A 55385-nucleotide genomic window follows, 5' to 3' on the forward strand; every position below is an offset into this window, starting at 1 on the left:
GTAGGTGGCACAGTTGCAGTGGTAGTGTAGAGGTTTGGACTTTTCTTAACAGGGTTTCTTGCTTTAGTAAAATTATATTCACCCTCCATATGTAAACGTCTCTAGGTTACGTATGTAACCCTAGTTCCCTGACGGAACGAGACGCTGCGCCACAAGACTTTGGGAACACCACCGCATTGCTCACACTCTGAATCACATGTGAAATCCAGCCAATGGCAAGTCATGACGTCACCGGCGGGGCAACGTCGCGAACCAGGAAGCTACTAAATGCGTGAGGAATGGAGTGACACTAGCTTCTGAAAAAATAGAGAAGGTAAGCACCGCAGGGATGCAGGGAGTATGGCATGTTGACGCAGCATCTTGTTCCCTCAGGGAACTAGGGTTACATATGTAACCAAGAGACTTTTCCCTTAGGGAACTCAAGCTGAGTCACAACGCTATGGGAACGAGTGTCCAATCACGCCATACTGACCAGTCCTTGCCTAGTGTGTCTGTGCACAACCAGAACACAGGACAGAGGAGCCCGGAGTGGTTTTGATGTCCAGGTCAGAGAACCTGACAATAGTCAGTGGGGTGGACCAGCCTGCAGCGTTGCAGGTGTCCTGGAGAGAAACAGCGGACCAGGCCGTAGAGGGCGCCACACCCCGGGTAGAATGAGCCTTGACTCCGAAAGGAGTGGGAAGACCAGAGGATCTTGTGGACAGAGGGTCCATAAGATGAGGAAATGGCATCCACTTTCCACCTGCTGAGAGTCTGATTATTGACAGGAAACACTTTCCTCCAACTTTCTCCACAGACTCGTCCTGTGGAGATATGTGTCCAGTGCAAGCACGATTTTGCTTCTCCTAGTTGGGGGCTTGGAAAGGAGGAGGGCAGAAAGCCTGCAGCACAATGGGTCATGGGTGAGCCATAGGCACCTACCCAGGTTTAGGGTAGAGAAATGCACTGGCCATGCCAGATGCAAACTCCAGGAGAGACGGGGCCACGGAGCCTGTAGGTCCCCAATCCTTTTCAGGGAGGATATTACCAGAAGAAAAGCGGTCTTTACAGACAGGTACCTAAGGGCCACCTCAGCCAAAGGCTCGAAGGGGGGCTCAGACAGAGCATCACACAGCCAAGTCCCACACAAGCACTCTGGGTCGCATCCCGGGCCTCAGCCTCCCGGTGCAGCTTAGAAAACGTGTCACGAGAGGGTGTTTCCCCAGTGACAGCCCCGCTGGCGGAGTACAATAAGCCACGATAGCGGACACATATACCTTCAGGGTTGATGGGGCCAACCCTGTGGCAAACTGTTCCTGCAAGAACTCCAGAACTGAACCTACCGGGCACTTGACTTGACTTGAATTGGACTCATTCCAATTTCAAGGAACCTTTTAGTTAGAGATGACTAGAAAACAAAAGGAAGCCCAAACGTTCCTACAAGAACATGTGAAACTCCACACTAAGGCTAACGCTTTAGATTTTATTGTGCACTTAGTGTGCGCTTTTCTTCTTCTTCTTCCTCCAGCTGCTACCGTTAGGGGTCGCTACAGCGGATCATCCATCTTGATACCACCTTGTCTTCTACAGCTGCCTCTTTCAAACCAACTATCTACAGGTCTTCCCTCACCACATCCATATACTCAGTGCCCGCTTACGTTGTCTTATTAATGCAACTGTAACACATGAGAAAAACAAAAACAAAACAGGAAAATCTTCAAACATTTTTATTACACTATAAACAGCATTCAATATTGTACCACAAAAGTCTTGCAAGTTTAAACATCTGTATCTTATTTTAAATGCATACCTTGTGTGTACATTATTTACAAGTTTCTCAGGAAACAAACAAACAAACAAACAAAAACATACAGTGTATTCGATCATGGCTGAAGACAAATGCTAATATCTAGAAATAAAGTCTGGAAAAAAGAAAGTTGAGCAGTTCTATCTATTACAATAACCTGAAAACATTTATCAACTCGACTTATTTTCTAGCAGTTGGGGAACAACGATCATTTTGCAGCATGTTCGCAGCATGTCTCAGTAATCACTAATTTGGGAAGAGGCAGCTGTAGTAGTAAAAATAAAACCTCTCATTATGTTGGTGATTCAAAGTGCAAACAAAACAGCAACCGATATTATATTAAATGTCTTCCTATGATTACACATTAGATACCACAACCCTGTCATTTATTTGCCAGATTATTACACATTTAGACTGTTTAGAAGCTTCATCCTTGTTTCGCACTGTTTTACATTTTTATAGACAAAGGAACAGAAACACGACGAGGAAAAACTTGGACGGATTTCCGCTGTTGCGTTTTTTACCTACACAAGGTGACTGTAGTGGGTTAGGTATTGGCACTAGCTCTGGGGTTTACAAGCCTTGCCTCTGGGAGGAAAAAAACAAATGTGGGGGGGAAAAAAGAAAAAACAAAACAAAAAAACGAAATATTGACATTGCATAGTAATCATTACCCTATTCCCATTCCCACCATAAACTGCAAAACCCACCATTAGAAGAACATATAGTTTAAATCGAATTAAAGCTATCTATTTTACTATTCATTTAACTATTCAATTATTTTATTAGTACAAAAGTCGTCAGGTGACTGCAAACTCAGTGCAAAAAGATTGTGGCTAAGAGATATAATGTATGTAACTCAAGTATAAAAAAAAAGAAAAAGAACAAAACAAAACTCCAGATGTGATAAAATCAATGGAAATGAGGTTTAGATTACTGGCTTTATCTCTTACCAAAGTGTCTGCATGCGTTGTTCAATAAGTTCCAAAGAAAACCCCCCAAACCACATTGTGGGCATAGTTAGCATTATGGAGACAAGTGGTTGGTTTTTTTTTTCGCTTTTTTTTTTTTTTTTAAGAACATTCACGATTTGTAGGTGGACATACGCCAGGCACTTACGTAGATACGATCGACTTTTTGTTCTTTTTTTCCTTTCGAGAAAAAGTCGCATGGACATTAGAAACACGAGGAGCATACGACTGCCAAAGTTAAAAGTGTGGACGATAAAAGTCAAATCCAGGGGCGAGTCCCACAAATCTGTAAAACGACAGAGAAAACAAAACCAGGCTGCTGTGCACAGTAAGAAAGGGGAGACGGGTAAAAAGAACAAACCAGCTTAGTCTATCTGTCTTTAGAGGTCAGCTTCTCAATCAGCTCCTGAAGAGGTACCAGCTCTTTCCTGTCAATCAAGTTAAACTCCTAAAAAATAAATAAATAAATAAATAAATATGAATATAAATAAACCAATAATTGAGATAGTGAATAGTGACAGATATGAAATCAATAAGTATTGGTGATTGTTAATAAATATAACAAATAAACTGTAAGAGGGCAGCATGGGAAAATGGAGACCTCACAAAAAAATGGTGACATGCTTTCACTTTCATTCGCTTTCAAAGGTGTATAGAAAATAAACAAACACAGACTCACCTGAACAAAGAAGATGAAGTGTTTAAAGGAGGTGTTGAGATGGGCCTCCTCTTGCAGCTGGATGACCGAGTCGAAGTGCTGGTGGTAAATGTGAGCGTAGACACGAAACAGTCGCTTCAGGATAGTCTTCGCCACGGACATGAAGTTCTTAGGGAAAGGGACGCCTGGGATCAAAACACAAAAATACAAAAGGTTTTCTATTATCATCATCATCATCATTCAACCATCTCAGAACTGGTCATATAAAAAAAATAATAAAAATAAATAAAAAACACGTGTGCTATAATAAAAATGAATAAATAGTTATAGAATAAAATGAATCACATATTAGAATGTTTTGGTCCTATAACCCCACAGTGAGTTACCTGATGTGCTATTTATTTATTAAACAACAATAAATCGTTTCTTTAATTTATTTCTTTATTTATATATGCTGTATGGCTCGTGCTTGTAACCACATTCAGGTTTTTTTGCATGCAAAGTCCAAACTTCCACTCAAGATGCCATTCATCCACAACCAGGAAATTAATGATTCGTCCTACAGCCACCATTTACTCTCTCGTGTTTCAAACTTCAAAGTTAGTTATCTGTTATCACTTACAACAGCTGCACTTTATGGACATCTGACTATTATATTTGTTTTTGAAACATCCCATTCCACATTTAGTTCCATTCCACATTTAGCCTTTATAATAATCTCCACTCTTCTGGGAAGAAGTACCACTAGATTTTGGAGTGCGTTTGTAGAGCTCCGTGATCATTTACACACAAGGGTGTTAGTAAAGTCAGGTACTGCTGTAGGGTGAAGAGGAGGACTGGGGTGCCGTCAGCATTCCAATTCATCCCAAAATGTTTTAATAGGGATGAGGTCAGAGCTCTATAGAAGGCCACTGAAGATCTTCCACTCCAAACCATGTAAACCGTATCTGCATGCTCACTTTGTGCACAGGGGCGTTGTCATGCTGGAACAGGTTTGGGTCTCCTAGTTGAAGGGAAGGGAAAAGTGAATGCTACCGCAGCATCCGAAAACATCCTATACAATTGTGCGTCTCCAAGCTTGCGGGACCAAATTGGTTTCCCAATACTTTTGTCCATATACTTATTCCAAGAGTCATTCCCTCACCAGTCCCTCCTTTTGAATTAAGATGCAGAAAACAGCACAGTGTGAGAATATTCTACAGCGCTGTGGTACATGAGATTAACATGATATGCTTAATAGGGGAGCAGCGGTATACGTATTCGTGCTGAAATTTTTGGGTACAGGGCTTTTGGTTCTGTACGCATGTACCGAATGCAGTCCTTTTTATGTGCAGAACATCCAAATTTGTTTCCTCAGGAACGTATTAAGTGGTGGACCGCAAGTTTGTTTTGGTCTCTGTCTCGCACTTTGAGCATTTAAAAAAAAATTATTATTAAATATTCTCTAAAGACACACAACAACGCCAGGGGTATTAAAAAATAAATAAAAATTAAAATAAAAACACACACACACACACACAACCCAAATGGGGTCTAACAAATGTAAAGTATTTAATTACTGTTTTTTATTGATTATGTTTTATTTAATTAATTTCATTTGTGCCAATTTATTCAGTATAATAATTTTATATAATAAAAAAGTGTAATGCATTCATTACATGTAATCCATTTTATATATATTTTTTTTATATATTATTTAACCAAGCAGGCATTTTATTTCAAAATGTTTTCAAAATGTAAACTGCTTATGTTCACAAGCGTTGAAATTGCTTGTCGTTTTATTATTCTGTTTTGTATTTCTTCCCCCTAACCGCACCGAAATTGAACCGAATTGTGAATTTTGTGTACCGTTAACACCCCTAATGCCTAAAAACAAAGCTGCTGGAGCATATTTAATAAATACTGAGGTCTCATTGCACACGGATATGAAGTGTGTATATGATTCAACACCCATCATCTCGCTTAAATCTCTACCCAACAAACCTAAATCCTGCTGTTCTCAATCTACATTGGCAGCAAGAGAAAAACATGAGATGTCTATGGTTGTGGCTGCTATTCTTCCCACACTTTATTCCCTTTCCTCACCATGTCTTGCTTTTGAGAAAGGGAGACATGGAGCATTCATTCAATTTGACAAGGCAAATTTGCTGTTCAGTAAATGCGACTGGCTGTTATGGAAATAAGCCCAGCCCCTCATTGTCTCCCATTTCTCTAGAGTGCTTTTCAACCGCTGAAATGTATTGGATGAATTGCTCTTTTGCAATGCAAGTGACTGACTCAATAAATTCAGTGTATTCCTTGTTTTCGGTCTGCTGTAGAAGAAAGCTTTCAATATCATTCCACAGTAAAACACATAAAAAAAATAATAATCTTATTTCATGAAACATTACATTACATTCAATTCAGGCTCAGCAGTCACTGTCTAGTGAATCATTTTAAAATAAAATAAAAAACCTCACCTATTTTTGAAGGGAAAAGTGTTTCATCATCAAGCTGGTCCTGAACCCATGTCATCAGGTAATCAATGTACTTTGGAGCAGAGCATTTGATTGGCTTTTTAATGTTGGTCCCATCAGCCCAGTGGTATTCATACCTGAAGAGATGATGATAAAGTTTTTTTACAAAAGAAAAAAAAGAAAAATATCACTTACTACACAATTGGTCTCCCACAGAAATAAAAAAACACACAACAACTAGGTCTTACTTTGGGCCAGCAGACATGAGAGGGCAGCTTTCTTCAGTGCAGAAATCAGTGATGGTCCCATATAGCATGTTGATTTGATTAAAGAAGTCCACAGCTAGAGGCAAACACAGTCAAGTATTAAAAACTTCAACACAAAAGTCAATCATTTACAATTGCATGCATACATCAGAATTAATATAACAGTGCAATAACTGAAGAAAAATAAAAAAGTTGACAAGGCTGTTGACCTTCGATCTGAAATTCTGTTGAAGATACAAATTTGTATGCAAAATGATTCAGGCCTAAAACACGATGTGCTGTTAGAAGAAAATCATTAATAATAGACTATAATGATTGTTTTTATTTGTAAAATATCATATTTATTTATCATATTATTCGTCTCGGATTTATGTGAATATCATTCTTGGGGGAAAAAAAAAGAAAATTCAACAGTCTAACCAATCAGGGTTAAGAGAAAACTAAAATGCAACTTGTTTAATTTTAAATGCTTCAATACACTTGTCAAGACACGTTATTGCGCCTATGGAAACAAACCTGTCTGCATTGCAACACAAAGCTATAGTAAAGGTATCCCTTACAGCAATGAGATGGACAATCACCGACTACCTGCACGTCTCATTTTCTCTAGCTAGGCTTAGAAGTAAAGGCCACACCCATGCTTTCTTGTTCTTCTGTAATTAGATGAAATCAAACACTTCAATCATCTCAAGTTAGCACCTGCAACCACAAACCCACCCTTCCCTCAGGCTATCACTTACAGTCATTCACTTAACACTGCCGTGTCTCTGCTATTAAAAAGCTGCAGTAAAAGGCAGCAGCACTAAGGGCCAGGCCTTGGGTCTAATCGTTATATCAAATGTGCAGTGCACTGAAAACAAATTAAGGGTGTAGAGCTGCAATTCCTAAACCAATCAAAGTTTATAGTGCAATACAAAGTCTGGGATACATTTCTTAGTCTCACCTAGAACCTTATTAGGGAATCCTTTCAGTGGCATGAATAGAAGAGTAAAGACTTAATCCAGCATATTTATTAGGGATGCACCGAAATGAAAATTCTTGGCCGAAACCGGAAAAAAAGGAAAACAAGGCCAAAAATCGAAAACCGAAACACCGAAAGAAATTATGCCAATTATTATTACCATTGCATTTATGGCTATGACTGTGTACTAACCTTACTGAAATCAAGGCATTTCAATCGCATAAATTTATATTAAAGTTTAAAAAAATAAATCAATTACAAATTATGAAAATATTTATTTATAGCACATTGCAACAATGCACAGGATAAAATTAATTAAAATTTAAACTTAAATGTTTAACTTAAATGCACTCATGTGTACATTAAATAATAATGTACAGGCCCTCTGGCCTGCTGAAAGGTTGTAAAATTAAATATGTTCTTGCATAAAAACAAAATGCATTCAGAACAAGTGCAACTGCTTAAAGATACAACAATACAACACTATCACTGGAAAACTTCCTGCCTTTTCAAAAACGTCCACCACAGACGGAGTGCGCATGCTCGGAGGGGTTTTGCTTTTCTGTGCCGCGTTTCTCGCATATTCAGCATAGCGATCGGATGTTTGGATTTCAGGTGATAAATTAAACCCGACGTGGAGAAAGTCTTTGCAGACGCACCCCCTCTTGAAATTCCGTCATTACGTGTATTGCAAATCGCTATCCGTGGGTCTTTCTCAGATATACTGAAATACGTCCACACCGCAGACATGTTGTTTTAGACATGCACGTGCAGGCAGCGGTTTCTGTTTGCGTCATCACAACAAACTGTTTTGGCCGTGATCAAAGTCTTTCGGACGGAAACCGAAAATGCACCTTTGGGCCATTTTCGGCCGAACATTTTCGGTGCATCCCTAGTATTAATATTACATGTGTTAAACACTGTACTACTATTAGGGAACCACAGCTGGAGCATGGGGAAAATTTGATTCTATAATAACTTTTAGTATTTCAAGATGCAATGACCTGTCTGGTCATTGTCTGGTTTCTCTCAAGGTTTCTTCCTTTGCCATCTCGGGGAGTTTTTCCTTGCCACAGTCGCCACCGGCTTGCTCATCAGGGACAAACTTACTTATAAAGAACATATTCATTTTTTATCACCCAATTATTTGTGTAAAGCTGCTTTGAGACAATGTTCATTGTTAAAAGCGCTATACAATTAAAAATTAATTGAATTGAATGACCCCAAAAACACACCATATGCATGCTTACTGATCCACTAATCCACTGACTCTTACAAATACCTGGGTGTTCACCTAAACAACAAACTGGACTGGACAGACAACACTGAGGCAATTTACAAGAAAGGGCAGAGCAGACTCTTTCTGCTGAGGAGACTAAGGTCTTTTAGAGTGCAAGGAGAGCTACTGAAGACCTTTTTTGACTCTGTGGTGGCATAGCCATTTTTTATGGTGTGGTCTGCTGGGGTACCAGCATCTCTACTGCAGACAGGAAGAGACAGGATAAGGTGATCAGGAAGGCCAGCTCAGTCCTGGGGATTCCCCTAGACACTGTACAGGAGGTGGGAGAAAGGAGGATGGTAGCAAAACTATCATCATTGCTGGAGAACGCCTCTCACCCCCTGTATGTAACTATTACATCGTTGAGCAGCTCCTTCAGTGACAGACTGTTACACCCTAAGTGTCTGAAGGAGCGCTATAGATGGTCTTTTCTCCCTGCTGCTATTAGACTTTACAATCAAAGCTGCTCCCAGTAAAAGCAGTCACCAAAATACAACACACTTATTACTTTTTAGCTGTGCAATAACATTACCTGTGTGCAATAGTACATGCAACATGAAATATTACCTGCAATATGTGCAATAATTACCTGTGCAAAAATATACAATATGTGCAATATTATCTGCAATATGTGCAATAATTACCTGCAATACATGCAATACCACCTTTGTGAAATACTACCTGCAATGCGTACTTTTTTCTTCTCTTATTGTATTTATACATTGTACTGTGTATATACTGTATATTATAGTATGTGTATATTCTTTATATATATTTGCATTTATTTTTATTTCTTTCCTTTGGTGCTATAAAAAAAGAAATTTCCCCAATGTGGGACGAATAAAGGTATATCTTATCTTATCCATCCCTACACTTTGTACACAAGAAAGAACAGAGACATGGCTAACAAGTTTCACTTTAAGGTGACTATACCTGCTTCAAATGGTTGATTATTACACAGTGTAATAGCTCTTATACCACATCCATTTGGCATTTATTACCATTTTAATGAAAGGTTGACCGATATTTTGAAATCACGGCAGCCGATGGCTGATATATATGATGCCGTTTTTTTGTCCGATTTTCTTTTTCCCACCCTCCATCTCATTAATTCTAATAATTAATATACTGAACAAAATTATAAACACAACACTTTTGTTTTTGTCCCCAATTTTTCATGAGCTGATCTAAGACTTTTTCTATGTACACAAAAGGCCCATTTCTCTCAAATATTGTTCACAAATCTGTGTAAATCTGTGTTAGTGAGCACTTCTCCTTTGCCGAGAGAATCCATCCACCTCACAGGTGTGGCAGATCAAGATGCTGATTAGACAGCATGATTATTGCACAGGTGTGCCTCACGCTGGCCACAATAAAAGGCCACTCTAAAATGTGCAGTTTTATCACACAGCACAACGCCACAGATGCCGCACGCTTCCTCAAAACGTGCGACATCCGTGGGCATGCTGACTGCAGGAATGTCCACCAGAGCTGTTGCCCGTGAATTGAATGTTCGTTTCTCATCATCTCCAAAGACGTTCAAGAGAATTTGGCAGTACATCCAATCGGCCTCACAACCGCAGACCACGTGTAACCACACCAGTCCAGGATCCCCAAATCCAACATCTTCACCTCTTAGATTGTCTGAGACCAGCCACCCGGACTGCTGCTGCAACAATGCATTTGCATACCCAAGGAATTTCTGCTCAAACTGTCAGGAACCTTCTCAGGGAAGCTCATCCGCATGCTCGTCGTCCTAATCGGTGTATACGAGAGCGTGTTCCAGTTCCTGCCAATATCCAGCAACTTCGCTCAGTCGTTGAAGAGGAGTGGACCAACATTCCACAGGCCACAATCAACAACCTGATCATTTCTATGCAAAGATGATGTGTTGCACTGCGTGAGGCAAATGGTGGCCACACCAGATACTGACTGGTTATTCTCATTCTCTCTCCAAAAGCAGCATTTATATTTAACCAATGAACTATATATGGCTTGATTAAGAATGAATGACAGTCGGCCATCGGGGAATGCCAAGTGCTTTTTGAGTGTCGGTTGGCTTTGGTTTTTTTTCCACACCGTTTGCTCGAGTCGGATGGTATCAGCTGTTTTTTGGCGATTCTGCATGTCGAGCAGTTACAGAAGTGCTGATGCCAAAGACTTCAGATACACCAGAAATACATTTCTCTTTAACAAAAACTCGGTGTTTATTTAATACATACACACACAAGATTATAATGAAATCTTAAAGCTTACTGTTTACTGCCACCCATTCATTGAGGTCTTCACCATCTGGGAGCATAACAGCCATGCGCAGGTTGCCGCTACCCAGCGTCGCCTCGGCATGTTTCAGCAGCTCATACTGGTGCGAGCCCTCGGGAATGTTCTTTTTCGGCTTAAAAGTCTTTGACGAACGACTCCCGCTGTAGAGGAACGTGCAAAAAAAATTGAGGAAATATGTTTGAAGAACATTTGTCACACACAAGTTCCATTTTACATACAAGGCTACAATGTTGGCCAATAAACAAATCAGATTGTGGGCGAGCTTCTGAATAGAGAAAACCTTCGACAAGTTCCTCAAAAGCTAAACGTTTATATGAGGATGCAAAATCGAATTGCCCCAAGTGCAGCTCTTAATTTAAAACTGTAAAAAAGAATTAAACAGCACTTCAGAACACAGAACCTAACAAATGCTTTTAAAAAAAAAAAAGAAGAATTTCAACTGTTACAAATGAAGAATATCATGTAAAATATTCCAAAGCCACATTGGCAAAAGCAACAAATGTAAATTACATCTGCAATAAGAGTGAAGAGGGGAACCCAATTAACAAGAAAACTGCTAGATGTTCAGAAGGGTGGAGAAAAGTCAGTACACAAACATATATGGGCAAAGGTTAGAGGACACCTGACCTTAAGATTTTTATCATAAGATGCTTTTTGAACGTCCACGTTTCGTCCCCATTTGCTGTTGTAATAACTTCTTTGGACAAGATGTTCCACTACACTCAAGTGTAGTTTTGGAAATTTGTGCAGCCACAAGGGCATCAGGGTGCAGTCAGCGTTCCAAATCATCCCAAAGGTGCTCAAAAGGGCTCTATAGCAGTCCACTCAAGATCCTCTGCTCCAACCCACATAAACATCTTTATGGAGTTCATGACAGGAAGAACCAGATAAAGCTGGAAAAGTAAGGTGTCGCATCTAATTTTAAAATAATGAGAAGCAAACAACAGGAAGGAAGATGAGGAAGGACGTGCTTGAGCAATGACTCATCAAATATAAATATCAAGAAGAAAAAAAAAAATCGGCGAGAGAGCCAAAACAAATCCGTCTTTAAAGCCCGAAATACCGACGTCTGTTATTCCGTCCAAGTATAGATTTACAGAACAGCATGCGACTCTCTGCTATAACTTCTAACTAAAAACATAATAAACCATTACAAGCAGCATAAAGAAAAACATCTTCCAGTATGCCAGCCATAAAAATCTTGTGTTTTCCCTCCATGCTGTACTAACCTCCTCAATACAAGGCTTTATCCTGGAGCCTATTACGAGAACGTGTTTAAATAGACTACAAAGTACTTCTGCGCGTTGCTCGGGATAAGGGCATATGTTAAACGTCAATGTAAATGACGTAAATGTAAATTGAGCGACTTCCACTTGTCATTCGGTCCAGTCCTGAACACTGCTGATGTTACACACTGCTTCTTTCCCTGGGCCTGGCTTCTAAAGACAACACCTTTCAGTGGCAACGTCAAGTGACTCATTGTTATTTTGATAGACGTTAGGCCTGGTTTACATTTCTGTGTCTGCCAGTGCGTAGGTGCGTAAAGTGAACGTTACAGGCGGCAACAACATACACAAAATCGAAAAAAGAGACCAAAGTAAGAAGTGCTGAAGTTGTTCATCACATGCTAAAGCGCATGTTGAAATCTGCTGAACAATATTCAAAATGTTTCCCTAGTTTGGAACCGGATACTTCTCTGTCTCAATCGATCAGCATGAGCACACAGTCACGGTAGTTAAGTGCCTTATATTACATGTTTCGGACGCCACCCCTAAAAATGCTTTTATTAAATTTTATTTATTGTTTAAGTCATAAATCATCCTCCCACACTCTAAACACACAGAAAACAGAAAAGGAATATAGCGTGACGAATTTTGTGTAAATTCGTAGAAATAGCACATTCATTTTATAATTAATAATTATATTTAAATCAGTAAATAAACTTCATTCAGCATTAAACCCAATAACAAACAATTCACTATGCAGATTTGCAGCAGTTTTTGCGCTTTCGTAAACAACACGGCGTGCTCTTTGTCTCGGGTAAATATACCACACACTGTACAGTATTTGAGGTATATTTTTACTTAATTTTAGAATTAATCATTATATTTGTATTAATAAATTACCTGATTTCAACATAAAACAATTCACCATAAGTCACAAACTAAATTTATAACATTCACCAGTACACAAGAGAGATGAAAGAAAAGGTGGGAGAGGCAGGAGGAAAAAAAGACGACAAATTATCTTTCTGAATTTGAGCTAATTACGCTTTGAAATAAACTTTCCAAAAACTGTGAGAGGAATTTCCCCCCGAGTGGTGAGGTGAAATCAGCATGGGTGAGAAAAATGTTTTACTGAAACGCGTTAATGACTCCCACTATTTATTATATCGAGTACACTGTGCTGTGGATCGCTACATTTCTGCACTTTGTGCCATATTGTCATACGCAACAAACTCAAACAAGAAACAAGCCTACTAACTGGAGCAATGAAGTGTTTAATTTCCGAACTTTACACTGATCTGAACTGACAAAGTGATGATTTACACACCAGATTGTTTTTGAGTGATTGAGATTTGGATTTAATCCATTCAATTTAACAGAGGTAATAAAACAATTTCAATAACTTTAAAAAGTTTGACCAAACCATTGGCTATGTTTCACAGACTCACTATGAGAATCGCTCAGCCTCAGAACACTGGTTATGCCCTACGATGCACATAAGAACGTTATATACAGCTGCTCAGATGTACACAATCTGTCTGGCTGGTTCACCATTTTTTAAATTGGAGGTACGTTTCAGTACAGGAAGCTATAAATAATGGTCTTTGATTTAGGTTTTATTGCCATACCAATTATAATTTAAATTAAGTTAATTAATTACTTAAAACTAATTAAAAATAAGCCTAGATGCCTGCATGGACTGTTCAATACTTAGACTTTTCTTTTGTGTCTATTGTGTTATCTATGTGTATTGTCTACTGTCTACCATGTTGTCCATTTGTTACCCATCTTGCCTACTGACTGTGTTATGTTAATCTGCACATGGAGCTATTTCGTTCTGCTTGCACATTACTCCCTGTCTGAATGACCATAAAGTTCACTTTGACATCAATTTAGTATTTGGCTACTTAATGGCTAATACAAATATTTATCAAATATTAAAACAACTTACTGACAAAAATTGTAGCACTTCTTTGGATCCATCATATAAATATATATATATATTTTAGAGTCTTATGACTTTAAAAATTAATGCAGACTAAGTCTGTTTTTCTGTCCAGGTAGTGTCACAGTATTGACAGTACAGTGGTTCCTCAGCCGGTCAGAAAACATCCATGGGTCAGTCTGGTGTCTATGAATAATAGTAGATGGTGATGGCGTTTGGCTGCGTGCTGGACAACGGATCGAGTCGGATTCCATGGGAATTTGAACTGATAGTGGTTCACTGTTCTTTAATTAAAAGCCTCATGCGTACCACATTTCCTCAAGTCAAGTGACTGCTGTCTACGATGAACAAATCACATGCCTGGATACGAAAGCTTATGCTGAGATAATCTTAACTGATTTAGCTGTAGTAATTCGTGCTGCAGCACAATGTGCAAGGGAGGATAAAGGAACTGCAGCTTCTATGAAACCAAAGCTGTCTGATGGAAAAATAAGGCTAATAGAGTGACGGTGGAAACTGCTGACCTTTAACAAGAACAACCATACATATGCTGCCTCTCACACACTCAAGGTCACAACTCATAACAAAATGTGCACCTTTTAGTCCCGATTTATTGTTTTAAAAAAAAAAAAAAAAAAAAAAAACTGAGGATGTTTGATTTTAAATGGATAACTTTTGAGAGCTATCATCATTACAATAATAGTAATAGAGTTACATGTTCTTCTCTGAACAATTTTAGATGACAGACTGCCTGTTAATCTGGTTTTACACCCGTTCAGGATTATTACTTGTTACAGCATGTAGTAAAGCATCACATTCTGCTTAGAGCATCAATCACAGCGATCTGGGCTTGTACAGAAAACCAGCAACAGCAATATTCTCAAAAGTGAGAACTTTTTTTTTTTTAATCATCTGTATGGACAAAAGTATTGCGACAATTGACTAACCACTCATGGTTCTTCCTCAAGCTGTTACCACAAAGTTGAAGGCACACAATTGTTTGAGGTCTGTAGATGCAGAAGCATTGAACTAAGAGAACCAAACCAGTTCCAGCATGACAATGCCACTGTGCACAAAGCCAGATTCATGAACATATGGTTTATATGGGATGTTGTGGAAGATCTTGAGTGGCCAGATACAGAGCTCTGACCTCAACCCAACTGAACACAGAATGACCCAGAACACTGAGTGCACCCCAGCACAAATCTCCTTAAGCACACTCCAAAATCTAGTGGAACATCTTCCTTGAACAATGGAGATTATTATAAAAGCAGATCAGGAATTAATGTGAAATGGGATGTTCAAAAAGCATAAAAAATCTTAGTCAGTTGTTTACAAGCTTTTGTCTACATAATATCTTTCCTTCGAAATTTTGTACATGATATAACGGTGATGAGACCATGCCAGCTTCTATATTTATGACGAAAGCCAGGTTAAGATATACAAATATTAAATTAAATATGTTTAAGATTCATTTTTTCTTAAAACCTTAGAAACTAAATTCGGAATATTTGATTCAAAACCACTTCAAAAGTATCAACAGAATAAAAATAGTTTCTTAAAGGGGAAGAAATATCACAGTAACCTATAGCTGTCCAACGTGTTGTACATTACCCTACACCTTCCACCGATCAGTTGTTGGGTATTTTTTTAATGGTTTTAAGTTAAATATTCAGACACTTCTGAAACGCTGTCGTCAATCTTTGGTCGCAGTGACACTAAAGCAGTCGCTGGCGAGTGCGTCACACTATACATTCCAAAACCACCGATCTGAACTCGCAATCAAACATCTGCTCTGCTTAACTGTTGTACACAGTAACACCTTCAGACGAATGCCCTTTACAGGAAAGTTCTTAAAACTCAATTCTGACACTATCAGCACTTTTACGTCAACCACATGCCTGTGGGGGCGGTCTTAATAGAAATAAATCTAATTGTAAGAAGTCAAATTCCTAATTCAGTGTCTATTCTCATCAGTGTTTGAAGCACTTCGCTTTACCCTAAACACCCAATTATTAGATCCAAACAAGTTATTTTAAGAAATCAGCCAACAGACATCATCTGACCCCTGTTCCATCCTCTAACAGGCAGATTCACTCAGATAAGCACATGAGACTCCCTCAGCTTTCCTCAGCCCTTTAATATTCCCTTTAATATATATTTTAATCGTAATCCTATTTCATGCAGCAGTGAAGTCTCTTTCTTATATTTACCAAAACATACAAGCTGAGAATAACCACATCTCTACTTTTACTACTTAAACCAGAATACACGCAATAAATCCAACATCTCCAGACACCTAACGAATGTCAAATAGCTTTGTTGTGACACGTAGTGCACTTCTGAGGGTGTAGGACTCGTGCTGACAGGCCGTGTGAAGAGGGTGCATGTCAAGGGAGTGGACACACATTTGGGATTCGGCCAAAATGAAAGTATGATTAACGCACAAAAATGAACTGATTAGAAAATATTTACAGAATAAATAGTATTACAGTTTCCATGCCTAAAGCTGCAATGTTTATCATTCAAAAGGCAACGCGTTATACTTATTTTTAAGGTTATGCAAATTTACATACATGGAAAATAAGAACCTATTTGCACAACCTAACTAGCTACTAGCCCGGTGACTAGCCTTAGCAAACTTCACCGAACAGGTTTTATAACCGAATAGTTAATAATACAGCTTTAATTAACAGTATGTAAACAATAATATTGTAGTTTATTACAGGGTATGATAATATTGTAGTTGAGCACATCCAAAGCTAAACTAATGTCGCTAGCCAGCTTAGCTTCCCAGCTACATCATCATTACTACACCCAGGGAATTTAATATTTTATACTTACAATAGAAAGCTCATCTCTATCGGAGAGTTTATCCACTTATTTAATTGCTGAAACAATCGTGAGCGGATAAATAAAGCGCTAAGGCTCAGAGAAACGGACAGGGACACTGACGCGGACACTCGGCCGACACTTCGCTGTTTCTGTACAACAAAACTTCTCCTCGCTCCTCAAAGTCTCGTCGAGCGGAGGGTTCTCGCGAGAACACGTGCGACGTGATTCCGAGAGTACTCAAAGTGTCGTCGAGCGCCGGGTTCTCGCGAGAACACGTGCGACGTGATCCAGAGATTGTTTTTCTCCCAAAACAAAACAAAACAAAAGAACGAATTTACATTCATATCATTATTAAATATCCTAAATATAATACTGACATTTTTAATTAAATGGAGGTTTTTAACAAAAAGGGGGAATTTAGATCTTTGAGTATTTCCAAAGTTCTGATTGCTTTCTGGCTTAAAAGTCCTTGTAAAGATTAAAAATACAAATTTAATTCAGCCTTTAATTGAGAGATATTGGGCATCCTTTCTGACCATTTACATTTGTGTATATAGAACTTACCTATAATATTAACAAATTAAGAATAAAAATGTGACTCTTATCCATATCTTTTTATCCAAATATTTTTTCCTTATCTCAATTTTAGAACCAGTCACCATAGTAAATAAAAACTTTTCTGTATAATGAAAGTGAAATTGCAACCATGTGAGAAAACATAAAATAATGATGGTTAGAAATAAGCCTGGGAAGCTGTTCAAAAAAGGACAAGTTAGAATGCATAATATATTACTAGTCTATATAACTAGGCAGATGGGCTACTGGAGCAGAAGACCACATCAACTGAACCACTTGATTTTCAATGCATGGAGGGCCACGAATTTCACACCTAGGCCTTCAGTGAGGTGCCTGCATCATTGCACCTCTTAATACCATCATGACATCACAGCTATAGAAATGATTAATATTATACAGAAAAGCAGTATAACGGAGTGATGCATTACAGACAGGCATCCCATGCAGTGAGAATGAATGTTATTACAAAAAAACCCCACAATTTAACAAGTCTCCTTTTACAGTAGCAACAACTGCACTGCCCGCTTACATCTTCTCTAGCAGAAGCATCAATATTAGTCATAAAATGGCCCCAGATTTTCAATGCATTTTTGTGCATTTTTTTCTGTGCATTGTGGTCTAAAGTGACCGTGTGCGGTGTGGTGTGGTATAAAGTGCACTGTGCTGTGCAAGTCCACAGTTAAAGTGACGGTCCAGAGGTTAAAGTGTTGTAGGGCGAAAAGAAAAAAACATTTTGAGACAAGTGTGACGATGGCAAATTTCTTTGAGCCTGACAACATGTGATGTAATGGCTGAAATATAATTGAATAGGATCTCGATACCTAAACCCTAAACCTAAACATACACTCCAGGAATCTCGTAACCAAAAGAATAGTTATGAAATACGAATTAATAGACTACTGGGTATAATTGATTACATATTCATTAAAAAAAAAGATTAGAACATAATCCTGACATAGTACAGATACACCGCAATGTGCAGATGCCTTACTACAAATGCACCAAATCTACCAAATAGTAGCATGGCAGACCAAATCAAAGGTCACCACAGGTCAACTTTAACCCTCAAGTCCTAGTTTGGGCATCTATGATCTTATAAGACGTTATGTTACATTTACAAATGCAGGGATACATGCGGTCTCCAGAAAGTATTCCTACTTTGATTATAATGCCAATAGCATTGAACAAATCAGAAGCCAGATCATGTGCACTCAATTTTCAATCTCACTGGAGGTCACGGCACCAAATGGCTCCATATTTGCATAATGTGTCAAACTCAAGGCCTAAATGTGGCCCGACACGTTATTTTATGTGGCCCGCGAGAGCTGAAAAGGTCTGATTATCTTATAATAAATAAGTCGAAAGGGTGCATTATGGGAAACTACATTTCCCATAATGCATGCCGATCATGCTACCCGTGAAGTGACGGCATCCCACCACTAGATTGCAGTGTTTCCACATCTGTGTCATTTTTCGAATTGAGAAATACAAACAATGATCCCAAAATGTCCAGGAAGACAAAAATGTATGAGTGTACAATCTACATCGGCAGGATTTATGTTACAACAGAGCAACAAGCAAACATTTATTTTTACATGTATGCAAATCTATATGTAATATTTGTAAGTTTAATAATATAAATCCAGAGTTATTTAACATTAAGGAGTAGTTGCATTTATTTTACATTACATTTAGTTACATTTAGCTACATTTATATTGCCTCGAAGTTACATCTGGCCCTTTGAGGGAAACCATTATGCTGATGTGGCCCTCAGTGAAAATTGAAGAGTTTGTCACCCCTATCGTAGATCATAAATTAATAAAGTTGTAGGACTTTTATTTTGAACACGTGACGACCCGAACATCATTTCCTGTGTTTGACGTCACGCATCACGCATCAGCGTGTCCTCTGCCGGGGCAGGTCAACGTGACTGTCTCAGAGCAGCATGTGTTAGTCAGTGGTGGTGTTTTATTATATTATAATTAATATTTGCTATAATCGGAGGGTGTGTTTGCTTTATCAGCTAACTGGAATGGCTGCGTACGGAAGGACAGTGTTGGTTTCCGCGCTCGTGCGCACTTTGGGTGGAGGAAGAAGTAGAAGAAGCTCGTCCTGTGTTACGAAGTTGCTCGAGACGAACCGAAGCCTTTCAGCTGGTTCTTATTCACAACACGATTTACGGCGAGAAATTCACGCCCGGGCTGTGAATCTTGCGAAGTCTACGTTCAGCTGGAGCGCGTCGCACAGAGCCCTGTGTTCTGCACAGGTAAGCGCGTGCACACGGGTTCAGCACAGTGTCCTACTGGACATCATGTCCACTGAGTGTCCTCCTCCCTTCTTTAACGTCCAAGAACGTCCACTCTGCATCATTTTGATGCTCTAAGAATCTTAACGTCATTAATGGAAGCTAATAATAGAAATGTGTACTTTTGCCATCACTGATTTACTGAAGGAAGCAAAGATACTGATGGTTTAAAAGACTCTGGTTAAAGTGAAAGTACTGACGTCACTTCTTCACTCAGGTAAAGTAAAGAAGTTTGGGTTCTGACATAACTTTAGTCAAAAGTAGTCATACCTACTACCTGTTTTAGTGTCTCGCTTATAACTGGACCTCACATCATCATAATATATTAATTATAAAAAATAAAAATGTTGTTACCTAATGAATGGATCTAGGCTGAACCTCCATCATATAGAAGACAAGCAGAGGAAAGATGATCAGGAATGTGTCTATGTTTACATCATTGACTCCCTCTGTCTCATCCACATTAGACAGACTTCTTGTTGCCTTCCGCTTTGCTTTCGTTGTGAGCTTCATAAACTACGTCTGTGGTGTGCAAGAGCTAGGAAACGATCGAAAAAAGACGAGCGATGAAAAGAAATGGGTTGATGGGCTGAAAATGAGAAGAATAAGGTCGAGCCACTAAATAAATCGAAACTAAAGTCTGGATTGAAAATGTAAGACGTAGAAAGTAGAGTGTTAAAATGTAATGAGTGAAAGTAAAAAGTTGTGAAGTAAAATACTGATCCAGAAAAATCTAAAGTACAGTAAAGGAGTATTTGAATTAATTCCCACCTCTGCTAATGTGCAAGATTTGCCTTTTGATTTCTCTTTTTTCCATCTGTGACTTCTCTGTGGCTGGAAAGGGGGTTTCAGGGGAAAGTAGTTAAGGCATCCTCAGGAGTAGGTGAAGTAGTTGATTGGATGGTACAAGCCATTTTCATACCTGTTTCTTCCTAGACATGTAAAAATGTTAAGAAAAAAACATGACTCAATTTGAAAGAATTTCCCTAATAAATATGATCTGAATTCAGTAGATAGCTTTGTGCTGTTTGGTTCTGAAGTTGACTTTCTGGAGTTTTCTGTGTCCCACCTTCAAAGCACATGATGCTCAATCAATGGCTCAGAATGACTAAATAGGTACCTTGTTAAGAACTGATGCTCCATCCAGGATGTATTCCCACCTTGATTCCAGGGATAAGCTGTGAATCCAAACCCAATCTGAACAAAATGGAATGAATTCGTCTGGCAAAAGAGGTTTTGCTGTCACTCTGCTCATAAACCTAATTTTTTTGCTCTTCATTGATGATAAATTTCGGGAACGTGGCCTGTGCTGACTATGATTGCACGCAGTATGTAAAGTATCTCAGAAACACCGAATTGTTGCTCTGTTTGTTCAGCCATCAGCTCATTTCTTTCTCTGCTCAACTCAAACGGTGCATTAACATCTCCTTGTTTCTCTTAGACGCCGCACCAAGAAGACGAGTATCCCCCTCTTCCAGAGTACTCTCCTTCTCCAGAGGGTGAACAGAAGGACGTGTTCATCGTCCGCGTTAAGGGTCTGCCGTGGTCTTGCGGTTCTGAAGACCTGCTGAAATTTTTCTCCGGTACGTCCTGATGTTTTTCAGTAACGAATCACAAATACCAACGCCTTCGTTTTTTTTTTTTAATGAGAGCAACATATTTGTCGGTACAGAATGTCGCATTCGCAACGGAGTGAGCGGAATCCATCTTATGTATCACAAAAACGGAAAGCCGACAGGGCAAGCCTTTATTGAGCTGGAGGACGAGGAGGATGTCGGCAAAGCCTTGGAGATGCACCGGCAGTACCTCGGACCCCGCTATGTGGAAGGCAGGTGCAGCAAATTCATGATGTATTTAGGAACGAATAAAAAAACCCGTAAAGATTAATAATAATGACTGAGTCTAGTTATCCAGAGCACTCCTAACCACCTCTGCGTCCAGCAGATAACATGGAATGTTCTTTATTACAGTGTATGAAGTGACCAACAGAGACGCAGAATCCATACTGAAGGGAACAGGTGAAAGCCAAGACGGAGTGGTCCGCATCCGAGGTCTGCCCTTCAGCTGCACAGAGCAGGACATTATCCAGTTTTTTTCAGGTTTTGAATCTCACCAAAATCCCACCATTCCAACACGTCCTATTTGTTTCATTGTAACCTGATTTACTTTGCACAATTGACCGTTTCAGGACTGAACATTGTGAAAGACGGGATCACGCTGGTGATGGACCGCTGGGGTCGGAGTTCGGGTGACGCCTTCGTGCAGTTCGCTACACAGGAGATGGCGGATGAAGCACTGAAGAAAGACAGAGAGGTTATTGGAAGCAGGTCAGGCCATTACATGAAACTGAACAACTGCAATTTTTACAATGCTTTGGATTATACATTCCAATTTCTGAAGCGAGAAAAGGTCTGGCTCATACCACAGTTATACCATGTCAGTGACACTGCTGTGCTGAGAATCATCCACCAGTCAAACATCTGGGCAGTGTTGGTATTGTAGTGGTACATCTTGATTGATGGATCCAGAAATGTTGTAGAGAGTTCAATGGGCTACAATGTGACCAGATGAAATGAAAAATGCATGTCAGTGAAACACTACAGTCGCTTCCTTTTAATAATAACTGTATAATTATGATTCTGGGATTGAATGGTACTTTTATTACACTTTTATGATGCACACCTGTATGTGTTAGGAGTGTATAGGGGTGCAAAATTGGACTGGAACCTTTCCTTGGAAATTGATGGGAATAAACTGGGAATTTACAAAATTGCAATTTAGCCTATAACAGGAAACTTGAATGTAGTTGGGGGCAAAAAAAAATCTTGCAGAATCATTTTGGTTAAAACAATCAGATTTAATGCAATTTTACTTGAATTTCTACTCTCTACAATTATCAATCACATGCACACAGCACACTTACTACAGGGCTCCTGAGGCCACGCCCCCTTACATGTTCTGTGCATTCCTCTAGAACACAAAGCAAATAATCCCTTAACATTCTGCACTCAACAAGGACACTTTTTTAAGTATTCACATACACTTCATAAATTACAAAAATGTATGTTTAAAACTCCCTTGTGCTGAGTGTAAGCTTTTGTGCAACAAAATTATACTAACAATAAAATCGTCAAAAATGTCATTTTTTTAAAATCAGCTTGCATGCGTCAGCTTATGACCAAACAAAATGTTTACTATATACAAACATACAAACAAGCAAATATACAGTTGAGATAAATTTGCCCAAATTTCTATTTAATCCCCATAAATTCCTGGTAAGTTTCCAACTTGGAATATTGGCAAAATTCCCCTGACAAAATTCCCCTGTGTCACTTTCACTTGTGCACAAATCCAACTATAAAATGAAGTAGTTGAAAATAATTGTAAATGTATGAATTAGTGAATGTTTATTGCACCACCGTATCCTTTGACATCGTTGTTTTCCTGAACAGGTACATCGAGGTGTATCCGAGCAAAAAGACTGAGATTCAGATGCAGTATGGCAGAGGGAAAGGAGACACTACAGTCGCTTCATTACGCTCACAAAACCGTAAGTTTGTTTTTCAACTGTTTGCATACTTAATATTCTGGTGTTGAATAGTACATGGGCGGCTCATAGAATCAGATGATCATATACATTCAACCGTCAACATGCTAATACTGGGAAGGTTCTGCTTTGCTCTTAGAACAGCCTCAGTTCGTTATGGTAATTAATTCCCCAAGGTGTTTCATTGAGATTCTGGGTCCAAGTTGACATGACTGTGAACTTGGAGGCAGATGAGCTACAGTAAAACATTACACCTGACTCCAGCAATCATTTTAATACAGTGTTGTGTGATTCTGACATGCTTATTTCTACTTACTAGGGTTGTAATTGAGTAGTTGCTTGAGTTACTATACCCTTCTTGGCATCTTAAACAAGCCCATTATCCATTTACATGTCAAGGTGCCAGCGTGCAGAAACGCTGCTCTCTGGATGTCTTTTGGTTTTCACACCAATCTATAAACACAAAAATCTTAGAAGTATCAGCATTTATTTATTATTTTGACCCAGTCCAGCGGATCTAACACAAACAGCCATGCCATGGTCAAAGCCACTGATGTCAAGCTTTCCCCATATTCTGATATTTGATGTGAGGATCAGCTGCAGCGTGTGATTTGTATTTGCGTAATTGCATCGTTTGCATTGCTGTTGCCACACCATTGGCTGATTTTGAAGAATTGTGTAAATGAGCAGATGTACAGTGTATCTATTCAATTCACTATCATTTACATACAATATACAATTTTAAACATTTTAAGAGCATTCAGAAGTGCTTGTCTTTTATTTATTTGTATTATTTTTTTCAGCCAGCAGTGTGTCTCTTCCCGCACATTATATACACATGAGGGGTCTACCGTACCAAGCCACGGCTGGAGACGTAATAAATGTAAACAAATTTCCAAACTTCTCAGTGGGACACTATTTTCTGAAATCAACTGAACACTGAGTTGCATGTTTGAAGTGAACCTGCCTTCCAAAAATATTTATTAGGCATTTAAACGAAATTAAATAAGTCTGTTGCATTAACTCTGAAGGGAGGTTATAAAAACTAAGAGATATCAGAGTCATTTATAGGCCATAAATTCAGTAAAAAAAGATTGATATCTGTTCAGGATCAATGGCTTTAGTTCATTGTGATGGCATGAAGAACCAACTTGAACAAAACCTGCACTTTTTAAGTATTAAATTGTTTTAGCATTGAAAGCCATTTTCACCATTCAGTCATTTATAATGCGTGAAGGATTTTATATAGCATTTTTTAAATGACGTTTTATAGGAAGCCAAAGGAACTGTGTCACACATTTGGTGTGTATTGTTCATCTATGCCAGAGTGAAATGCACATTCTCCAACATGCTACCAAATGCATTACGTGCACACAATAAACATGCAACTCGGCGTACAGTCCCAGATGCGCTTATTCCACAGCTGATAAATGACCTTTGAAAACACTGTGGTTGTGCTGTTTACTTTTCCATGTGTTTTGTCCTTAGTTTTTTCACCCTATCAGGGTGGCGAAGGTTCGGCTGGAGTACGGACCTGACGGAAGGCCTAGCGGCGAGGCAGAGGCTCACTTCACGACGCGGCAGGACGCAGTGGAAGCGATGACCAAAGACAAGCAGTATATACGTAAGAGTCACACAGGATATGATGGATTTTCTCTCAGATCATTTAAAAGATCCTTCAGCTTCAGTGTCGGGGAGAGACATAAATACACACGTTTTACAACGTTTGTGTGGTGCAGCATGGGCAGGGCCTTTACATCTTCTCTTGTGCAAAAATATAATGGTGGCATTTTTGACACCCAGTGTTGTAATACACACTCGTATTGTGTTTACAATTTGAGTTTATTAGAGGGGCCGTGCATGTAAGACATTTTGGGGACAAGGTGAGGGAGGTGAGATTGAGATGGTTTGGACATGTGCAGAGGAGGGACATGGGGTATATCGGTAGGAGAATGCTGAGGATGGAGCCACCAGGAAGGAGGAAAAGAGGAAGACCAAGGAGGAGGTTTATGTATGTGGTGAGGGAAGACATGCAGGTAGTTGGATTGAAAGAGGAATGAGGGGTATGTAGATGGATGTTTCGCTGTGGCGACCCCTAATGGCAGAAGCCGGAAGAAGAAGATGATTGTTTTTAAAACTTGTTTTTAAAAAGTGTAAACTGATTGATTTTTCTTGTCAATGCAGAGGACAGATATATTGAGCTGTACCTAAATAAAACCTAAAAGAATTAAGGAGACTGAAAAGGTATGTTAACCTTTTTGTTTTTGGCCTCAACAAGTATTAATTACTACTTACTTGCTTAATAACATTTCTCTCTCATGCTTTCTCTCTCTCTAGGTGAATGGATGTCATCTGTAAAAAGCATTTTGGCAATATTTATTTGGGATAAATATGAGACAGAACTGTAATAAACCTGCTCAGTTATGGAGTGCATTGTACTGTGTTGTCTTTCAAAGTAGTAATTACTCATTGCATGTTACAGTGTAAAGCAGAGGACGTGATTATTATATAATCTCTTCACTTAAACAGCACATATAAGCACAACTCAGCTTAAACATACTTCAAGCAGTTTTGCAATCAAACAATTTTGACAAATCTTTATTGAGCCTTTAGAGGCGAGAATATCACAAAGTATCAAACTGTTTTCGTTACATTCTGTAAGTGTAAACGCAGCTTCATTTTGAACAGTTCATACCTTGATAAATATGTCGAGATGATACTGCATGCTTAAGTGCAGAGTTTTGCTTTAAAAAAAAAAAGCTTTGGCACCCAGTCTGTTAAAATCTTATGTACAAAAAAATAATCACTAAAAGTATTTCTAAAATCATTAAAATAATTTGCATACCGTCTCACCCCAGAAACCATTTTGGATATCTTTCTGTGTGATACATAACCACTAAAGAAAATAATTTGTAAAACTTTGTTTTGATTGATTTCAGAAACAATACAAGTAGTACTGCACAAGTCCACTTGGTGGACATCACTCGTCTACAACACGATGCTGAATTTGATGCAAATAAATGAAAGAATTAAGTAGCACAAACATTCCCTTTAAAACAAACAAACAAAAAAAGCAGAACTAAACAAAAAAAAACTCACTGCACGTCTGCTGGTGTTTACAGCGTCAACCTGAATTAAATCGAACATGTTCCAGTTTTGAATAAGTTTTACTGAAATTAGAGTGGAAGCGACTCAGGATGGGGTGGAGGCGTACTGCTGCAGCAGCTCGGAGTAGCACACGTCGCACACGCGCTCGGGCGTGATGGAGGACGGCAGGGGGATTTCGTTGAGCATGCAGTTCTTGCAGTACACTTCTCGGCAGTTCTTGCACTCCTGCTAAAATGGCAGAGTAAAAATAGCGTTAGCACAGTGAGAACTCTGGGCGTACAGTAAATAAAAAGAGCAAGATTTAATAAATATGTGGAGAAATTAATATTTGAAAATTCATCACAAAGTCTAATTGGTAACAAAGCTGTGAGTGGCATCATCCAGCCTTTTTATCTTAATTATTCAAGATGCGCCATAATCTTAAAACATTGCATTTGTATTAATTATACGGTTTGTTTTTATCTGATATAAAACAAAAAATTATTTTTAAAGTTTCCTGAAAAAAAGGGGGCATTTGCATTTTCCTTGTTCTACTCGTATGCTAAATTAACACTGTCAGATTCTTGAATTGAATTAGTTGAAATGTGTTGAATGTTTTGACCAGCAGCCCTGGAAGTAGTTCCAGCTGTTTATAGGTTTATATAAATGTATTTGTTTAAACACTATCATTTCTAGAATGACTGCTAATTCAGTGGTGCTTGGTGGAAGATCCAAACTGACATCACTGTTGTATATAAGGCACGTTACATACAGTACACAAGAATGCAAATGTGACCACAGCTGTATGAATTTATACTGGTGTTTTACTTGCACACAGTAAGCATGTTCTGACACTGTCAGAGGTTAACATCAAATCCGCTAGAGGGCAGCAAAGTCAATGTGGCCACTGTTGTGTTTATTTCTTAAATATTCATATTGAAATTTTACTCCTCTCTATTCTAGTCTTAATGATCTTCATTAAGAGATGATCAGTGATACCTTAGAACTGCTTAGTGCTTCCGAAATGTTGCACTTTGTACAAACAAATGGCTCTTCTTCGAATGACTGGTTCTGAAAGGAAAATAAAATCTAAATGAGCACACAGGAGATGCTTACAATCTCACAAACAAATCTTTACGTAGCATGCTGTTACGTTTCGACACAAAGGATGATTAAACTGTAACTCTAACCTGTTCGTCTTCGTGTGACAGCGACCTAGACAATGCAAAACAAGGAGTGATAAGTATTTATTTATTACTTATGGATCACTAGTATTAGTCCATGTTTAAATAAACAAAGGCTCACAAGTTCGAACTGAGACTCGTTTTCTCTTCCAACACGTTTCGAAGTGTGTCGTTCTCCTTTCTGACCGTTTCCAGTTCCTAAATAAATAAATCCAGAACAACAGTTTCTTACATACAGAAATAATGCTGCTGTTGCAAAATGCCGACTCGCTTTGAAATCAAGAGTTACCTTTCTTATGTCCTCCACTTGTTGCTGCATGTCTCTGTGCGGAGGAGTTTTCACCAGCACGGGGTCTGAATGCTGACTCCCTCGTCTTCCTCGCTCCTTCCTCAGCTCCTGCTCCAAACCGCTCCTGCACCCCAAAAACACAAATACCTTTAAATATGTGGCTTAAAAAAATCTGCATTCATCAAAACGAATTTTTATTAAGCTTAAAAATGTAGCAAGATATTAGAAGAGAAAATAGTTGATACTAATGGAAATGAACTTGAAATAATCGTGGTCCTGCACCATTTAGATAATATTACAAACATTTACTTCACCCCCTTTAGACAGTGAGTGACAATGTGTTGAACTGAAAATCCTCTTGACTTGACAATGACCATGTACCTGACCTTGGCAACTAGATGTTGCCCCCTAATGGACAACCTGAGAAATTACTCTTTATACCCTGTATAAGGAAATAATGCAGATCCAGAAAAACATACAGGGATGTAACCAAATACAGTATATAATTCAGATTGAACAAACAAGGTGTTCTTATAGATGCAGATGTGAATAAAAGATGAAATCTAATCAAAAAGATTGATGGGGTATCTGGGCGATATAAAGGGTGTGCAGCAGATTATTTTGGTTGATGAAGACACGCAATAAAATAAAGTCAAATAAACAAAACAAAACAAAAAGAACTACAAAGAATGTGTGGCACTTTGTGGTTACTGCTTGGTCAGGTTGTAGTGGATTAAATTTTGCTACAGTTTGTTTACTTTATGGGAGATAGAACCATAAATCTGGGAGGTGGTAGCTTAGCGGATAAGGTATTGGACTGGGGATCTGAAGGTAGTGAGTTCAAATCCCTGCCATACAAAGCTGCCGCGCCTGGGTCCCTGAGCAAGGCCCTTAACCCCATAGCTGCTCAGTTGTGTGAGATATATGTAAGTCGCTTTGAATAAGGGCATGTGTCAAATGGCAAAAATGTAATAGAAAATGCTGAAAAAAGAATCTCCATGGGCATACTCGTATGGTTAAAAAGTGTGGTTAAGGCCACAATCATTTCTAGTTGAAGTCCAAGAACCGTGTGCCTCCAAAAAAAAAGGTCATGCCATAGTGTATATTAATCAGGATCAATTAATACTTGAATAATATCAACCTGCAGGAATGTTGCATACCTCTGCTTTTGTAAATGCTCCACTTCCTGCTGCAGACTTGCAATTTTGTCACCAAACTCCTGTTTGAAAAGCCTGTTCGCCTCCTCAGCCAGATCCCTCTGCTTCTCTGCCTGTTTAGATCTGTATTTGAGCCAGATGAACTTAATGAGGTAAAAAAATGAGAACTAAAATGCTATGACAGGGAGGAAAACCTCAATAACGTCCAACTGAAATGAACAATCATAAAAAAAGGAGACAGAAACGAGCATAAAACAAAAATAAAAATCTAAAAGTAAAAGGCTGGATGGAAATGCAAAGAAAGTGAAGAAATCTCAAAGTGTTGGATTTGATCTTTATTATGCTACTGTACTACATTTTACATAGATGGTTAAAGTCTACATACATTTTGATCATTTAATTGCAGTTGACAGAATAACCTCATCGACAGAAACCTTTCGAATTTATTTTGGGACTTAATACAGGACCACAAAGCTTTCGGATTCGGCATTAACCTCCACGATGGAGCCAGTTATTACACATGAATGCTATTTAGGCTCGTGATCTACCAAAGTGAAACCTGCAACTAGTTCCGCCTGGGAATACGCATTCACTTTAGTCAATTGCATAATTATTTTTACACTCAGGAGCATAATTCAGTACACTCGACTTCACGCAGGTGCTGATCCGGGTCCGTTTTACTTTCGCCGTGTCATACGGCTTCAAATCAAACATCAAAATATGAGTTCGGCCGGAGGATTAAAACATTAAAAACTGGCCAGGAGAAGAAAAAAAAAAAAAGGTGACATACATAGTTATGCAAAGAGCTAATGGTACATGTTTAACCAGATCCTGCTACTATGTTAAAGCTTTTGATAGCCAAAGCCTTCCGTTCTAACATCCTTAAGTACGGTTATTCAAAGAGCGAAGAGATACACTGTAGAGATACGAGAAACGAGTTATTTTGTTACCATTTCCTACATATAAACTAACAAAAACAATAAAAAAAAAACAGTAAAAAGCTGTCGGGTATTTAGCAAATCTTTAGGCTTTCTCACACTATCTAAAACAGCTGCATTTTGTATCTGGTAAACCACAAAAAAAAAAAAAAAAAGGACTGGAAAGATTAAAACCATGCCGGCTCGCTCGGAGTGTGATATTCACAGTAGAAGCAGAAACATGGTCGTCCATAAGGGAAAGAGAAAGCAACTGTAATAGACCTCAAACCCGTTAGAAAATAAAAACCCTAGTTGTTCCAATGATATGCAAAGTCAAATTTAGGATATGTGTTGATGGAACTATTATTAGGCGTTTTTGCAAATGATCTATTGTTGCTTTTGCAGCAGTTTTCCTGCAGTCAAATTCAAGTTTCGCGCTTGCTTGACCACGTCTTTCTCGCTGAAAAAAGAAAACAAATAAGAGGATGTCGTGGAAGGGATGCAAAAAAAAAAAAGAAGGGAAAAAAAAGAAGCAAAAACAACAGGAGACATAAAGCAGAGAGGAGTTATTTCAAGAAAAGGTGAGTGCAGAACTTGAAACAGGGCAGATAAGCAATCCAATAATATTTATTTTGAGCCTAGTGCATTAGTGGATACAAAAACAAAAAAGGCACAGATTCCATTATGATTTCAGAGTTTCAAGCGTGTGAACTCTTACCTGTGCTCCAGCTGTTTAATAGTGGCTGCCATCTGGTTTGTTTTCTCATCAAAGCGACTGATGATCTCATTCTTCTGTTTCAAACTGGTCTCTGAGCTCTGCAACGCAGCCAAACACACACCTCACACCTCAACATGTGTGTAAAACCTATTTTTATGTTCTGTATAAAAAGGCTGTACATATTTACGTATATATATTTATATTTAAAAAAATTATATCAAAATAATACACTGATACTTTGTTAATTTGAAGGTACATTAAATGTCAGGAAACAACTGCAAGAGAGCTGGTCATGTTGCCAAGATTCCACAAAATCCTCCGTTCCAAAGACTCAAAGTTTATCTTGACTTTGAACTAACTAACACTGGATAGTCCAAAAACAGTAACTAAATTATTACAAGAGGAAAAATTCCATATTTATCATTGGACATCGATTAAATGTTACTTTAGAAATGATCATGTATGTGAACATGCGCACTGAAGACAGATCTACAGTGTGTGACAAACGAGACGCATGCATGTCCATTCTACTTATACGTGACAAACTATGTAAAAGGCAAAACACATAAGAATTGGACAGTGAATGACTGGAAGAAATTTCCATGGACAGAAGAGTCTCAATCTGACATTTCTGGCTCTTACAGAAGAACTTATGAGAAGATAAAGAACAGGAGAAAAGATGTTAGCAGACTGCCTCACAAACTTGGAGGTGGAATCTTAAATGTTTGTGGTTGTTTTGGAGCAGGGAAGATTTAAAACGTATTCCAGGTGGAAGGAATACTGAACCAACATGGCTGCCATTCCATACTCAAAAACAGTGAAAGACGAGGTCCACATTTTCAAAAAATTTCCACATTTTTGACAGAAATTGTATTATAATTTATATTATGCGTTTTTTTTTTAAAATGTATCAATTCACCAGCGCTGTAAAAACATTTTAAACACATTGGTGGTCATTATACTGTACCTGGGACTTGTGGCAGAGCTCATGGTTGATTCTGCGTAAATCATCTAGCTGATGTCTGAGCTCCACCAGCGCATCGTGTTTCTCACAAATGTCCTTCTCCAGCATCTTCATGGACAGCTCCATCTCCTGCCTCATCCCAATCTGCACCTCCAGCTCTTTCTCCACATCCTACACAGAATGTTTGTAATTGTTTATATTTCAACGCTGACTGATCAGCTAATCACTGGGTATAATTAGTACAATAAAGATGTGCCTATTCTAGGCAGAGTGACACACACTTAAGATCTAACTGACCAGTCTGAGCTGAGTTTCCTCTTTGAGCTGCTTTCGGGTTTCTCCAAGTACTTGGCCATCTGCAGCTCCATCTGGCCTCAAAGCCTGCAACACACATATACCTGTATTTTAGTTCTGTTTAAGGCATCTGATGATATTTTAATCTCTGACGTGTGGTGTATCAGTACCTTGCGATTGGATTCCACGAGGTAAGAGCTTTCCTCCTTCATCCTCTCTACCTCCTCTTGCAAAGTGATGATTCTATTGTTTGCAACTGCAAGCTGTAAGAATCAGACAAGAGATTGTTGGGAGAAAAGACTGGAATGTCCTTTTCTGCTACCATTCACACAACTTACAATTTTATTAAACAAAAAAAAAAACAAGAAAAAGAAATTGGGAGAAAAAAATGGGAGATAAGAGGAGAAAAACAAAAAAACAGACTGGAGCCATTTTATATTTATTCCGCTTACAATGTTGGATTTCAAAACATTAATACACACCTCCTCTGTAAGTTTTGTGTTGGACTTTTCAAGGGCATCCACTTTGGCTTGGAGGTTGTTCACAGAAGCACTGCCAGGGAGAAATAGATATAACAAGGCCGGACAATGTAAGCCAGACAAGGCCAAACAAATCGTAAACCAAAGTAATAACTGTAGCAGTAACTCTACCTTAAATGTCTGTTGAGCTCCTCGACATAATTCTTCTGGTCAAGGATTGCTGTGATTTGTCCGTCACTAGAATAGAACAATTTAAAATGTGCAAGAGGGAATGAGCAATGGTCGAACGATCCGAGTTTGTGTAATCCATACAATATATATATATATATATATATATATATATATGTGTGTGAACTTACCCCTCTGTGCTCTTGCTGCTGTGACCTCCATCTTTTAGATACATAGAAAAATCTATAACGCCAACCTGCCAAGGTAACACATGACTAACTGGATCAAGAACAAAATAAAAATCAACCTGATAAAAATGAATGAACATCAAAATCCTTAACTATAATGAAACCAAGTCAAAGTGTCTTGCTCTGGATAAAAACCATACGTGTCTAAAAAACCTTCTTGATCTCACACAGTAAGTAAAAAATAAATAGTCATTCGTAAAATTATAAAGTACCTGAGAGTCCAAGTCTTCTCCCTTCATACACAGATTTGCATCAATGACATTGAGTCCCACCAACAGTCCAGCAATTACTGCTCCCTCTTCCTCCATCATCAGAGCATTGGGCTCATAGAACTCACTTAAATATATAAATATATACATATTAGAAGCAGGCTGACGTTAAAATGGTCTTATAAATACATGCAAGTCTGCACACCTTAGAAGATCCTTTCTGTTAATTATGGTCTTCATGTAGTCCGAGAGCTTCTTCTGCATGAGGGCCAGTCTCAGCCACGCTCTGCCTCTTCCCAAAGGAGTTCTAAGAAAACATAACTAAATCAGTGCCAGGAGCTGTGAGAGGAAAAAGTAGAAAGAAAGTGGGAGAAAATAAGCAGACTTGGCTTACTTAAGGCCAGGAAGATCTTTGACACTAGCGGTGATTTCACCAGCTTCTGGAGTCAACTTCTCCACTAACTCCAGAGGACCCCAGAACGACTTGTTCTGACCGAGGAACGTCTTCTTGCCTTCAATTTAATAAAGTTTGGACAAAAAATAAATAAAAAAATGTATAAGGACAATAGAAATCAACAAAAGACAGCTGAATTGATTTGTGCACCAAATTCCGCTGCATACTTTTGAGTCCATGTTTCAGACAGTGCTCCATCACGACAAAGAATTGCTGCAGCGGGGCGTAGTCTGAGTCTAGTGTGCGGCCCAGGTTTAGAGCTGACTCGATCAGGCCTTTAATGCTCAGCTTGGCCATGTTCATCAGGTTAAGCCTCTCGATAGCAATGGGGTCCTTGGGATCTGAGGGCACATTTAAAAAAATAAAAATAAAAATAAAAAAAAAATAAAAAAACACACCACATGGCACATTATAAAGCACTGCTGTCAAATAAAAATGATCAGAAGCTTTTCAGCTTGAAGAAAAACTCACAATAAATAGTACAGAAATGTCCGCACACTATAATGGTACAAAGTTTAACAGTGTAGATATCTTTTTTCCTTCTCGTTTTTTATTCACCAGTTACGTTAGCCTACAACACGTATAATTAACATGCATAACACAGTGACCAGCTTAAACACAACCGTTCTGCTAAACATATTACCTACTGTACATAATCTGAAGATCCAAATATAGTTATTTAACTTAAAGCCATTTAGTCAGCAATCCAGTTCCTCAATTTGAGCTCTAACCAAGACGTTTTTCAAGACGTATTTAATGCTAATGAAGAACCCACTTCAGTGCTTAAAAAAATAAAAGAAAGAAAGAAATCCATTAGCATTTTGTTGAAACAAAAAGACAAATGACAAGATGAAAGCATATATATATATATATATAAATATAAAAGTAATTGCCATCACAGGGCACTTATGCATAGGGTATATTAAAGCATTGTAAGTTTCTTTCTGCAATATTATATTTATTATTATTTTTTTTTATTCAGTGTCTGAAGAAAACTAAGCTTTTTATGATCATTAAATATAAACACCAGTGAAAGTATTATCAGAATTAGTTGAAAACAATATACCAGAGTATAACAAAGTTGTTTTCATTATTATTATTATTATTATTATTATTATTACTAACATAAACTGAAAGTTATTAGCCGTTCCAGTATGCTGGAGTCACGTGCTCTTCACCTTATATAACACAAACACAGGTTTTTGTGAAATGTGAAAGTGAATTTGATCCCCAACTTGTTTGATGTTAAAGAAATGCTTTCGGTTCTCATTTATTGAAAATGTATAATCTGTGGGTAGACCGATTTAAAAAAAAAAAAAAAAAAAAAAAAAATCAATGCTACTCTGAATCAGCAGACAGGGAGTGTTGCGGTACTAAAGGTCAGATGAGGTTGCAGGATATCAAGACAAAAAAAAAAAAAAAAAAAAAAACTCCTACATCTCAGGCCTGCAGGAACTAATTAGTAGTGCATTGCCCTAAGGAATTAGTGTTAAGTGTGAAATGCCTACAACACCATGCAAGTGCCAGGAAAGATCAGCCAGAGAGAATGGGTGTGGCACACAAGAGTAGCAGAATCTAAAAAACACACAAAGAAAAAACAAGCGCATCTAGACAGTTAGGAATAACAACTAAAAAAAAGACAGAATGAGAGACAGTAAACAAGCATGGCAGAGACGGCCGATGAGAACGCAGGCTTGATGGCAGGCTGGAGGTGTTCAGAGAAAATGTAGCTAATGACTGATAAGGTCTCGTCATACAGCTGCTATGGTTTTCGAACGATGCCTATAGAGGTGGGAGTGAAAGGAGGAAGTGATGCCGCGATACGCACCTTTGAACTCATCAAGCATTTGCATTTGTTCCACCAATTCTGTGAAATCTTCCCATGAGTCTTTGCAAAGGACAATGGGAAAAGAATAAAGAAACAAAAAAAAAAGAAATTGTTTGCGTTTCATGCATTTCACGGGTGTAGACTAAATCAACGATAAACGCATCAAACATATCACCCTATCAAATGTAATAGTCATTAGCCATGTTTATGAATGATCTGTTCTGATTGGTCAACCTGATTGTTGATTCATTTATTCTTAAAAGAGCTCTGACAGCATTTCCGGCTGCCTGGGTTTACTAATGCGCGTCATGTGATACTTTACTATTTGTAACATCATGTAACATGTAATCATGTGTATAGTGAGGAGATGTTTAGCATGTTTGGGACGAGTCTCCAGGGTCAGCACTGTGGAAAAGGCAGAGGAAAACATGAACGTTTTTTGCCTGTATATTCTGTCTCGTTAAATTCCTGAGAGAAAACTAGCTAAGTGCTATTATTCCACATCAATCATAGCTAGAAATGGATACAAAGTCATTCTTTAAAGAATAAAAATGGGTTGTGTTGGTAAACAGTTGATAAGCAGGCAGGAATACATCTCTGGGTCATAATTGGGCTGTGCTGTTACAGGAGACTGAGCTTTCTTTAAAAGCTAAAACCATTCCCGCATCACTCATTATAACACATTTTACTAAACTCCAGCTCTTATATTTGAAATGAGCCACAAGCAAAAGCATTCAAAACATATTTTGAAACACTTTTTTTTGGCCTAACCAGTACAGTGACAAAATAAAAAAATAAATTGTCCTGCCTAATCTAATTTCTTGGCAGGTTTATGGGTTTAGCGGCACAAAGAGAGCCGTAAAAAAAAATGCCTGAAAAGTGACTGAGCCTCAAAGACAGCACAAGGACTTTTTTACAAAAAGAGACCTTTGCTGATGAGGATGTCTGGAAAATTTGTAATCTGACTACAATCAAATAGAAGCGTTTATCAATATAATATAAGAAGAAATCGTTTTCATTACTGAACAATATAAACTGAAATTCGCTCAATAATTATTTAAATTGATTCGTAATTAAAATGTTAAAAAGCCACAACGGAAACAAAGGCATCTGTGTGATTTTGCAAGCCGTCACATTCGCACCTTCTGTGAAAAACCTATCCCCTTAAAATGGTGTCAGAATATAACTCATACATTTCTGCATCTGCTGTCATAAAATCCAATGTATGTCCCAGGTAGACTTCATATAAATAACTTCAGTATAGACTTCAGATATCAATGGGACTATAAACCATCTGTTCTTAGTGAAGAGCTCTGAGTCAAATGCTTAAGAAAGGGTGTTGATAACAGTTGCAAAAGCCGTCAATACATATAAAATGCTGTTACACAGTCTTAGCACAAAACACAAATATGAGCTTACTCTTGTCATGGCATTGCATGTCTCTTCAGATTAAACTGTAAGAAAGATCAATTGATGGATGTGATTAAAAAAATAGATAAAACAAAATAAAAAAAAACCACTGCAGATTGGTATAAATCAATACTTTTCTGAAATTTCCTACAGAAATGATTGATTTAGAACAATTTTAAATTTTTTTTTTTAAATTGTGTGAATTCATAATACAAAAAAAAAAAAGCTTTGAAACTGTAATCATTGCACTAACTAGAAGGACGGATTACAGATCTGTAATTTAGCTCAGAGCTACCGAGAGCATCTCCGCCCTTTGATCACGACTCCACACACGGATGTATCGAGCGTGTTTAGAAGCGCACTAATGATACGAGTGCTATCTGATCCCAGCACATCACTAAAACTGTCACAAAGGAAGCATACATCATCTTATATTGGCCTGGAATTGGGTTATTCAGCACATGTGCACTGTTAATCTGGTTTCCTTTGCTTTTCTAACTCCACAGACCAGCGCCAAAGGAATCATTATTGCATTGGGAAAGAACTGCGGTCATGCCAGTTGAAACAGCTACAAAGATATTGTTCATAGAACATTAATAGGCAGGTTACAATACAATGATTAGAGCTGCATCATGATTTTACAAAGAAATCTAAATACTGATGGATGTGCTCAAGATCAGCCAGCAGGCACATACATTTAGCCAAAATCTGATGTGTTTATGCAGGAATTGTAACATTTTATACAAGTAAAAATCTTCATTGTGGATCTATGCTTTAGAGGAACTTCGGTCTCTATGCTTTCGTGTTTCAGGATTGACCTAAAAGCTTGAGCAGCAGAACCTTTATCAGTTTATCTCGACCTACAATTCTGCTAAATGATTATCACGTACAAATTCCCTAAATTCCTAAAAAAGATCATGTGTCCACCTGAAAAGCTATTGAAAGCCCTGCGTGCACTGTAGGCCTCCTGCAATGAGGAACTAATCCTGCATATAATTCAATAATGATTATCCGACGCATTAGCAAGACAAAAGCCAACGTTGCCAGAGCCCAAGGGTTTCCTTTTCAATGAGAGTGTCGATGCTTAGATTTTAAAACACGACCACCATTTTTTTAAAAATTGCATTTAAGTCAAAAAGACCATGGATTGTTTGTTGGAAAGAACTGAAAAAAAAATAAAAGAAAAAATAAAAGCGCCTACATATCCCAGCAAGCTCACTGAGCAACATGGTGGCCCGAGCCCCTACCTTCATGTGCTGGCTCAGGCTCGGGAGTGAGCGAGATGTCATTGAGTTCACGTAGACACAGCCACTCGCCATCCACAGACACGCGGAAGTTGCACAGGTAGATGGTCTCGCGGGCAGCCTGCGTGATCTTGTCTGTGGTGGGGGTGGGCGCCTCGCTCTGTGGCGTCAGATCCGACATGGTGACTCAGCTGTGAGGCCCAGTGACTACGACAATAACAACAACGATGGCCTCCGTTGCCCGAGAGCCGGAGAAGAATACGGATTAATCAGGAATGAAAACGAGCTCCTGCCAACAGGAGAGGAAGAAGAAACAATGAAGGCCAATGAAAGGAAGAAAAAACAGCCAGGGCAGTAATTAAACAAGAGGCTTTTCTTTTTTTGTCTGGTTTCTTCTTTTAAAAAAAAAAAAATGAAAAAATTACAAATTCCAAGCTGGAATCGGAATCATGAGAAAATCCGTCGCATGAAACAGTGTCTGCTTTCTGGTCTCGCTCAGCAGAACGAGGAGGATTGAGATGCTGCAAACGGCTCAGTGGTGGAGCAACAATCACAACTGCCTCTCTTTCTCCTCGTCTCACTCCGCACAGCCCCCACTCACGCTAACTGGATTGGTTGTGTTCGCTGCAACCGAGTGGGTGTTGACCAAGATGGCTACTGTGATGCTGAGCAGCATTGTCGGAGTCACGTGAGCAGATGGTGCAAGCGGAGAGAGATGAATTCCTGGGGGGATCAGGATGATGCAGGAGTGTGCTCATGCGTGATCCGTTACTCTTGGCTCAATGAGGATGCCTCGGCGAAAGGCACAGGCTTTAGTAATCGAGCCAAATGAGCAGAATGCGTTTGCTGCTGGGTGATTTATATACTGAACTTAAAAACATTACTTATAATCTTATACTCCAGTAATCATGTTAGTTCTCACTCTCCAGTGTTCTGTATTGTTGAAAGATTTATGATCAAACTCTTGATGTCACCCAGATGAGGATGGGTTCCCCTCTTGAGTCTGGTTCCTCCCAAGGTTTCTTCCTCATAACATCTAAGGGAGTTTTTCCTTGCCACAGTCGCCACGGCTTGCTCATCAGGGACAAATGCACACCATTCACCATCACTGTTGATTTGTGTAAAGCTGCTTTGAGACAATGTCTGTTGTGAAAAGCGCTATACAAATAAACTTGACTTGACTTGACATCGATTACATTCAAACCCAACATGTTGATTACTGCGTTACAATATACAAAAAAAAAAAATTGATGATGATGCAAATCGGCAATACTCAAATACACGCGAGTCAGGAAATAACACCAGATGTTAGACAATCAATACAAGCTGACGAATCGGTGTCTCCCAAGGACAGGGCTCGCAAACTAAGCCATATGTGGAAAAGAAAACTATAAAAGCCCTCACTACCATACACACCTACCGCCAATATGGTTTGGTTTTCGACTAAGAACCACAAGCCAGAAAATATGATAATCTATTTACTCAGCAAAAAAAACACACACTTACTTTAGTATATACAGAGCTTAGTTGGTCGAGCTCCTTTTTTTAATCAATATTAATATTGATTTAAAGAATGAGTGGACATTTCTGTCAGATGATGGTTCAGACACAAATCCTGAGTTCTTTCTCTCCATTTACGAGCATCAAATATTCATGAAGATTGCCTGCAAAATGGTTATTTTACTGCTAGCAAATAAAGCAGTGTGTGTGAAAGGTAGGTTCATATGTGGATTAGCTAGTGTTCACACCATAACTGCAGCGCAGTTATAAACTGATTTTGATTATTACAAGTTATAACATGAGTATATGCCATATTTCATAACCTGCATAAGCAGTCAGATGTAGGAAAGCTGATTTTTGTTTATACATCAGTCTAATCAACAGTGTGAGTTACATGTACTTCACTGCTACTAGTCCCATTTCTTACAATAATAAAATAATATATAATTATAATAAACATAATTACAGAATTGCAGTCGAGTATGGTAGATTCTGTACACGAACTGAACTGTTAGTTTGACTCAGTAAGAAACCCGTGAGCCGTGAAGACGAAAAAAAAAAAAGTATCTAGGTTACAACACAAATGTTTGACATGTGAGAAGGTTTGCACACACTGCAACTGCAGTTAAAACAAGTGCCATGCGATGCATAAAAACACACCTGGGACACCCCTGGGACTAGCAAGCAATGCTTCAGTGTGCTGCTCCTTACCACATTTTGGTTTGCCTTGGAAACTGACTAGTAATTAGTCAAATAAGGTGAACTAGTGATTAGCTATAACGGCTAAACACGGCTTCAAATGCACATCATGCTTGTGTCCTTGACAGCAGAGATCTCCCATTTTAAAGTTTGTTAAATAAACAATACGACTTGAGAATCTGCCTGCAGTGTGGCCTGCTTTACTGCTTTGTCCACCCCTGCATATATGAATCATTTGGAAATTAAGGCTATAAGACACGAAGCTAAAAATGCACAGTGATCACAGGTTTAGTGCCTTAATGCCTTAATGTTAACACCTGCCTGGTAATGAGCAAGCAAACCTATAACTTCAATAATAATAATCCAGTGACATGCACTGTGTATCTTTCCTCTTTAAATATTTCCTCTTTCATAACAGGACTAGTGCCTAGGGGTTTTTGGAAAGAAATGTGAAACAGAAATGAAAACTGAAAATATTTTAATGATGATGAATGTGGAATTGTGCCAGCCAGTCCCTGGTTTAATGACCCGAGTTTCATCACACTAGTTCTATTTGTCAAGACAGCATCAGCTTCTGATAAAGATTTTACAGTGACTGCAAATATGTTTGGCTTAATAGTGACCTAAATTCCTGAATGGCTTTGTTCCAGCCCCAAACACACTGCACAAGATCTGGGCTCCTAATCAGCATATATGAAAACAATTATAATATTAATGTCATATCTATCTATCTATCTATCTATCTATCTATCTATCTATCTATCTATCTATCTATCTATCTATCTATCTATCTATCTATCTATCGAGAGAGAGAGAGAGAGAGAGAGAGAGAGAGAGAGAGAGAGAGAGAGAGAGAGAGAGAGAGAGAGAGATAGGCCAGATTTAGATTAGAGGTGCAGATCCCGGCGTTCACTGAAAGTATTAGGATAAAGCTCAGCTTGCACTATTATTATCATAAACACCACGTGTCAAATAGACTACTGTGTGCTCCAAACAGCATTAATCACCAGTTGTGCCTTTGGTTATGCTGTATGTGCTCTCATGTTAAATCCTGCCTTCTCACTAGACCTCTGTGAGTCAAATGCATGTGTATTTCAACCTTCTAATGCTGCCTGGAAAGACTACACTGAATCATCACTTCCTTCATCAAACTCAAGCCATGTTTCGATTTGTAATTAGCTCCACATCAGCTTGTGTGTATTTCTGCGCACAATCTTATTTCTATACTGTTTATTTGGGTCGGTGTACACTTGCTGACCAACAGGAGCTTCTGTAAACCTGATTATTTGTGCAATTATTCTGATCAGAAAATCATGTTACAGCAGCACATCCGTCGTCAATATCCGGGGACTCCTGCACAGTGTACATGGAGTCTTCAAAACAGTCGAATGAGAGTCAGTTCTGTGGGTGCTAACACTTGGTTCTTGAGAGAGAGAGAGACCGAAGGCAAATGAAATTCAAATAGACGTTCTATACAACTGTGGTAAGAACAGAAGCATCTCAGAATGAGGAAGTAACACTACCTACTCAACCTCCATTCCAGCCGTATTCTCGTGTCACAGATCAATCCCCAGTTGACCTCAAGCGTATTACACTGTATTCGGTTCCTTTACACGACATACGGTAAAGAGAATCCCCGGGGATACACTGAGGTGGGTGGGTTCCCCTTTTTTAATTCTTCCTCACACACTTAAAGGAAAAACCCTTCCTGAATGACATATGAATATTTATATTCTTAAATTTAACATTTGATCGTTAATTGTGCAAAAGGTTTATTTTATGATTCAATTAGGATTTTCTTTGTGTTGAAACGTCACTGACAGTTTTCACAATTTCCTAAATTATGCGTTTCCTCCCTAAACTGTTGCCACAAAGTTGAAGGGACACAATTGTAGGTTACATTCGACTGCACCAGAATTAAACTTTCCCTTCATTTAAACTTGGAGCCCTAAAACTGTTCCACATGAAAATGTCCCTGTGCACCAAGCCAGCTCCATGAAGCCATGGTTTACATGGGATGGAGTAGAAGATCTTAAGTGGCCAGCTTTAGAGCTCTCAACTAAACAACTTTGGGATAAATTGGAATGCTGACTGCACCCCAGGCCTCCTCACCTGATAACAGTACTTAACTTTACTAACACATCTGTAGCTGCATGAGCGTACATCCAGGGCTGTAGCTATCGATTATTTTAGCAAATCAAGTATTCTACTGATTATTCCATTTCATCATTAATTGAACAATCGGATAATTCTTTATTGAAGAGGGTTAGGGTTAGGGTGATTTGTTTCCTTTTTAGAAATTTTTTTATTATTGCTGAAATCCATACAAGAATATCGGTGAAAACTAAACCCATTTAGTGCATTATAATTATGTTGGGTCAAAATGCAAATACAAATATATGAAAAAATAAATCATAAATTTCTTTTATAAAAATTAATTTCAGATTACTAAGAAAAAACATCAAATAATAATAAATAAAAAAAAACAATAAACGCACTGTATGTTGTGTTCTTTATGTTTTAGTTTGAAGTAATCACAAACTTTGGAAACTTTCTTATTTGGGCTGAATCCTTTGGAAGCCCGTTTCCACCACCAAAAAAAATTTAATTCTAACTGTCCCTCACAATTCCAATTTTATTTCTCGCAAACATCGAACAGTTCTGTTGCATCCACCGGTAACATGTTGTGGGTCTGAAGTTTGGTGTAGGAACGAGGCTCCTCCTCTGTTTCGTTTCTTTCAGAGCTGATTGTTAGACTGAGTTTTCTCCAGGAATCGGAGGCTTAGTGTGATACCATGCGATTCTATTGATTGTAAACTATTTTCATTTTTAATGTGTAAAACTTTCTGGCACTACAGAGGGAGTGGCTGTGGCAAACATTTTTTAATGTGGTGGAAACTGGTTGTTCAGAGCGCTGCAGATTTAAGTGGGTGGTGTGTCAGTAATAATGGCCCGTGGGGAAACACAATGCTCCATGTGTAGTTAAACACACTAAACGAAGCATCGAGGCAAATAATCTGCCTCGATAATTTTTTGTATTCGAATTACTCGAGGAATCGTTTCAGCCCTACACAAATTTCCACAAGCACACTGCAAAATCTAGTGAATGATCTTCCCAGAAGAGTGGTGATCATCTTGCGAAATGAAGCAAGGAGCAACAATCAGGCACGACAACCACATATAATAACTTCAGAATATTTAATATTCAGATATATAATCTGATTCAGGTAAAAGTTTTCCTTGAAGACGGTACCTCGATACGTTATTTCAGGTTTTCCTTTACACATTTCTGTAAAGCTGAATTGTCTTGACTGTTGTTTTAACCTCTGAAAAAAGAAATTACAACCAAAAACCAAACAAAAAAACCTTCTCGTTGTCTTCAGATCCATGTTAATTAGAAGTTTTTCACTAGACATCATATGTACTAGTTTTGTGAAGGAAATCTTCATCTGTTATAGTTTTTTTTGAAGGACACTCCTCAGCATCATACATTAGAAACATTAAATGAATAGACATTTATAAATGACTGACATGAAAGATGATATTTAGTAAATGGAGAATTGACCAAGTTCATATTTAATGGTGTGAAAAGTTATGAAATCAGGGAAAACAGGGTTTGGGTTTGTATTATTTAAACTTTAATGGCGTGGCACCTTTTTAAATGCTGACTCATAACTTTTTTTTGTATATATTCTGTTTAAAGAATTCAACCCGCATTTACAGTATTTTTGATACAAAATTTGTTTAAAATTTTTTACACAAATAAAGACTTTTACAGACTTGACATTTGAAGCTTAGGGAAGTAAACACAGAGCTAGCTAGGGCGTCTTAGCCAACGGTGCTCGTGCGCGCGCTCGAACGCAACACACACATGAACGCGCATTCATGCAATTATATGTATGATATTTTATTGATTATAAATAACGCGCTGTTTAACAACTTACTTTTGTTTTTCTTGGTCGTCTCGATGTGAAACTCATACTTCACCGTGCCAGGAGGATTCGAGCTTTTCTTGGCAAACTGGACGTTGGCAGAATCTAGGGCTTCTTTAAAGTAAATAACGGAGGTGGGAGTAAACGTGTCCTCCTCCGGAGTCTTGGGAAAATGTCCATTATTGTCCTGAAAAGAAGGTCGATCTAATTCCGCGGAAGATATAAAACTTTCAGCCACGTCTGGGTTTTGATGATCAGGGTTGGTGTCCTGCTCTGCCGCCATGTTCCGCTTAGAAATGTACACTGCTCCTTTTTCTGCTCAGTTCCTGGTAAAAGAATTGTTGTACATTTTATTTCACTTCTCTCAGTCTGTCATCATGGCATTTTTAAAAAGCCCCTCTGTCACTCATGTGTTGTTCCCTTTGACGTGCTCTTCCCTTCATAAACACGAATAAACTTTGAGCCGTGGATTGGAGTCACGTGGACATGACGTAATCACGCCACCTCGTGACTAAAGGTGCATTGCAGGGAGGATCGATTCGATACTAAGGCATTTCCCAGGATGGATAATAATTTAAATGTGTGATTCGATCCTCCTGATACAACACCAGCATCGATACTTTAGAATTGATCTGCTTATCTCTATTCCTGTTCTCGAATGGGTTTACATAGATAGCTGTAAGACTATCTATCTATCTATCTATCTATCTATCTATCTATCTATCTATCTATCTATCTATCTATTGAATTGTCATTTGTCATATCTTATTTTCAATTATTTAAAGATTGTGTTGTTCATGATATGCAGCAAAATTGTAAGCCTTTCATTCAAACTGTATAAAAAAACCCCTTTAAGATCAAAGTTGTGTCATCCGGCCTATAAATATTTAAGGTATTTAGACAAGATGTGTTTAATATAACAGATTTGTGGTATTGTGAATGCAAACCAAGTGGATTCCTAAAATTGTTTTGGAAAAGAAACTGAAAGTAATTAGATGGATGGATGGATGGATGGATGGATGGATAAGGGTTCAGCAGTGAATCCCAGTGTCCCAGGTTCACTCCCTAGGTGCCATCAACTCACTTAAAGACCCAAGCGGAGTCTTTTCTCTTCACCCACAGCCACTGGCTTCCCTTTTCCGCAGCTGCAGAGAGTTTTTTGGCTGCCTGCCGGTGGGCCTCTCCTCGTACTCCCAATCTCCCTAAATAGCCTGGATGTTGTGGTGGTTACGAACCCTCTGCAACCTACTTCCACTGGGCGTACCTTTACATTCCAGCCTTCTTGTTGTGCATTGGCTGCAAGTTCAGCGTACCTCAGCCTTTTCCGTTCAGATAGATAGATAGATAGATACTTTATTTATCTCAATGGGAAATTTACAACTTTCAGCGCAGTATCCACAAACATAGGCATTAAGGCATGCAATAAATACTATAAAATATAGATACTAAAATTGTAAAGGGAATACGGGACAAAATGTGAGCAAAGATTGAGTTTTATTTTTTAACAATTCCATTGTAATCTTGATTCACACATGGCTTCTTAGTCACTACTGACGGCATGTTACAAATGTGTCAGCAAAGCAAGACAAATAAACTAGGGAGCTTTTGACTCTGTGTAAACACTTGCTGCATTGACAGGCTGCATTATTCTACATTGTGGACTAGAAATAAATCAGCCCCCAATTCTGTTGAGCCTGGGTCTAAAATTTAATTGGTTAACTGGCCACATTAAACCCAGACTCTCCTGTTCAGAAAACCATGAGACCCATCCCGAGGCATTCTGAGGTTCCTCCAGCCCCAGTCACGTCCCACCTTATAAAGATTTAGGTCCTTTAAAGAAGTCGATGCTGACACCGCAAACATCCAGAACCATCTAGAGACGTACCAGTGCCAATTGGATCCCACTTCATGTGGAGTTTGGACCCTGGACCTCTTTGAGTGTTGAAAGAAGCTGGTGTTGGATGTATGATGATCGCAAATGTTGAGCTATTTTATGAGTTGCTCAGTAGCTTCTAGTTTTATAACCACACAAGACTGTAAAAAGACTGTAGAAAGATCATTACTCATAATCTTACCTTTCAGTGCTCATGTTAGTTTTCACTTTCCAGTGTTCTGTATTGTGTAAAGATTTATAATCACACTCTTAATGTCACCCAAATGAGGATGGTTCCTCTCAAGGTTTCTTCCTCATAACATCTAAGGGAGTTTTTCCTTGCTGGGGTCACAATGGCTGCTCATCAGGGATAAATGCACACCATTCACCTGCTTTGAGACAATGTCTGTTGTGAAAAGCACTTTAGAAATAAACTTGACTTGACCATGAAAATTTTAACCGAATCAAGCACCTTGGTAAGCTGAACATGTCATTCCCTTATTTATAAAGACACTACACAAGCACTATAGAATAAGATATTTTTTTTATTGTCTTCTAATAAGGACTGTTTTAGGCCAGGATTTTGGCCTTACCATTACACACTTGTCCACTAGATGGCATGTAAAATCTTTAGGCATATAAATATTGTTTTCGTTCCCTGTTGCAGGTTTCTGATGGTCAGATTAGTTCATTTCATGTTCATTTTGTTAGCACGCCCTAGGGTATGTCATCAATTGTCAGCGGGTGAAGATCAATCATAACATGGTTGAAGAAGTGACAGTTTGGACACCACTGACCACCATAAAGGAGTTGCAATGCTTTCTGGGCTTTGTAAATTTTTATCGCTTTATTCGTAACTACAGTACTATGGCCCCACCACTCACTATACTGCTACTGAAACTACAATAAAGCTCAGAGTGCGTTTGAACCTTTAAAACAATGGTTGACCTTAACTACAATTCTACACAACTCAAATCCCAGTACACGCTTTGTAGTAGAGATGGATACCTCCAGCTGTGGAATCGGAGGTGTACTCTAACAGCACAATGGTAATCCAGGCAAACTTTACCTGTATGCATTTTTCTCACAGAAACTATCTAGTACCTACAATGTTGGGAATCATGAGCTGCTCGCAAACAAAGAGGATCTAGGCGCCATCAACTTCGTGACGAACCTCCCTATTTTTCAAGGTAACTCTATTATGTTGGTCGCTGTTGATTGCTTCTTCAGGGCCTGCAAATTCTTACCTTTAAAGGATGACCCACATCACTAGAAACATCCAAGCTATTACTCCACCATGTCTTCTGTAACTATGGCCTGCCAGAGGACATTGTCTCAGATCAATGAACCAAATTTACCTCACAGGTTTGGAAAGCGTTTTTGACGTGTTGGGGATTCAGGTCAGCCTCACATCTGGATACCAGCCACAAGCCAATGGGCAGGCTGAGCAAGTAAACCAAGAATTGGGATGCATCCTCAGGAAATAGGAAACAACACCGCTGGACCGAGTACTTGGTGTGGGCGGAATATGCTTAGAACTCCCTAAACCACTCCTCTACCTACCAGATCCAATGTGATCTGGGCTAGCAACCTCCTCTCTTCCCATGGTTGGAAGAAGTCTCGGACATCCCCATTATGAACCACTGGTTCCAGCAGACTATGGAGATCTAGGAAAGGGCCCATGTTTGTCTTCAGAGGGCAGTTCGGTGTCAAGAGCTGCAGGTAAATCGTAGAAGACGTTTCCACCCCCTCTATTAACCTGGCCAGATGGTATGGCTATCGACCCAAAATATCAAGCCAAAACAACTATGCAGAAAACTAAGTCCGAGATTTATTGGTCTGTTCAAGATTGTGCATCAGATTAACCCGGTCACCTATCGAAATTGTGAACCTGTCACTGACCGAGAACTTCCACAGTAACCATCCTGACCGCTTCCTGAACCAGGGGGGCCTCATAAAAGAACACCTAGAGCTTTTCCTATGAGGGGGATTTTGAAACAACTCCCACTGCAGTTCCCCCTTTGCTCCACCAGAGGGAACCTTCGGTCAAATTCTGTACACCTCCAGGTCAAATGGTCACTTCCTGTTAGTAGCCTTCTTGTACCTCACTGTCTTGCAAATTATTGTGTTTCTGTGTGCATACCAAGCCATTTCATGACAATTGTCTGTAATATTGTGTTTTGACTTTTGCTCATCCTTTTCTGACTACGCTTTCAGTTCTGTTTTATGGATTTGTTTACTGACTGATTGTATTGTGTATTAAACTTTCTGCCTGTTCGACTCTGCATCCTGGATCATGTTCTTAAACTATTCAATAAATACATGGATTCTACTCCACCTGGTCCCAGTAATATGTTACTTAATATGTTAAGTTGCGGCAGTACAACAATTTTATTGCATCATCAGTGGAAAGTATAAGTCCAGTAAAGATTTCCCAGAGGGAAGTAAAACTCTGTGCTACTTGAAAGCTGTAAAAAAAATTCTAATTAGTTTCATGTTTCTTGAAGTAAAAGTTCTGTCTGGCCACTCAGGCCTGCCCCCACATTTAGTACGTTTTGCCAAACATTCAGCGCTTCAGGAAAATCCTGTCTCTGAACTCTAAACTCTGTTGACCGTATATAGACTGGTGTGTGGCTCTCCAAATTATGCCTAAGCAACTGAATTTGTCACAGGTTGCTTCCAATCAAAGTGCAGAAGCATTGCAACAATGATCCAGTAAAAATTAGATGCACCTGGGCTAGAGTTGAAGCTTCATTGCAAAAAGGTCAGAAATGTCATATAAAATGTAATCATTTTAAAATAAGGGTTTAAGATGATAAACTTGCATGGCTGTTTAATTATATTTTAAAAGAAAATCTTACTGTCTTATGCCTAATTTACATTTTCAAACACTGTTTTACTACATTATATTTGTTGTCATTTTTGGGGATCAAATAGTTTTAAGTAACTTATCAGAATTAATAATAATATCTAAACTTTTACAAATGTGTCACAAATAATACACCTAGATTCTGTCATTATAATCTATCTGTAGTTGCATTAAAAATAATTTATCAAGGTACATTGTGCTATCTGAATTTATTTCATCAAGATAACACTCAAGAGCTTGATAATAAAGTTGTTGTTAGTAAACCAGCTGTAATCCAGTATCTAATATTTCTCCATGTTTCTTAATTCCTTGTTGAACTTCCATTTGTAACTATAACCAGGGTGTGATTTGAGGCAGATGTTGTTTTTAATAGTTCTTTATTCTGTACAAGTAAATTCATGCCATAAGTATACTGTTCTACATTTTTACATATAGTATGCTTTTCTACATTTCTGTTAACACCAGTAATGACGTCCAACAAAATAATGCTCAAAAGCCATATTTTACACAGAATATCGATCTTAAGCTTTGCCATGAGTTAGTTCTAATAAAGTTTGAAGACTGAAAACTCAAAATGAACTTTTGCCTCAGTCCCAATGTGCAAAAAAATGACAAAAAATCTTGAAAGAGGAAGTGCAACCGAAAGTGAATATAACTAAAGGAATAGAAATTAAATGTGAAAACACCGAACTGAGCGTATAAAAGAGGAGTAAGCACACTCACTCATTCACATCATCAACAAGCATCAAGAAGAAAATCATTCAAAGAATCTTCAGAGAAACAAGTGTGTTCAAGAGCAAGAAGAAGATGAAGACTGCTGCAGTTTTTGTTGTGTTTGCCTGCCTACTTATTGTTCATGTACAAGGTAAGAGTCTTGAGCCTCATCTACACCACTATCAGTGAAATATCATGTATATATTTTTATATATATATTAAATATATAATTTTCTTCTGTTTACAGGACAAGCCAAGACCGGTGTAACCAGGTGTTTGTGTCAGGGTCCTGCAGCTAACGTAGTTCGCATTAAAAATATTGACAAGATTGAGTTTCATCCCGCTAGTGCATCTTGTGAAAATGTGGAAATCATGTAAGTTCAGTAATTCTGATATTTATAATAATGTACAACATCATTTAGTTCTATGGAGAAATCTAACTTATTCTTCATCTCTGTAGTGTCACTATGAAGAACGGTGCAGGAAAGAAATGTTTGAATCCAAAATCAGAATTTACTCAGAATTACATCATGGCAGCATTAAAGAAAAAGTGGGTACATTTTTTATGCATATTATATATTATATCATAATAATGTTCTATTATCTATATAAGATATGAGTATTAAAATCTGTTTGTTTTTTGCAGGAGTGCAGAGTAAAGCATGCAGTGTGTCAACAGAAATAGAGGACGAATGCAGAGACGACTTGCTTTTCTATTTTAAATATTTTATTGTGATGTAAAACTGTATGTATTATATTTTAACTGTTTAATTTATGAGTGTTACATCTTTATATGACAGAGTGTATTAAGTTTTTTAAGGATTTATGCAAATGTATTGTTCCTGTACACTGACGTACTAAAATTATAATAAAGTCAGCACATAATAGTGCTTAAAAACCAAATTATAATGAACTGTTGTATTCTTTTAGCAAAATATGAAATACATTTTTATAATATTTGCCTAATATTAGATTTCCAGTTAGGTTCAGCTTTTCAGCAAACTACAGACACATCACTGATGCAATCAATTCAGCAGTAAAAAAACACACCTGTAAAACCTTTCAAAGGATATATAACACACTGTGTGGCAAATCAGCAGCAGCAAAGTTAGTGTTGAACGTGTCTCAGGTCTGCATATTCATCATAATTGTTATTTATTAACATAAGAATCCTGAAAATTTTACCCCAACTCAATCTGAACTCAGTCTGAATATAAACTGATTCAACACATTTATACAACCCCAATTCCAAAATAAAGTTGGACACTGTGTAAAATGTAAATAAAAAATAGAATGCAATGATTTACAAATCTCATAAATCTATATTCTATTCAAAATAAAACAAAATCTAAAATCTTTAAACTGAGAATATCTTCCATTTTAAGGAAAGAAAAATGTCATTTTGAATTTGATGGTCACAGAGTTGGGACAGGGCCATGTTTACTACTGTGCAGCATCACATAATTTTAATAACACTTACACTTTTTGCAGATTTTTGTTACCCCGTCCTGAATGTTTTGAGACAGGTTGCAGCTATTAAATTAAAAATTACCTTATTTTTTCCTTAAAATGGTTTATTTCTTTAGTTTAAAGATTGAATATGTTTTATGTTCTATTTTGAATAAAATATGGGAAATGTGGGATGAGATTTGTAAATCATTGCATTTTGTCTTATTCACATTTTACACAGTATCCTGACATTTTTGGAAATGAAGTTGTTCATATTGTGTATATAGTATAAATGTTGAGATTATTAATATTTTCCAAAATATATAAATAATGGTAATTTAATATGCTTGAAAGTAATTTCATATCAACATAATTATTTCAGAGAAGAAAGCGTTTACAAGGGAAATCAGTAGTGAAACTGAAATTAGATTTCAGATTTGTTGTGGAAGTATATTTATACTCATCTGGGGAAAGTATAAGGCCAGTAAAAATTTCCCAAAGTGACACCATGGAAGAGACATACAAAGCTGCTTACATGTTGTAAACAAAAATTCAAATTAGTGAGCTACATTTCAAGTTTCTGAGCAAAAAGGTTTGAAATTTTATATCAAAGTTAATAATATTTGAATAAGGCTGCAACCAGCAAATGTAAAATAAAATAAAATACATACATAAGGTGGTCTGAATGCTTTCTAACTGCATTGTATGATCCTGATTAAATTAAAATGTATTTAGCAAGGATACATTTAATGAGGACACAATTTGGTATATTCATATCTCCACTTATATTTTACAGTTGGACTATAATTTCATTTAATTCAAAGATTTCTGAAGTCTACAATCTCAATTATTTTCCAATAACAGTAACGAATCCTAGATTATACTGGTCTCTGATCCAAAAATATGATCTGGTATAATATATACAATTCTGAACTTAATAAGAAACAAATGTAGTTTTTAGTAACCCAGTTCATTTCCACCGAATAGAGAAATCAAAAAAGTTTCAGTTTCGATTGTTCTTTCACAACAAGACACGTAGTTATCGACCTCTATTTTTAATATACAAATGAGGCAACAAAAAAGGTTCTCCATTCTCTCTATTCCTGCTATTACACTATACCTATACAAGCCTCTACATGCCTGAGTGTTTTACTGCTTAACTCATTTAAACAAGGACTCATGATTATTAACTTGCATGGCTGTTAAATTATATTTTAAAAACTGTGCAGATCTACCATAGTGGCACAGGGTAGCAACTGCCACCCTAAGAAAAAGCATTGCCACCCCATCTGCCATCCCAGCACTGATATCCCAATTTATAAAATAGAAATTTTATATATAAAAATATAAATCAATTCACAGCACAGTGCTTCAACGAGATGACAAAAAAACATATGGAAATAATGAAAAGAAATCTCGCATTTCTAATAAAGCATAATCCGAACAAATGACTCTTATGAACTGCTTTGCTTTAGTGAATCAAACACATTCAATGCAACCAGCCTGATCACAACTCACAAACATTTGACTCTATCTGGTTCTTTTAACGATTCAAACTTGGTATAATGTTACATGTAGGTATATAATCTATTATTATAGTAATTTTTTGATATCTTCATGTGTATTAATGTCTATTTGCTTAACTCAACTATTTTCAAAAGTATGTTGTTCAGTTGCTTGTGTCTTCAGCATTGTCTGGAATTTGGCAAATGATGTCACATGACAACAATGCATTTGGTGTTTCATGTTGAATCGAATGCTATGATTTTATTTATTTTTTCCATTTTTGAAGATATTTGTTGGTGAGTTAAATGTGCCTTCTGTGTACAGTATTTGTTATGTAAACCAGTACTTGATACATTGAGGCTTTGTATCTATATATCATTTGTATTGTTTGTCATGCTTACATAGGGTTAGGGTACCCTAACCACATTGCTTAGTAAATTATACTTGGCATAGTGTTTTTATCAGGGCCATACACAGAGGGTGGCCTGGTGGCAAGAGCCACTGCTCCTCTGCTCTCATTGACTGGGGTGCCCCTCTCACCAACACCCCCCAGCACAAAGCGTCCTGTTACAGATCCGATAACGATCCACTGATGCTGCTAATCCACCCCGTGTCCATGTCCGATCACTGGCAATCTGTGTGCCTACTATTTGGAGAGTGGAGACTACAGGTTCTGTAACTTGTTTCAGTAAAAGGTAGATGCATTATAATCCACATTACAGTTAGTCATTGCTCCGCTGAATTAGTAATTTGCTAGTCTGTTCTTGTAATTGTGATGGTAATGATTTGCTCTCAATCTTCTCGGACTGCATTTTATTGGTTTAATTTAATCTAATCTTATCAAAAATTGCTTGTACAAAATATCCTCGTTCTTAGAAATAATGTGTAATTGCAAAGCATAAAAGATGAGGTTATTAAGATATTTCAGGACATAATAGCAAATAAAAAAGGTTTTTACTGTAAATGGAACAGGTATATATAATAATGTGAAAAGTCAATTATCAGCTATGTGTAATTGTGATGTTTTATTAAAACATCTACAATAAAGTCTGAAAATGCTACAGTGTGGTGTCTTCTCTTTTAACTGTATATTTGAATTTGATGATTTTTTAATTCGTCTGACCACAGAACATTTGTCACTTTGAATCAGTACATTTTAATTGAGTTTTGGCCCAAAGAGCATAGTGGCATTTCTGCATCATGTTCCTGCATAACTTCTTCTTTGCAATGATAGACATGTAACGTGGCAGACTGTACTCACAGACAAAGATTTGTGAAGGTGTTAATGAGCCCCTGTAGTGATTTCCATTACAGAATCAGACTGTTTTAAATGCAGTGCTGCCTGATTTCACTTTTGTCCTTGAAGCTCTGCCTATCTATACTTCTGAGAAACTCTGCCACTTTAAGATACACTATTTATACACAATCATCTTACTGAAGACACAAAATGTTTCTCTAACTGTTTAATTTTAATAACACTAACACTTTTTTGCAGATTTTTGTTACCCCGTCCCGAATGTTTTGAGACAGGTTGCAGCTATCAAATTAAAAATTACCTTATTTTTTCCTTAAAATCGTTTATTTATTTAGTTTAAACATTTAATATATTTTCAATGTCCTATTTTGAAACAAATATGGGAAATATGGGATGAGATTTGTAAATCTATATTGTGTATTCAATATAAATGTTGAGATTATTAATATTTTCCAAAATATATAAATAATGTTAATTTATTTTTCTTGAAAGTAATTTCATATTAACAGAATTATTTCAGAGAAGAAAGCGTTTACAAGGGAAATCAGTAGTGAAACTGAAAATGGATTTCAGATTTGTTGTGGAAGTATATTTATTGCATCATCTAGGGAAAGTATAAGGCCAGTAAAAATTTCCCAAAGTGACACCATGGAGACATACAAAGCTGCTTACAAGTTGTAAACAGAAATTCGAATTAGTGAGCTACATTTCAAGTTTCTGAGCAAAAAGTTTTGAAATTTCATATCAAAGTTAATAATTTTTTAATAAGGCTGCAACCAGCAAAATGTAAATAAATAAATAAGGTGGTCTGAATGCTTTCTAACTGAATTGTATGTTCCTCATAAATTTAAGATGTACTTAACAAGGATACATTTAATAGGGACACAGTTTGGTATATTTATTTATCCACTTATATTTGACAATTGGAATATAAAACTTTCTTTCTCCCGTTAGGGGTCGCCACAGCGGATCCTCTGCATGTTTTGATTTGGCACATGTTTTACGCTGGATGCCCTTCCTAACGCAACCCTCCCCAATTTATCCGGGCTTGAGACCGGCACTGAGAGTGGCTGGGGATGGTTCCCTGACCGGGAATCGAACCCGGGTCGCAGCGGTGAGAGCGCCGCGTCTTAACCACTAGACCACCAGGGGACAATTGGAATATAATTTCATTTATTTCAAAAATATTTTTAATTCTGCAATTTCAATTATTATTTTTGATTACAGTACTGAATCCTAGATTATACTGGTCTATAATCCAAAATAAAATGATCTGGTATATTACATAAAATTCTGAACTTAATAAGAAACAAACATGTAGTTTTTAGTAACCCAGTTCATTTCCACTGAATAAAGAAATCAAAAAAGTTTCAGTTTCATTTGTTCTTTCACAACAAGACACGTAGTTATCGACCTCTATTTTTAATATACAAATGAGGCAACAAAAAAGGTTCTCCATTCTCTCTATTCCTGCTATTACACTATACCTATAATTACATAATAATAAAAAAAATGCAACAACTCACATGGGAAACCAAAAAACAGTGATTACACAATGGGAAAGTATGAATGTGTAAATATATACATTGCACATTCCATGCCTACTTTTTGAATGCATACCTCGCAGAGGGCTTTGGTTCTTGACTCTTTCTCCTGCCTCTCCTGTCAGGTCCAACACTCGTTCGCATGCTTTGGAAGCAAGCCTTTTGGCAGCTTCTTTCTCATGCGATGAGAGCATTCAGCTCTGCCTCTCTTCCTCTGAGGAGCTCAAGTAGGGGAGCTCATGAAGGTTGTGACTTGAGCCATTGCCAAGCTGGATCTGACTTGGCCGGCCGATGAGAAG

The 55385-nt window shown here is 37.9% G+C and overlaps 4 protein-coding genes across 11 annotated transcripts; 2 read left to right on the forward strand and 2 right to left on the reverse strand.

Annotated features, from left to right (window-relative positions):
* Nucleotides 1-1690: 1690 nt before the first annotated feature.
* Nucleotides 1691-16850, reverse strand: mob1ba (MOB kinase activator 1Ba). The gene is made up of 6 exons (XM_046842113.1): nucleotides 16676-16850; nucleotides 10634-10800; nucleotides 6120-6213; nucleotides 5875-6008; nucleotides 3437-3600; nucleotides 1691-3205 (listed from the first exon to the last, which is right to left on the reverse strand). The coding sequence occupies exons 1-6, from the start codon at nucleotides 16687-16689 to the stop codon at nucleotides 3128-3130; spliced, it is 651 nt and encodes a 216-aa protein (XP_046698069.1). The 5' UTR covers nucleotides 16690-16850; the 3' UTR covers nucleotides 1691-3127.
* Nucleotides 16851-19126: 2276 nt separating this feature from the next.
* On the forward strand, nucleotides 19127-25523 carry grsf1 (G-rich RNA sequence binding factor 1). Its single transcript, XM_046841665.1, has 10 exons — nucleotides 19127-19509; nucleotides 20990-21131; nucleotides 21221-21376; nucleotides 21519-21647; nucleotides 21737-21875; nucleotides 23001-23098; nucleotides 23899-23978; nucleotides 24584-24719; nucleotides 25280-25339; nucleotides 25433-25523. Exons 1-9 carry the CDS (start codon nucleotides 19276-19278, stop codon nucleotides 25315-25317), a joined length of 1152 nt encoding a protein of 383 aa, XP_046697621.1. The 5' UTR covers nucleotides 19127-19275; the 3' UTR covers nucleotides 25318-25339; nucleotides 25433-25523.
* Nucleotides 25524-25677: 154 nt separating this feature from the next.
* Nucleotides 25678-44363, reverse strand: rufy3 (RUN and FYVE domain containing 3). Of its 8 annotated transcripts, none has more exons than XM_046841658.1 (19): nucleotides 43889-44363; nucleotides 35092-35151; nucleotides 33431-33604; nucleotides 33204-33321; nucleotides 33015-33116; nucleotides 32813-32936; nucleotides 32544-32608; nucleotides 32356-32421; nucleotides 32188-32257; nucleotides 31876-31968; nucleotides 31709-31792; nucleotides 31415-31582; nucleotides 30448-30545; nucleotides 28816-28935; nucleotides 27656-27779; nucleotides 27488-27564; nucleotides 27373-27397; nucleotides 27182-27253; nucleotides 25678-26428 (listed from the first exon to the last, which is right to left on the reverse strand). In XM_046841658.1, exons 1-19 carry the CDS (start codon nucleotides 44157-44159, stop codon nucleotides 26288-26290), a joined length of 2052 nt encoding a protein of 683 aa, XP_046697614.1. In that variant the 5' UTR covers nucleotides 44160-44363; the 3' UTR covers nucleotides 25678-26287. The 8 variants fall into 8 exon arrangements, with proteins under 8 accessions (XP_046697614.1, XP_046697613.1, XP_046697616.1 ...); XM_046841657.1 differs by having other exon boundaries at nucleotides 25678-26431; XM_046841660.1 differs by lacking the exon at nucleotides 43889-44363 and adding an exon at nucleotides 37749-38462 and having other exon boundaries at nucleotides 25678-26431.
* A 4961-nt stretch (nucleotides 44364-49324) lies between these two features.
* Nucleotides 49325-50235, forward strand: LOC124380632 (C-X-C motif chemokine 11-6-like). Its single transcript, XM_046841797.1, has 4 exons — nucleotides 49325-49483; nucleotides 49580-49706; nucleotides 49793-49882; nucleotides 49979-50235. Exons 1-4 carry the CDS (start codon nucleotides 49426-49428, stop codon nucleotides 49989-49991), a joined length of 288 nt encoding a protein of 95 aa, XP_046697753.1. The 5' UTR covers nucleotides 49325-49425; the 3' UTR covers nucleotides 49992-50235.
* Nucleotides 50236-55385: the final 5150 nt, after the last annotated feature.

Source organism: Silurus meridionalis, chromosome 27 (assembly GCF_014805685.1).
Source record: "Silurus meridionalis isolate SWU-2019-XX chromosome 27, ASM1480568v1, whole genome shotgun sequence".
Classification (NCBI taxonomy): Eukaryota; Metazoa; Chordata; class Actinopteri; order Siluriformes; family Siluridae; genus Silurus; species Silurus meridionalis.

Coding starts and splice junctions, on each gene's coding strand:
- mob1ba (XM_046842113.1), bottom strand. Junction 6,214..10,633: donor TGAATGGGTGGCAGTAAACA/GTAAGCTTTAAG, acceptor GTTTGCCTCTAG/CTGTGGACTTCTTTAATCAA. Junction 3,601..5,874: donor ACTTTTCCCTTCAAAAATAG/GTGAGGTTTTTT, acceptor TTTTGATCCCAG/GCGTCCCTTTCCCTAAGAAC.
- rufy3 (XM_046841657.1), bottom strand. CDS start 44,159: ATGGCGGCAGAGCAGGACACCAACCCTGATCATCAAAACCCAGACGTG. Junction 32,609..32,812: donor GAGAAGACTTGGACTCTCAG/GTACTTTATAAT, acceptor TTACCTTGGCAG/GTTGGCGTTATAGATTTTTC. Junction 30,546..31,414: donor AGCTCTGCCACAAGTCCCAG/GTACAGTATAAT, acceptor GCTGCGTTGCAG/AGCTCAGAGACCAGTTTGAA.
- LOC124380632 (XM_046841797.1), top strand. CDS start 49,426: ATGAAGACTGCTGCAGTTTTTGTTGTGTTTGCCTGCCTACTTATTGTT. Junction 49,484..49,579: donor ACTTATTGTTCATGTACAAG/GTAAGAGTCTTG, acceptor TTCTGTTTACAG/GACAAGCCAAGACCGGTGTA. Junction 49,707..49,792: donor TGTGAAAATGTGGAAATCAT/GTAAGTTCAGTA, acceptor TCATCTCTGTAG/TGTCACTATGAAGAACGGTG.
- grsf1 (XM_046841665.1), top strand. CDS start 19,276: ATGGCTGCGTACGGAAGGACAGTGTTGGTTTCCGCGCTCGTGCGCACT. Junction 19,510..20,989: donor GAGCCCTGTGTTCTGCACAG/GTAAGCGCGTGC, acceptor TGTTTCTCTTAG/ACGCCGCACCAAGAAGACGA. Junction 23,099..23,898: donor TTCATTACGCTCACAAAACC/GTAAGTTTGTTT, acceptor TATTTTTTTCAG/CCAGCAGTGTGTCTCTTCCC.